This window comes from Coptis chinensis, chromosome 2, assembly GCF_015680905.1.
Source record: "Coptis chinensis isolate HL-2020 chromosome 2, ASM1568090v1, whole genome shotgun sequence".
NCBI classification, from domain to species: domain Eukaryota; kingdom Viridiplantae; phylum Streptophyta; class Magnoliopsida; order Ranunculales; family Ranunculaceae; genus Coptis; species Coptis chinensis.
The window spans coordinates 36,697,113-36,769,201 of NC_141457.1; the positions used below are offsets into that span (position 1 = coordinate 36,697,113).

At 36.9% G+C, this 72,089-nt stretch overlaps 3 protein-coding genes, 1 long non-coding RNA gene and 1 other non-coding gene across 5 annotated transcripts; 3 read left to right on the forward strand and 2 right to left on the reverse strand.

Moving 5' to 3' along the window:
- The first annotated feature begins 10,553 nt into the window (after positions 1–10,553).
- On the forward strand, positions 10,554–14,422 carry LOC147515918 (uncharacterized). The gene is made up of 2 exons (XR_015210827.1): positions 10,554–11,496; positions 11,591–14,422. It is a non-coding gene; the product is annotated as an uncharacterized LOC147515918 (long non-coding RNA).
- Positions 14,423–27,030: 12,608 nt separating this feature from the next.
- Positions 27,031–27,134, forward strand: LOC147515919 (small nucleolar RNA R71). The gene has a single exon (XR_015214572.1). It is a non-coding gene; the product is annotated as a small nucleolar RNA R71 (small nucleolar RNA).
- A 4,836-nt stretch (positions 27,135–31,970) lies between these two features.
- On the forward strand, positions 31,971–32,435 carry LOC147515920 (uncharacterized). Its single transcript, XM_086593101.1, has one exon. It carries the CDS (start codon positions 31,971–31,973, stop codon positions 32,433–32,435), a length of 465 nt encoding a protein of 154 aa, XP_086449227.1.
- Positions 32,436–35,908: 3,473 nt separating this feature from the next.
- On the reverse strand, positions 35,909–48,109 carry LOC147515921 (Mitochondrial import inner membrane translocase subunit Tim17/Tim22/Tim23 family protein). Its single transcript, XM_086588634.1, has 6 exons — positions 47,731–48,109; positions 47,537–47,652; positions 46,315–46,441; positions 36,354–36,502; positions 36,199–36,261; positions 35,909–36,117 (listed from the first exon to the last, which is right to left on the reverse strand). Exons 1-6 carry the CDS (start codon positions 48,061–48,063, stop codon positions 36,090–36,092), a joined length of 816 nt encoding a protein of 271 aa, XP_086444760.1. The 5' UTR covers positions 48,064–48,109; the 3' UTR covers positions 35,909–36,089.
- A 5,208-nt stretch (positions 48,110–53,317) lies between these two features.
- On the reverse strand, positions 53,318–68,548 carry ERD1 (Clp ATPase). The gene is made up of 12 exons (XM_086588633.1): positions 67,721–68,548; positions 63,158–63,318; positions 62,825–63,054; positions 62,568–62,676; positions 62,357–62,487; positions 57,633–57,734; positions 57,278–57,559; positions 57,096–57,199; positions 56,713–57,007; positions 55,844–56,077; positions 55,494–55,730; positions 53,318–53,791 (listed from the first exon to the last, which is right to left on the reverse strand). Exons 1-12 carry the CDS (start codon positions 68,386–68,388, stop codon positions 53,480–53,482), a joined length of 2,865 nt encoding a protein of 954 aa, XP_086444759.1. The 5' UTR covers positions 68,389–68,548; the 3' UTR covers positions 53,318–53,479.
- Between the last annotated feature and the right edge of the window lie 3,541 nt (positions 68,549–72,089).

Genomic DNA, 72,089 nt, shown 5'->3' on the forward strand with positions numbered 1-72,089 from the left:
TTTAAGTTATACACTTACAAAGGGGTTAGAGTTTTAATTGCCTTGGGAAGTCCAAGTGTGTGAGGCAAGGAGAGAATCATAGCTCACACACTATGGATCAACTTGGTAATCAACACTCTAAGTTTATTTGACTCTACTTAATCTAAGGGATTAATCTAAAACTAGTTAATTGGATTAGTATAATATTAGTTTAGTTTTAAGTTTGGGCCCTTGAAGGCAAAGTTGTATAAATTTTTAAAAACCCAACTTGTGGGCTTTTTAAGTGAACCTTTATTGTAACTTAAAACAGGGTAAAGCTCGAAAGGTTGGGTTTGATTCTCAGATCAAACGCCAACCGACGCCGCCTTCACCCCAAGGGTTGTGTACGCACACCTTGGGTGGTAATTTCTAAACCTCCTCGCTACAATGTGTAAGAGGATACTTGTGTGTTACTAAGCATGCTTGGATGATTATGTGATTTACATTTCAGTCTCGTCTTTACATTTAACGCTAAGGCTGAACCCGAGTCCTAAAAGAACAAAAAGTGGGGTATTAAGACCCATTTTAGAATGGACGTTACGTGAAATGTGTGTTACATAGACCAAATTAAAAATATAAAATCAACCAAGCAGAGCCAATTTAGTCACGTCCATCAGGACAAACATCTAGCACAAACAAAAAGAGTAATAAACTGCCATATTCTAGTGCACCAACCACCTTCCTCACTCCCCACCCTTAGAAATACCGTGGGTGAGATTTTTGGTGGCACACCATCTGGTGAAGTAGCGATCTTCTCCCTCGACGCATGTAGAGCCAAAATCCTAGTTTTGCGCCCAACTGTTCCTCTGAACAGGGCATAGTAAAATATAAACCAAAAGCAAAGTTTTCAAAACTCTATACTTGCAAAAACAAATTTTGATTTCTTAAGCATACATTGCACCGTTTGCGCATGTTAGGATAGTTTTAGAATCTTGCTAAAAGTGTATGATACTGCGTTCAAACACTTCCAGTATTAGCAAGAATAAAACATACTCACGTAGGAGAGTTCGTCAACCTAGACAATCTCCTGTTTTTAGTCTTCCATCTCATAAGATGGCAGAGATGAGGTAGTGCAAGCTGAAGAGCCTCTCTCCAACTTCTACACAACGTTGCAAGATGGACCTCCATCTTGTATACGACTCACACCGCTTACGAGCGATTTTAGGATTTCACCGAACGTGTTCAATCTTCTACCCATCTTTCACGAGTTACCGTATGAGCATCTATGCCGGATACATGAATTATGTAATACTTTTCATCATCTGGGCGTCGCCGACGATCAGGTTAAGCTATGAGTGTTTCCCTTCACTCTAGCTGGTAAGAGTCACGCTTGGCTTCTCTCACAGAAGATCAACTCTTTCGATATATGGGAAAAGGTTGTGTTCTCCTTCATGAAGAAGTACTTTCCGCTGAAGAAAACAGAAGAGATAAGAAGCAAGATACAGTTCTTTAGACAGAGTCTGACTGAGACATTTTCCGAAGCATGGGATAGATTCTCTGACCTACTCTATTCATGTCCTCACCATAAACTAGAAAAATCAACTCTTGTCCAATGTTTCTTCAAAGGCCTTTTCCCATAACACAAAGTAACCCTCGACATCATGAATAATGGTAATTTTTTGGATAGAGGTGCAACCGAAGCTTTAACATTTCTTGAAAACCAAGGCGAAAAGAGTACCCATTGGGGAGACATAAACAATTCCAGAATAGCCCAACCTAGTATAGCTAAGGCTAGTGGTATTTTTTAGGTGAAATCAGATCCTGAGATCAAGACCTTCATCGAAACCCTCACAAGAAAGATAGATGTCGGCCCTCACAACCAAACCAAAATACCAAACTTCTCAGCATGTCATGAACATAAATACCTCACCATGCAATTTCTGTTTAAGCCTAAATCATATAGAAGCCACCTATCCCTTGATCACAAACCTATTATCACTTCAACCAGAAGAAGTGTGTGCTTTCAATGTACCAAATGCACCATGGAGACAACATCCAAACTTCGCATGGACCAACATTCCACAAAACCAAACACCACCAGGTTTCAACAAACCACCAAATGCATTCAGACACGGACAAGGACAAGGTACCTATAGTAATCAAAATAGAGCATTGGTTCCATCTTAGTTTAACCAGAACTATCAAAACCCACCTATCAACAACCAAAGAGACCTAGTTCCAGTCACACCATTAACTAGCGTCCAAACAGATAAGCCCACCAAAATAATGCTATCTGTCATGCAACAGCAAACCCAGATCGTAGCGTCCATGCAATAATCTTTGAACTTATTAGCCCAAGAGCAAACCTAGAAAAGTTCATTACCATGCCAAAAAGTTCAAAACCTTCCAACCCAACAGATTAAGGCAGTAACAACGTTGCGATCTAGCAATACCGTTGACAACAAGTTAGTCTTACCAGAAGACTCTACACTTGTAGAGGTAACCATTCCAGTACCAGAATTAGAAATTGCAAACCAAATACCTCCACGTATCCCTAGCAATGTTCCAGTCCCTAAACCATCAATTCCTCCACCTAATAACCCAGTTAGACAATACAAACCAAAGGCATCTTTTCAGCTCACCTAATGAAACCCAAGGAGGATGAAAATTTTGATGAAATCAGAGAAACATTCAAAAGCCTAACCATAAATCTGCCATTTCTCGATGCCATTAAACATTTACCCAAACATGCCAAGTTTCTTAAGGATATGTGCACCAACAAAAGAAAAACTAACCTTCCAAAAAATGCCTTCCTTACAGAACAATTTTCATCCCTCACAGAGACCAACGGAATTGTAAAATACAAAGATCTTGGTCGTCCTACCATCCCTTGCAGTATAGGAGACAAGTACACTGCAACTGCCTTGCTCGATCTTGGAGCAAGTGTTAACCTCCTTCCGTACTACCTCTTTAAACAACTCGGTTTCCTCGAGCTTACACCTACCACCATGACATTGCAATTAGCCTCAAATACCCAAAAGGAGTGGTCGAAAATGTGCTTGTCAAGGTTAAGGATTTTTACTATCCTGTTGATTTTGTCATCCTCAACACCGAAATTGCTCATGATGCCATACCCATCATTTTAGGGCGCCCCTTTTTGGCGACTACCAACGCCCTCATAAACTACTGCAATGGATCTATGACCATGTCTTTTTGAAATCTCTCGGTAGAAGTCAATGTTTTCAAGATGATGCAGCAACAGATAAAAGAAGAGTTGGATGAAGAGGTCAATCTGATAGACATTGTAGTGCAAGAGTATTGTGACAGGACTTTTCCAGAAAATGATGTGCATCAGTTCTTATCCTTTAGAGATTCAAATTTCGATATGGATCATTACAAAGAAGATACCAACGCCTCCTTGGAATCCGTTCCTTTATACAATTCCAATGATAAGTTACCCACATATGAAGAGACATCACCAACCCAAGTGTTTACTGTGGAAGAGCAGAACCCTGTGGAAACCTTGTTACCCAAAATACCAACGTACACCTGCCCTTAAGCCTCTCCCTCCTGACCTAAAATATATCTATCTTGATAACAATAGTACTCATCCCATCATAATTTCATCCCAGCTATCAAAAGAGGAAGAAGAGCGCTTGGTTAGAGTGATTCAATAACATCGTTCTACCATTGGTTGGTCTCTTGATGATATAAAAGGAATTGATCCAAAGATTTGCACCCACCGGATTCACCTGGAAGAAAATGCCAAAACCTTTAGAGAGCCGCATCGTCGTTTAAACCCGGCCTTGAAAGAGGTAGTGAGGGAGGAGATCTTAGGATTACTGAATGCTAGAATTATTTATCCCATATCTGACAGCGAGTGGGTTAGTACTATCATGTGGTACCAAAGAAGTCTAGGATTACAATGGTTCATAATGAGGAAGGCGAGTTAATTCTTGCACGAGTTCCTATCATGTGGAGGATTTGTATTGACTATCGGAAGTTGAATGTCATCACCAAGAAATATCATTTTCCCTTGCCATTTGTAGATCAGATGCCTGAACGTTTAGCAGGGCATGGCTTATTACTGTTTCTTGGATAGATATTCAGGGTACTTTCATATTTTAATTGATGAAACAGATCAAGAAAAGACTACCTTCATTTGCCCTTTTGGAACATATGCTTATGCTCGTATGCCTTTCGGTCTCTGCAATGCACCTGCCACATTCTAACGCTGCATGTTACACATCTTCAGTGATATGGTAGAGAGATTTATGGAAATGTTTATGGATGATTTTTCCCTGTATGAAGATTCTTTCGACGACTGCTTATCTAACATTTTCAAAGTTTTGGCGCGATGTCAGGAAAAGAATCTGGTCCTTAATTGAGAGAAGTGTCATTTCATGGTAAAAAAAAGGAAATAGTGTTAGGCCATATTGTGTCTAAAAATGGTATAAAGGTCGATAAGGCTAAAATAGACAAAATTTCTACTCTACCCATTCCACAGAACATCCGTGACATACGAGTCTTTCTAGGCTATGCTGGATTTTATCGAAGATTCATCCAAGATTTATCAAAAATTGCTAAACCTTTAACCAATCTTCTTATAAAAGATGCACCCTTTGAGTTTAACTCGAACTGCATGCAGGCTTTTGAAAAGTTGAAAGTCGCCTTAATAACTACACCTATAATTCAACCTCCTGATTAGTCAAAACCGTTTGAACTCATGTATGACGCCAGTGACTATGTTGTTGGCGCCGTTCTAGGTCAAAAGCATAATAAGGGACCTACACTTGTTTAATATGCAAGTAAAACACTAAATGAGGCTCTACGGAATTATACGACCACTGAAAAGGAATTCTTGGCCATTGTCTATGCTTTAGACAAATTTTGTCAACCATATTTGATAGGTTCAAAAACCTTAATCTACACCGATCATGCAGCACTTAGGTACCTTCTCGCGAAGAAGGATTCTAAGCAGATAGATTCTCCTCCTGCAAGAATTTACTTTGGAGATAAAAGATAAAAAAGGAGTTGAAAACGTAGTGGTTGACCACTTGTCTAGGTTAACCAATGATAGTGACAGTGATTCCGAAAACATCTCAGATTCTTTTCCTGATGAACACCTTTATGCGATTCTTTCTGCACCTTGGTATGCTGATATTGTGAATTATCTGGTGACTGAAGAGACTCCGCCATTGTGGAATAGAAATCAGAAAAAAAAGTTTCTTTCTCAAGTGAAGTACTATTATTGGGATGACCCTTATCTTTTCAAGTACTGTCCAGATCAGATTATTCGATGTTGCATTCCAGAATGGGAACAGTCTGCAGTCCTGTCCTTTTGCCACGAGCAGTCCTGCGGAGGACATTTTAGTGCCAATAAAACTGCAGCAAAAGTCCTACAATGTTGATTCTACTGGTCGACTCTCTTCTGTGATGCCTTCGTTCATTGCAAGGCTTGCATTCGTTGCCAACATCTTGGTCGTATTTCTACCCGTAACATGATGCCCTTAAATCCCATTTTTATAGTGGAGATTTTCGACATCTGGGACATCGATTTCATGGGACCTTTCCCAACTTCTCATGGTTTTATTTACATCCTAATAGCAGTAAACTATGTATCTAAATGGATTGAGGTCATACCATATTCTAATAATGATAACAAAACAGTCATCAATTTCATAAAAGAAAACATATTTTCAAGATTCGGGGTTCCGAAGGCTATCATCAGTGATGGCGGATCTCATTTTTGCAATCGAGTTTTTGAGCATATCATGAAAAAATATGGAGTAACCCACAAGATTGCAACTCCGTATCATCCTCAAACAAGTGGTCAAGTAGAAGTCTCTAATTGAGAGATTAAACGTATCTTGGAGAAAACAGTTAATCCAAATAGGAAATATTGGTCTCTCTGTCTGAACGATGCACTATGGGAATACAGAACCGCTTTGACAGAGATGCATCAGAATTCAGATGATCCCAAACACTTTTTGGATTTTTAGATGTTGGGTCATTGATCTTGAATCATCTTCGAGAAGTCGACGCATCTGTTTCTGTAGATTTTTGTTCTTGTTCTCTAATTGTTGAAGACGATGATCGACCTAAGTTGTTGAATCTGCAATATGAATACCACCCTCTCAGTCACAGATGGATGATAACCATCTAACTTGGAAAGTGAATTCCCATTCGCAGAAGTTGAGTGCTGAACTTGAGTGACAAGAGGAGAATTTTCACCATTGTTTGTTCTTCGTGAAGCCATTGACATAACTTTTTTTGTGGTTGAGGGTAGGAGCACAGACGGCGCCAAATATATTTCGACAAGATTTGCCAAAACACACCAATTGGAGTTGGAAGTAATCTTTTGTGCGCTTGACGATGGAGATTGGTGGTTTTGTGAGAGATGAGATTGAGTTTTTGAATTTGCTGCCTACGTACCCAACAATGAGATGGGATCAAGTATCGACGTAGTTCTGATTTTATAGATATTATCAGTGGCAGTTTCTTCCTCATTCTCCAATCATAGGATGAACTGATGGAAAACTGTCACACGATCTGATGAAAGCGATGTGATGGAAGTTATTCGAATGAATGTGGAAGTTGTTTAACATGTGCATAATTGATATATATTTTACGTGTAGGTAGGTAGATAGGCTTTGAGCATGGGCTATGAGTGTGGGCTTTATTGTAGATAGGCTCTAAGTGTGGGTTTTTATTGTAGATAGGTTCTGAACATGAGCTCTAAGTGTGGGTTTTATTGTAAATAGGCTTTGAGCATGGGCTTTTAGTGTGGGTTTGTATTGAATTGGGTTTTTATTGGGCCACATTTGTGGGGCCAGAACAAGGACTTTCAATGAAAACTTGATTATTGGCATAAGAATATTCTTTAGGTGGATTTATGTTTTCCCGTTCATTCTCTATTTATAAAAATCGTAATTTAATTTGTTTTGGTAGATTAATTGAAATAGATTTATTAATATAATTTAGTATAGTCAAAAGTTCAAAAATCTTTTTCTCTCAAAAGTTTTTTCCATTGATTCATTTAGTTAGTTTTTGGTCTAAACATTTTTAGGTGGTTTGACTACCTTTTCTCATGCTATATTTCAACGTGTTTTAGAGAGTAAAGTACTTGTTTAACCATATAAGTTGTTTGAGTGTGTTTTTGTTTACATTAGCATAATCGATCAATTTTGTGGTTATCAACCTGCACTGCTCGCATCCGCCAAAACCCCTTCCACGACTCCATAGCAATCATATACGCCGACATACAAGTGCAAAACGTGCTTAACACTGAAAACATTCCCACAAGGATTTCTTCATACATGAGACTCAATAGTGATGACAAAGTGCACAATACACCGGTGATGTCGTAGGCAATTAGGGGGTCCTAATAGGCCATTCCAAAACCAAAAAGCAAATCGAGCTCAATCTTAACTTATAAGAACAACTTTCGAATGTACTTATATTTCCTTGTCTATCTCCAATTAAAGCAACTCTCTTGGGTGTACAATCTGAGGATAACAACAAGTAAAGGAGGAACCGGTGAACACAAAAGATCACAGCCAGAAACTCGTTTGTCAAGCATGATACGGAAAACCTTGAGATCTAATATTATAGGTTCAAGGGTCTCATTCTTCAGCATTTCGGACAACCTTTTGTTATTAGAATCACTACTGAGCATAGTCGACGAAATCACACACACACATGTAACAAAAATTGAGAGGCTAACAATAACCATCAATGATACCTCAAGTAATTGGAGAATGCAGTTGATCTAAAATGCTTTTCTTCGTTGGTCTACCTCCAACACTCATGCATCGTTGAAACATTATAATTTATGCAAAACAAGTCTCAGATATTGCCCCACTACTTTAATCGAACAACAACCAAATCAATCAAATATAAAAAATAAAAATAAAAATAAATAAATAAATAAATAAAGGAAATCAAGATAAGAAATAACAAGAGAAAATTTGGACAACAAACACCTGATTATTATATATAGATTACCGAATTAATAAGATTTCTTGGGTTCCAGTGTAAATTAACATAAACCTTGAACAAGATTCAAATTGAGTTTGGGGCAATTTATGTTGTTAGTGTTTTTTTTTTTTTTTTTTTTTTGTGAGAGGAATGATGGGTGATCCAAAATCTTATTTAACTAGTAGTTTTTAGTTTCGGTAACTACCATCGAATTTTTGTTCTTTGGTGCTGACAGCCACTTCAGTAGATTCAGAAGCTGTGCAGTTTAAGCGTTAAGCGGTAGCTAATCGGTGAAGGAGTCCATAGGCGGTAGGCCTATTAATCAGAATATATCAGGGATGAATCGGGAACTAATCGGGTGATAATTCCAAATATGATTTTCCCTAACATATAACATATATCACAAATAACTAATAGCTAAATGCATATTGAAACAACAAAAATATGTTGAAATGGGAAAATATCAATTTGCCAGTGGGAAAATAGGCTATCAAGTAGGCCCTAAATGCATATTGAAGTGAGATGGAAAGGAGAAACATATCCAACAATCACCAAAATGCAATCATAGCCTCAGTGCAATATAGTCTAGTGTCAACATAAGTCAAATTAAAAATACGTAAAATATCAAAAACACAACGGCGGATGATGACTCAGCTGAAATTATATCGTGAGGAACTGGTTTAAGTTGGGTTTTCTATATCGTAACTTTTTTGGTCTTTAATTTTATTTGTGCTAAATCGTCCTATTAATCGGCATAAATTGGGCTATTAATCGATCCCACTTAGACCCGGGTTTTTTTTGCTAATCGTATCGGTCAAGTAGCTTATATCGCCTATTAGAGCATCTTTAGGAGAGAAACCAAGAAAACACCAAATTTTTGAACCAAACCAAACACCAAACCAAAAAAACATCAACCAACTGCAGGAGAAACATCGAATATTTGACATCAAATGACGCGGTTTTGGATAAACCGCGCCATATAGCCCACGCGGCTTTCTCAAAGCCGCGCATTGAAGTCCATCTTAAAAGCCCAAGCCCACACGGTTTTCCAGAAACCGCGTGGTGTTTGCAACACCGCGTGCTATGTCTATATAAACATGACCAAAACCGCACGGTTCATTTATTTTTAACTTTTCTCTCAATTCATAAACCCTCTCCTTAGTAAAAAAAAAAACAAAAACCTACCTAAACTCTTGAAATTTTATATGGATCTTTTTCAACCTTTCGACGATGAGTATTGGCAGTACACAAACGACATTGGCGATGATGTAGAGGTAGAAAAACCCAAGGAAGTACAAGACGGTGGGGGAGAAAAAGTCGAGGCTGTCGCGCCGACTGATAGACATCCCCTATGTACTTGAGTATCAATTGAACGACTTCGATTGGCAATTTAATCCCGATGAAACACTTGATATGCAAGTTGTGTCTTCTACACGTGATACAAAACACGTGTCGAGTGTAGTGGCTAATTCTGAGGTAATTAATTAGTTTTGATTAAATATTTTGAATATTATGCATTAATTAGTTAAGTTGGACCAATTAATTATTTATCTTATATGCATTATTATTTTTTCATAATATCAGCAAGTTATTGACTACCGAGTTAGATCGGCTTTACTTGGTGTTAGAGAGTGGTGGAAGGTTCTTAAGAGTTTGGATGAGTTTGTACATATTAAAGATAGTATTTTGTGTACACCTTTGGGTCTTTTGGTTGATGTAGATTATGAGATGGTTGATTGGGCAGTGGTCAAAGCTTTAGTAGAAAGATAGTGGAATACAACTCATAAATTTCATTTTTCTTGTGCGGAGTTAGGGTTCACACCACTAGACTTCACTATGATTTCTGGGTTAAGTATCGATATAGGCCAACCGATACCTTTTAATACAAATTATGAGAACATTGGTAATATGCTTATGATTTTTCCTCGCTTGGATGCGGATGCTTATGATTCTTCTGGTATTAAGCTATCTCATATTAAGACTGCATATATGGAACCTCTCTTGGATCCTAATACACGAGCAGAGTTAGCTTTGATTATTCTACTTGGTAGTGAGGGTGCTGATGTGTATGTTAGGGCTTTTTTGATATTTTTTATGGGGCATGTTTTGTTTCCAAATGGTCATTCTATGGTACGACTTGGATATTATGCTTATGTTTCTGATTTGCATAATATGAGAGATTATGACCTTGGTAGCTCAATATATGCCACATTGATAGCGGTGTTAGACAAATCTTCACAGACATTTGGAAGTAGAAGTCCTTAGATTACAGGATTCACAGGACTTTTGGAGATTTGGTTTTATGAGTACTTCCGTTGTCTTTGTCCTAACATAGACATAATTGCTTATACTCACCGTAGATTTGTAAGTTGGTCAGGACCTCACTTGGCTCGTAACAGAGGGCAGATTAGAAATAATGTGTGTATGGCTCGTGCCCATATTGATATTAGCTCATTATCATCTATTGAGTGGAGACCTTGGCGTTTGTCTACTGCCTTTGACGATCCTATTGTGCGGCATGCTTGTGTTTTGTCACGTCCGCGAGTTGTTTTGCCGCGACGGATCAGAAGTTTTGAATCTTGTGGCGACAGATGTTTGAGACAATTGACTGGACGTTATGGAGTTCCATGCGCTCCCATACCAGATGTTAGTGATGCTAAGTCGTGGAGTATAACTCAAGTTCATGAAGTTCATGGTAGTGGTGGTCCTTGGCCAGATGCGTTTTCTTTTGTTGTTGAGCCGACTGTTGATCAGTATTATAGATTGTGGACTATCTATAATACTGGTCCTTGGCCAGGTTCTTATGTTTGATGGGATGAGGACTGTCGTGTATCATTATAGCCAAGAAAGAGAGGAGGCACATTCTCAAACATATCAGCAATCCCAACGTGCATACGACGAGACAGGTAAGATACTATCCTAACATCAATCAACTTTTCTTGTTCTTTGGTGCTGACAACATATATTAGAAAACTGACAACATATAATAATTGTCAATCAACTTTGGTGCTGACAACAGTTTTGTTTTGAGAAAAATGGAGCTCTGACAGGTTTCTCTCCCAATTAATAGAAAACTGAAGGGCGACTACGTAATCTGGCATTTAATTACTGAAATTAGTAAAATATTATCCCTTTAAACTCTATCTTGGAGGGAAAGAAGATAAAAACCTTCCCCTTTTGGGGGTAAATCGGAGAGCTTGCCGATCAAGAACATGGATTTATCTGAGTTCGAGCTACCTCTTGCGCCATGGAAGGAGTTACCAGCACAACAAATTCAAGCTGTGACTGACAACCAAGGAGCAAAAGCCATTTCATATGCTGATGCAACTCGGCAAACCATTCAACAACATGTTGAGTTCTATGAACTACCTGAGCCTGAAAAGATGGGGGAATTTCCAGCTATTACAATTCCTCAGCAGGCATATGAAAGAGGATTAAACTACTGTAAGCACTGCCTTATAGGTCAGGTGGATTTGCAGAAGATTCCAATAGAACGTGTTTGTATGCTGGCCGAAGAGAAGTGGCAGCTTTCTAGTGAGTGGCTGATCACACCCATAGGTAAAGGCTATATTTTTATTCGATTCTCAAATGTAGATGATCTTAACAAGGTATGGTCTCATGGCTCATGGGATTTTGATAAATGCCCTCTTAGGTTGAGTCAATGGAGTACCTATTTTTGCCCGGATAGTCAGAGGCAATCTCACGCACTGGTGTGGATTCGACTACCGGAGCTTGGACAGGAGTACTAGGATCCAGAAGCACTAATGTCGATAGCTCGTGGTGTGGGTTACCTGATGTTGATTGATGACAAGATTCTAAGAAGAGAGTATGGTTATTTTGCTAGAATATTGGTGGATATAAATCTTTCAAAAGCTATTCCAGATCAGATTTATGTAAAAACCAAAAATGTCAATTTTTGGCAAACTGTTGAGGTCGGAAAACTGCCAAACATGTGTACCCACTGTAAGATTGTAGGCCACCTTGTGACAGAGTGCAGGAAGCTCAAGGGAGTTATGAACTTAAATAAAGAGAAAGCAAAGGATGCTGTAGTGGACTCCACTCCACCAACTGAAGCATCAGCTCAAGCTCGAAGGAATAACAGGCGAAAAAATCAACATCAAGGAGAAACAAGCAAGCAAGTTGGGGCGGTCTGGCAAGCAAAAGAAACTGAAAAAGCTAAGGAGAGCCATACTACTGCAACAAATGGAAACAGATTTGAGGTGTTGGAATCACTGCAAGAGGCAAACGACAGCAAAGGGGTTACAAAAGTAGTTATTTTCTACTGAGTCGGCCATTTCAACTGTAGCAGAAGAGCAGAATCAGATAGTGCCCTTTAGTGGAACAGAGGAACAACAAAAAGATGATGGTTACAGTGGGCTCACAATGGCAGAAAAGGATTTAGGCACTACAAACACTCCTTATCCCATTGCCAGCAACTCTTTTAATTTTGATCATGGTGGGGTTTTTGAGATAGTCTTAGAGATTCAGCAACCAGTGGCTAGAGACTTAACACAAGTTGATGGAGAGCCACCTACAGAAATGCATGAAACTGGTACAAGACGAGTTTTCGAAGGATGTCAAAAGGCAGTTCTAGATACAGATATGGCACTAACGTTGATGGAAAGCCAAGACAGAGAGGGACAACTTCAGAGTACCACTCCACAGAGCACAAGATGGTCAGGCTTGGCTGATGATAACCAAGAGGAGATCACAGAGCAAGAATGGTTAGTGCAGGCAAAGAGGGATTACAAGCCATTGTGGCAATTGCAGGATAACACTCCACCTCAGACTAGAGCTAAGTCTGGGAAGGATAGCACCTCCAAGTGAGTTTAACTCACAGACAATAAACTCTCTTTGCTTTTATGAAGATATTATTTTGGAATCTAAGAGGAATAGCAAATGAGAAGGCGCAAGATAGGCTATCAAGGCTTGTTAATAAATGGGATCCTGAAATCATTGGAATTGCCGGGCTGATGATTAACACTGATTCTCTACCAGTAAACTTATTGCATCGAGTACTCTTGTTAACTGCAGAAATAACAGAGTTCCAAACATCTGGTTACTATGGAAGTGCAATTTACCACAACCCACTATCATAAGCTTCAGAAATCAACACCTTTCAGTGGAAGTGGAGGGAAATGTCATCACACTGGTGCATGCTCAATCAAGCTACATACACAGAAGGACACTATGGGCGGATTTGGCTAGTGTTAATCCCTTAAACAAGCCTTGGAGACTTCAATGCTTACCTCATCAGCCCTACAGAGAAAATGGGTGGACTCACGCCAAGCAATACTGCAATGAGAGATTTCAGAGAAGCCATAGACCAGAATCATCTTATAGAAGCGCCTAGCACTGGTTTCAAATTCACATGGTGGAACAAACAGCTTGGGGTAAACAAGGTGCTTGGGAAACTTGATAGAGCGTTTGTAAATGCAGACTGGACTTCTTCCTTTGCTAGCTGGAGATACACAGCTCTTGGTAGGATTTGCTCAGACCACTCTCCATTGGTCGGGTGGTGTATAAATGTTCCAAAACAAGTAATGCGCCCTTTAGATTCTTCAAAATGTGGACTACTCATCCTGGGTTCATGGAATTAGTGGAACAAAGTTGGGGGGAATCAATCACGGGTCACTCAATCTTCATTCTTACACAAAAGCTCAAGAGGTTAAAAAGGAAGCTCAAGCACTGGAATAAACATACCTTTGGTCACTTGGGCACAAAGATAGCAACAAAAACAAAGTTACTCGAAGATTTGCAAGTTAACTTTGAGTTGGATTCCAGTAATGAGGCGTTGGCTGGGATGGTACTACAATAAGAAAGCAAGGTGGAAAATTTGTTGCAACAAGAAGAAATGTTATGGAAACAGAAGTCTCGAGCAAAGATGGATTTAGAATATGACAGGAACGCAAAGTACTATCATGCATTGGTGAATAACACAGTCAACCATTACTGAGTTCAAGAACTTGGATGTGGTTACTCTTAGAGCACAGGACGAGATTGGAGACTTTATGGTGCAACAATATATTGAAAATTTTGAAAAGGTTGATCATATATACTCTGGATCTAGATCTGATTAACTTGATGCCTTAAACAATCACGCAAGCGGAAAATGGTGCTCTCATTCAAACCCCAACACCCGATGAAATAAAAAGAGCAGTTTTTTATTTGAATCCAGACAGTGCTCCAGGACCAGACGGCTTCAATGGGTGTTTCTTCCAGTACTGCTGGTCAATCGTCGGTTGATATTTAGAAATACTTGTTTTACTCCTTTTGGTTAATTAAACTAGGAAGAAGTAAAAGCTATTTTCTTATTCTTAGATCAAAGTTTCTGCTCTCGTTTATCAAGCAATATGTAGGGTAAAGATTTCGTTCTACTCCTAGTTATTTAGATGTAACAGTTTCAATAGTTTTAACAATTATATGTATATCAATGAGAGCAATGGATTGTAATTTTACTAATATGATAAAAATAATTAGTTACGAAGATTTAATAGTCTAGTTTATACTTAGGTAATTTACTACGAAGATTTTAAATGGGAATAAGGGATTAGGGGGATTTAATATTCATCACCTAGATAAATTCCTAATATGTTAGTGTAGATTATTGCAACTCTAACCAATAAAGATTAAGTATTTGATCTCTAACTATTCATGACATCTCTAACCAAATAATAATTAGCATGAGAAGAAGTTTAACCCATTCTCATGGTGAATAAACTAACCTCTAGATTGAAACTCCTGAATAAGCAATAATTCTAACTAATACATCAAAGCTTCATCAAACCTCTCTAATGAAGATTTAACTAAGACTCATTAGACTATCATTAATAGAAGAAGAATAAGACATAATGAAGACAATAACAATAACTTGGTTTTATTAATGGAGGCTAGGTTTTAGAAACAATAATTAGATTATACTAAAGAGAGAGAGAAAACTAATTTAATTAAGAAAGTTCATATTAATGGGAAGGAGTCTAAGTATCTTTTTAGTTTTCCCCTAGTCCTCTTTATATATGAGAGGTTAGGTTTACAATTTTCGTGCATGGGCTTTGGAGCCATGTTTTGGGCCAATAAATCAAGCCCAAAACCTAATTACTTAAGTCCAAAAAGGGTTTCTCTACTAAAAATTATTGCAACAGCCTTTTCGTCAACTTTTGCTTCTCTAATTGGATCAAGGCCTGAACCATTAGAAAAGTATTTCCGAACCGGTCGTTTTGACATATAATAGGCTCAATTCTGAGGTCTGAGTCCAAAGATACGGCCTGCAAAAGTTCTATTGACTTTTATACTCCATTTCTGCCGCGTTGACTTTGATTTTTCAACTTTGACTAGGCTTTAAAAAGGTTTTTTCTCCTTGAAACTTGGGCTTTAATCATAGAACTTCTTAGCAACCAACCTTTGCTCCTTTCTCTTGCAAAAGTGACATATTTATTCACATATTTGACTCCAAGACTGAAATACACAAAAGCACCAAAACAAGATTACTAACTCTTATTTATTATAAACATAATTGGTCTAAATGTAATATTATTAAGGGGTTAAAACTACAGTTTTGGGCTCTTATCAAACCACCCCCAAACAGTATTTTGCTTGTCCTCAAGCAAATATGAGAAATTAAAATAAGTGACCAAAAAATGGAGTTCTAACTAATCTTGTTTCGCCGAGTGCGATTGCATTGACCATATGCAATAAGGCCTTAAACCACTTGGAATTCCCTAGTGGACGAGTTATAGCCTCGTGAGAGTTTTCCAGAGAAGATACTCACAAACTTCATCTATGCTACAACGACTAAAAAATAAAAATTACTGTTTCTTTATTTATTCTCAGATATCTATACATCTTACTAGTAATGAATACAGAATAATCAATTCGAAACCTAAGCTAATACGTGCATAATAATCAATTATCAACGGATAAATATATATACATAATGAACTATGCTATGAAATGCAATAACAGGTCCGTTTCTGAAACTTTGGAATAATGTCCTTAAATAGGTCCTCACATATATGTCAAGACAAAAACACTCTGAATTTTCTACTCAAATTTCACTCACTCCAATGTACAGTGGGCACACTTTACTTTATAATCTCAATGACGTACAAGGAAGCCAAAGTCTATCAAACACATCTGCCACTAATTATCAAACTAACCTATTCCTAGTTGAGCTAGAGGTCTTTATTAGGTGTTGTGAAGATTAGGTGATGGTTTTAAGAAGGAAGAAAATGGATATTCAAAAGGACAAGTCTGAGATAATAGAGTATTCAAAATATGTAACTAGAGAAAACTATATTCTTACTTTGCTTCTACACTTTGTTTCCATCCTTAGCCATTTTTTCTTTTTCTTTGGCTTTTGACTCCTTTGATTCTGTTTTTGGAGTTCTAACTTTTTGTTTTATTTATTGATTTTTTTTTCTTTGGATGAAAACTTTATTTTCTTTTCTTATTTGAAACAACTAACAAATTCTTGGTTTTCCACAGGTCTTTCTCTTTTCTTTTCTTCATTTCATCTCTATTCTCAGACTCATTCAAAAATGGGTAGGCTGATTTTATTTTTATTTTGTTTTTATAAAAGGGTAAAGAAATTGTGGTTTATGAAAATGCTAAAAAAAGGCTCAGAGGGGCGACTAGCGGAAAATAATTTCATATAAGTTTAAATTTATGGCTATATCGATCCAAAAAGGGCATAAATTCTTGTTTAGGATATGATATAGTGATCAAGCAAGTGGACATGTGATTTCTTTATTTGGAATTTACTTCTCCCTTGTGTCATTACTCAGATATTTCACTCATATAAAGCTTTTAGGCTATATTCTTACAGGATTTGTAGAATAAGTACTCTAGCCTAGATTTCAAAAACTTACTACTAATATAAACATAGATGCTCATGCAATATATTTATGGAAAGATGCAATGATTATTACCCACATATAAACCTAAGTTTCTAAAAACTATTCTAATTTAAGAGCTAACGTGAAACTTCTAGACTATTATCATCACAGAAAAAGAAATAGTACCAATATTCCTAAGTGCATAGTATAAATACTTTTTATTTATATTTTTATTATTTTTAAAAAAATTTACTAGAAAGCAAAGTGCATATTATACATATATATCCTAATAGGTGCCTTAAATTACGCGTGTTTCTATGCCACCCCCAAACAAAAATATACTTTGTCATCAAAGTATAGAAATAAGAAGGATATAAAATATCATAGAAACGCGTGAAAGTTTTAGAGCACCTGCAAAACAAATTTAGAACATACTAATATAGATAAATAAAAACAGATACAACTCTATATGAGTTCCACCCGTTATGGGGATAACAAGAATTAAATTGCTTAGGACATAAGCAAACACTAACAGAAAGTAAAACATACCTCATATCCAGCATTTAAGTATTGTCCTCCTTTTCTATAAAGAAGTGAGGTTCCTTTGCATCCTGCCAAGCCATGATAATTATCCAGGCCTTACGCCATGTATCATCAACCCTTGCTAACCTGTTAAGTGTTACTCGGTCTGATGGGGTGTAAGGGGCAACCCAATAAGCTTATAGCCTCCATCCCGGCCAAGTCATAACACGAAAAGATCTTATAATGAATTGGTGGGTCGCATAATATCAACCCCAACCCAATCCGTGTAGCGGAATGCGAAATCAAGAAAGAAACTTACCATGATGCGACAAACCAAGATAGGCATAAGAAGGTACTTATGCTTCATACTATGAGCTCGTGCTAAACTGGACACTAAATTCTAGGGAATATCATATAGCCTACGTCCCTCAGCTAAAGCAAGGAAGACGTCACCGGCGGCATTATACGTAGAAGAAAACCGACATTCCCCTAAGATATTCAGCATGATAAAAAAACATGATAGTGCCTACGTTAAGGGACAGGCTACCAAAGGCTACATTAAAATGCCCTTGGTCCTCTACACGAAAAATCCCCGCCCCATAAGTCTCTTGGAAATACTCATAGTTATAGAGGTATATATTATCAGACATATAGCCCCATGAGTTTCGGGGAGCAGGCATATGCATCCCAACAGGAAAGGCTACAAAAAACTTGCTGAAATCCATTGTTATATCATCAATGGTGACAGAGAACACTTATTCCCCATCTGGTCGATAAAAGAACTTACAATGATCATAGAAATAAGCAGTAAGTTTAGGAGAATAAGAGTCATTGGCACTTACCAGTAGATTCTGCCATCCTGACTGCACAATCCTTTCGTGAAACCAATATCCATACGTGTCACTCTCGAGCAATTCATCAAAGGACTGCTCCGGCATGATTATAGGAAATTTCATATCAACAATTACATTACTAGACTCCTTAAAGTGAGTGTAGAAAACCCCAGAAAAAAAAACTGGTGGTATGTTGAGGTGAGGGCACGTGCGCGCTTGGAATAGCCTTTGTCAGAGGGCGGGCGCGCTCTCTCTGACAAAAGAAAAATTCTGCTATACTGGACACAGAGGGCGGGAGCGCTCTATATTAGTGCAAATAGGGAGCGTGCGCCCTTTGATTAATTCTTGTGTGATGGAAAATAGTGGTGCAGTGTGAAGTGTAAAGCAACCTACGTATTTATATCACACAAGTTTCTTAATCTAAGTTCTACAAGTTGCCCAAATTATGAAGGCAAGATGATGGAAAAAGAAAAATTTTCTAAAACCAAAAATAGAAACAGATGAGATGCAACCTTGGAAATCAAACCGATAGCTTTTCGGTTGGAATTACAAATAGCAATCATCCAATTCCGAGACCTTAATGTTGCACAAACCAAAAGTATCTAATTCTAGCTATTTCCTATTAGCATGGTGCACATACAACCGATAGTTTATCAAGCATACAATAATATTTCGAAAAAAATCCATGGATATGATTAAAAACATTGCAAAATAAATAATTTCACCCCCAAACAAGTTGGAAGGGTGGGGATTCATGATAAATAATATCGCAAATGCCGAAAATTAAACCAACTTTAAATTTAAATAATAAACAAACACAAAATTCAATATTAACTACTTAACTACAATTGGGAATAAAAATAAACTAAAATAGGGAAATATCTTAAAAATAATACAAATGAACTAGCCACGTGTTTAGGAAGGTCCAGAACCATCCGTCCTACGTCTACGACGCTCATGCCTTCCGGAGCCAGAAGATGAAGAACCATCGTGAGATGGTAAGCGTCGTAGAACTTCTTCTTGAAACGTGCGCTGTTGCTCCATTAAAACATCCATGGCTTCCCAACGCTCCTTATTAGACAGAGCGAGAGTCTCCATGTTATCCTGGATATCCTGGTGACTATCACTGAGCAACTGAATATTCTACTGCAGCTTAACTTGGTTACTGATGGTACCCTGCCTAGTCTGAATGGCCTCACAGAGGTCATCAAGGGAACGTTGGCCTATTCGAATCGTCTCATACTGAGTATGGAGAGTTTGCAGGCCCCAGTGAAGTAAGGAGAAACGGGCTTTATCAGTTGTAGCCAACTCCAAAGCTCCTGCATCAAAACAGGTAGCATCGTCCTCCTCCTCCGGCTTCATTTTAGTAGCCAACACCTCAGGCATATTCCAATCTTTCTTAACACACTCTCTATAAATCCGTGCATTCTCATGCACCTTCAACATAACCTTATCCGAACCCGGCACACATCCCCACAACAACATTATCTTCGTTATCAAAATAGGGAAATGGGCGGTAGTACCACCACCTCCGATAATCTCATTAATCATAAACTCAAACAAACAAAACTCATACCTTCTGTTCTACAAGGTCCATAGAATGTGCTGACAATTCGAACTAATGTCACTGGCTTTTGTGGTGGCAATGATGTTCTTGCCAACCCACTGAGCCATAGCCAGCTGGTTCCTTCTCAGAGACGACTGACGAACACAATGTGAACCCGCATTGTAACATCCTTCCAAGACTGTCTCCATCATCAGCGGTCCTATTCCCCCGAACTGAGATTGATGCATTGTGATTACAACATTTCTTTCCTCAATGCCAGTTATCTCAGCCAACCTCCCTCTAGTTAATTCCCTCCGGCCATCATCTAAATCCACAAAGATCCTATTACCTTCAACATCCTTGTTCTTGTAAAAAGACAAGACCAAATCCGGATAGTAAAAATCCTCAGTCGAATACCACAACCCATCCTACTTCCTAATGCGCATTTCTGTATCGAAAAACGGTGTAAACTGAGCACTGATAAAAATCTGTTCGGGAAGGATTTTAGGTGTTTGAGGATTCATGCCGATCTGGAATTGAAATTTTTGGTGATGGTGATGGTGAAGGTGTGTTATGGATGAAAATGAAGGTGTAGAGGTAAGGGCGCGGGCGCGCTTTGATTGGTCTTTGTCAGAGGGCGTGCGCGCTCATGGTTTTTCAAGGTCAGTAAGTGTTCAGTAATGGAGGCAAGAAAAGAAGAAGAAACGCGTGGGTTTCTTATTTAAATAGGGGGTCACGTGCCACGCACGTGACCTGGTAGGGTTTTGTAGCTTTCGGGCCCAATCCCAAAACAAAATAGATAATACCTATCCTGTACTGTCCCATGCCTCGTATATCTTAAAACTGAAATCCCCGATCCGTTAACGGTCCGATTTTTATGAATGAGCTATGAAATTGATCAGCATAGAAAATGCAATCCAATGATCTATATCAAACTCAAATCTAATCGTGGTTGACATATAAGAAGATGGAAAACGCCTCGAAGCGCGTGAATGACATAAGTTATGCGATCAAAAGAAATCTAAATTTATAGATAGTGTCGGGTAAATCACTCCATAGAGACACACGACTCAAAAACGAGAAAACATGCAAGAGTAGAAAGCATGAATTACGTTAACTGTGGACTTAGGATCCGGTACTTACAGTCACACACTCCAAAAGGAGGGCCCAGTTACCTTAATAGTGCACTTACCAATATATGAAAATGAAAGGAAGTACACTAATAATCACTTTTGAGCTGATTTATATCAAATACCTTGCTCTCAAATCATTGTTCGAGTAGCTCGAGCAAGGTTTCGTCCCATGCCTAACTTTGAAGCACTTGTTCACAACTTCACTCAACCAATCACAAGAAACCTTTATGAGCGAAGGATTTTGTTGGAAGTTTTTACACTACACTTTACTTCTTTTAATTATAAGTTACAAAAGTTACTAATAACAAATTTATTCTAAAATGACTAAAGAAGATAGAAGAGAGAGAACTGTGGAGGATTGATTTACCATGTGATTCAAACTACTATTAATGAAAATGAAAAAGAAGAAGAAGAAGAAATTTCTTATTTCCTAAACTATAGAATTATTTTCCTAAAAGAGAGAGAAGAAGAGAGTGAAGGGCTACAAGACCACAAATCACAAGTAAATTGGCAAGTTTATTTAGAGCACCACCCCTCCTATTTATAGTTTCAAAGGAGTGAAATGGGTGGCCAAGATTACATTTTATATTTTCAATCCAAAGGTTACAAATTAATCTACTTTTATAATAAATTTATTTAATCTAAGTGGAGAAAGTGGATGAATAGTAATTCTCATTACAAGATAAATAATTAGGAGTGGTTTGTGCATGTATTAAGTGGAGAAAGTAGGTGATTACATAAGCTTCTACTTAATGACATCATGATGAATAGTAATTGGATTTTTACTTTGTCTTGGTTCGGACCTGTTTTAATTCCCAGTTGAGTAAATTGATAGAACCTTTATACCAATGTGTAGAGCTTGTTACGTTGATCATTTTGACACGTCACACACCCAAAACGGAGTTCGGAGTCAAAAGATATGATTTTCTGAAGTTTCGTTGACTTTTCTGCAAGATTTGACCAGAGTTGACCCGGAATTGACTATTTTGACCAGGCTTCATGGGCTTGATTTAAGCTTCCAATGGGTCTTCTTTTGGACTTGATAAAAAGTTTTTGTTTCCAATTAGCATATTCACCTTGTTTCCATGCCAAAATGTTGGTTTTGTTAAAATTTCATCGTTTACGTGTTGAAACCTGCAAAAGCATGGAAATATAATTAATTTGCATTTATTACACACATAATTAACCAATATGAAATGTCTCTACAGGGTTTATATTATATTTTTGGGTGCTTATCATACACCAAACCTCAAAGGTCAGTCTTCATAGACAGGATCCTGTAAAAGGACATTCTCCATATCCGGGGACATTAACTCGTGAAAATATTTTAATCGTTGGCCATTGACTTGAAAGGTACTATTGTCCTTAGGATTTACCAAGGTGATTGCCCCGTGAGGGGTGACTTTAGTAACCATAAAAGGACCAGACCAACGAGTTTTTAATTTCCCCGAGAAAATGTGCAAACGTGAGTTGTAAAGCAAAACCTTTTGACCAACTACAAACTCTTTACGCAAAATCTGTCTATCATGAACACGTTTCATGTTAGCTTTATAATCCTTCGTGAGATCATAAGAATTGCTACTGAATTCTTAAAGCTCATTTAATTATAATTTGCGCTTGACACCCGCCTCATCAATATTGAAGTTAAGGCTTTTTATAACCCACATAGCACGGTGCTCCAATTCAACGGGCAAGTGACAAGGCTTTCCAAACACAAGTATAAAGGGAGACATTCCTATAGGAGTTTTAAAAGCCGTCTTATATGCCCATAAGGCATCTGTTAGACGCTTAAACCAATATTTCCTATCAAGATTTACAGTCGTTTCTAATATATTTTTTTTAATTTCCCCATTAGAGACTTCTACTTGGCCACTAGTTTGCGGATGATAAGGAGTTGCCACCTTATGGGTAACTCCGTATTTCTTAACTGAGGACGCAACAACTCTATTGCAAAAATGAGTTCCACCATCACTGATGATGGCTTCAGGGATGCCAAAACGGGAGAAAATGTATTCCTTAACGAAAAACACAACTGTCTTGTGGTCATTGCTACGACAAGTCATGGCCTCTATCCATTTAGAAACGTAGTCCACGGCAATAAGAATATAAATAAAACCATGGGAAACAGGAAAAGGACCCATGAAATCAATGCCCATACATCAAAAATTTCTACTACCATAATGGGATTTAAAGGCATCATATTATATTTAGTGATACACCCAAGTTGTTAGCAACGAACACACGTCTTGCAATGAACTTGGGCATCTTTAAAAAGGGTAGGCCAATAAAAACCACATTGAAGAACTTTAGCTGCCGTTTTCATACCACTAAAATGGCCACCACACTCTTTGTCATGGCAGAAGGATAGAACCTCATTATATTCCCACTGGGGAATAAAATGATGAATAATCTTACCCGCACAATACTTAAAAAGGTAGGGCCCATTCCAGTAGTATAGCTTAACTCTGGCCAAAAAAAATTTACGTTCATTCTTTGACCAAACATCAAGAATAATATCAGAAGCTAAATAATTCACAATGTCAGCATACCAAGATGCAGAAAAAAATAGAATAAAGATGCTCATCAGGAAAAGAATCAGGTATGGACTCAGAATCACTATCACTGTCATTTGTTAGTCTAGATAAGTGATCGACAACTACATTTTTTACCCCTGGTTTATCCTTAATTTCTAGGGTAAACTCTTGCAGGAGAGAATCCATCGGATCAATCTCTGTTTAGCATCCTTCTTGGCGAGAAGGTACCTAAGAGCTGCATGGTCCGTGTAGACTAAGGTCTTTGTACCAACCAAATAAAGACAGAACTTATCTAAAGCATAAACCACAGCTAAAAATTCCTTTTTCGTAGTAGTGTAATTTCTTTGAGCATCATTTAAAGTTTTACTAGCATAATAAATAATGGTGGACTTATCATCTAGTTTTTGGCCTAACACAGCACTGACAGCATAATCACTAGCGTCACACATAAGTTCGAAAGGTTTAGACCAATCGGGAGGCTGTATAATTGGTGTGGATGTTAAAGTGGCTTTTAAAGTTTCAAAAGCCTGTTTGCAGTCATAATTAAAATCAAAGATGGCATCTTTTAAAAGTAGATTAGTTAAAGGCCTAGCTATTTTCGAAAAATCCTTGATAAAACGCCTATAGAAATCTGCATGGCCTAAAAAGGCTTTAATGTCATGGATAGTCTGTGGTATAGGTAGAGACGCCATTTTATCTAATTTGGCCTTATCTACTTCTATGCCGTCACTAGATACAATATGATCTAGCACTATTCCTCTTTTGACCATAAAATGACATTTTCCACAATTTAAAACCAGATTCTTCTCATCACAATGTTAGACAGGCATTCACTAAAAGAGTCTCCATAGATAGAAAAATCATCCATGAAAACTTTCATGAAGTGCTCCACCATGTCACTAAATATATGAAGCATATACCGCTGGAAGATACCAGGAGCATTACAAAGGCCAAAAGGCATTCGTTTATAGGCATATGTTCCAAAAGGGCATGTGAAGGTAGTCTTGTCTTGGTCGTCAGGATCTATAATTATCTAAAAATAGCCAGAGTAGCCATCTAAAAAACAATAATAAGTATGACCAGCTAGACGTTCAAGCATCTGATCTATAAAAGGTAAAGGAAAGTGATCCTTTCGTGTCATGGCGTTTAAGCATCTGTAGTCAATACAGATCCTCCATTTCATAGGAACTCGTGTGGAAACATATTCACCCACATCATTACGCATAATGGTAACCCCCAATTTTTTAGGAACTACGTGAATGGGGCTTACCTATTCGCTATCAGAGATGGGATATATGATACCCGCATCGAGTAACCGTAAGACTTCTTCTTTGACCACCTCTTTCATGGCAGGATTCAAGCGACACTGAGATTCGCGTGAAGTCTTTGCATTATCCTCCAAATGTATGCAATGTGTGCATACACGTACTAGGATCAATCCCTTTAATGTCGTCTAGGGACCAACTGATGGCGGAACAATGTTCCCTAATCGCCCTAATCAAACGTGCGTCTTCATCAGCAAACAATTGAGAAGATATGATCACTGAATGACTACCATCTAGATCAAGTTGAATATACTTCAACTCAGTAGGAAGAGGTTTAAGCACAAGGGTAGGAGGTATGGGTAGAAAGGCTTCCGGAGGGTCCTCATCTTGAGTAGTGAAGATTTGTTTAGGTAAGAGGTATTCAAACTCGGAAGATGGAGCTACAGAAGGATCTAAGATAGGAGTAGACTCAAAAATGGCATTGACTTCCTCTACGTAGGAGTCATTATCGAAATCTGAACTTCCGAAGGAAAGGAATTGATGTATCTGATTCTCTGGAAAAGTGTTGTTGAAATAATCTTGATCTAAGCTCTCAATCATGCTAACTTCTCCATCGATAGTCGTATCGGATAACTGTTGCATCATTTTGAAAACATTTACCTTAACAGAAAGATGGCCAAAGGACATGGACATCGAACTATCGCGGCAGTTTATGAGTGTGTTGGCAGTTGCCAAGAAGGGACTCCCTAAGATGATAGGAACAGAGTTGTTATCGACTTCTGTGTCGAGGATAACGAAGTCGGCTGGGTAGTAAAAATCTTAAACTTTAACCAGCACATTTTCAACCACACCCTTAGGATACTTAATAGAACGATCAGCTAATTACAACGTCATTTTAGTTGGTTGCATCTCTTGTAAACCTATTTGTTTATATAGATAATAAAGGAGTAAGTTAACACTCGCCCCCAGGTCTAATAGCACAGTCATCGTGTGAGTATCCCCTAAGGTGCATTGTACAGTAGGACGACCAGAGTCCTTGTACTTAACGATTCCATTATGTTCAGATAGAGTGGGAAACTGTTCAGTTAAAAAGGCATCTTTTGGAATATTTGTTTTCCGCCTAGTAGTGCACAACTCTTTTAGAAACTTAGCATGTTGTGGTAACTTTTTAATAGCTTCAAGAAAAGGTAGGTTTATCGTTAGATTTTTAAAAACTTTCCTAATCTCATCAAAATTTGTATCCTTGTTTAACATGGCTAGTCTTTGGGGAAACGGTGGTTTCTCTCTATATTTAGCATATGGATCAATAGGATGTTTAACCTTGGCCATTTTTTTCTTGGGTTGTGGTTTAACTAGTACCTCTACAGGGGTAGGATCTTCAGTTTCTATTTCGGTATCTAGTAAGTTTTCATTTGTAATGACCACTGGTGGTGTAACAACGGGCATAGTTACGGCGTTATCAACCACTCTGCCAAAATGGAGAGTGGTGATGGCATTTAACTCACCTACGTTTAAATTTTTATTACTAGTATTACCGATTACTTCAAAGGCTGTGTTTGGCATTTTAGGATTAGATATAGCTTGACTTGGAAACACACCTTTTGGTTGGGCTTTATCATGCGTTAACTATTGTAACGATTGTTATATGGATTGTAAAATCTGTTGTTGAGTTTGCATGAAGGCGTCGAAACGATCCGGTTGTAGATATGTAGTGGTCACAGGTGGTGTGACAGGAACTATCTCACGTTGATTATTAACGGGTGGGTTGTGATAGTTGTTATTAACCGGAACGATACCTCTATTATTATTATTATTATTATTATTATTATTATTATTATTATTATTACCTTGTCCTTGTCGTGGTGGAGCTTGGTTGTAATTGTTTGCTGGCCTAATATTTTGATTATTAAACCCCGGAGGTGTAACTTGTTGATTATTTTTCCAACTAAAGTTGGGATTTTGTCTCCAAGGGGCGTTAAGAATAGGAAGGCTATTTATGGAGCAAACATTATCCGGCTGTGTGGGTGGTTGTTCATAGACTAGAGGACAATAGGAGTCGGGATGCTCAGGACTCAAACAGAAATTACATGGAATAGAGTTGACGTTCATGACAAGAGTTGGCTTTTGTTGAACAGAAATAGCTTCTACCTTTTTTGTCAGAGATTCAATTAGAGTTCTAAGCTCGGGATCAGATTTAATCTCAAACATACTGGCAGCCTTGGTTGTGGAAGAAAAATTAGCGGAGCGGGGGATATCGTTACCCCCACCCCCACAGTTATTATTACGCTTAGATTGATCTTTTAGAAACCTATAAGCCTCTAAGACTTCTTTACTAAGGAAACTACCCCCAGTCATTATATCAAGAACCTTTTTATGATGATGTAGAAGCCCTTTGAAAAAGGCACGAACAAGCGTGTCTTTCGCAAGGTTATGATGTGGACACTCGATGAGAAGATCAGTGAAACAATTCCAGGCCTCTGAAAATGATTCATGAGGATTCTGGCAAAAGAAATTAATCTTTTGAAGCATTTCATCTGTCTTCAGTGGTGGGTAAAATTGTTCCATGAACAATTGAACAAGTTTGGCCCATAAGTCCACAGAATTACGCATTTGGGCAGTTAACCAAGATGTCGCCTTATCGGCTAGGGTGAAAGGAAACACCCTTAGTTTAATTTGTTCCGAACCTACGGTAGGATGATGAAATGTGGTATGAACTTGTTCTATCCTATGCATATGCTGATAAGGCTTCTCGTGGTTTAACCCATGAAAAACCGATAACAAATTAAATATATTCAGGGGAATTCAAAAATCCCCCACTGGGTCTGCAAGAACAATGCATGACTTAGGGCTATCATTTAGGGCTTTGTAAAAATTAGAGAGAGGAGTCTCTGTTTCGTCAGCCATAGATGCAGGTGTAGTGTGTAGTATTCTAGATAGGCGTGTGTGTTGATGTTTACGATATATAACGCTAGATGGTTTTTTCTTACTAGACCTTAATCTCATGTAAGGCTAAGTCCAATATGAAAGAAACACTAACAGCATCAAACAGCCCTGATATACTAGAATTGAAACTCCTCTGACAGAAGAGGCGAGGAGTGGAAGAAGGAGTACCTGAATGCCTCCTTGCTACGCGTATGAATAGCATCTTGTATATGCAATCTCAATGTATTTAAAAATTTGGAAACACTAAATATAAAATAATTTGAACAAAAGAAGAGTCTACAACTAACCTGTGAATCGAGCTTTATTCAGAAGGGGCGCGGGCGCGCTCAAATATAAGGCAACCAGGGCGCGGGTGCACTCTATAATTTTTTATTTATATATTTATTTTTTAGAAACAAGCTATCGCGTTGTTCCTTAATAGGCTGGGCCTTGAAATTTGAAAATAAAATAGGAAATTAACTTACTGGAAGAAGGGCACGTACGCGCTTAGTATTAGTGTAAAGCGGGCGCACTCAAAGTGCACAAATCCGGACAATTCCAGTAGACTTTCAGGAGCAATTTTTCTTTTTCTGGAAGACAGGCGCAGGCGCGCTCAAATAGACTGTAAATAGGGCGCGACTCTTGTGTACAATTCCGAAAATTTCCAGTAGACTTCCAGGAGCAATTTCTGTTTTTCTGAAAAACACAAACACAGTTAGAACGAAACAATGGGTGGGTGGGTGAATTGGGATACGTAAAATTGAAAATGAAGGGAAACTAATCTAAACAATACTAAGATGGCAGCGACACCATTTGATATTTAGAAATACTTGTTTTACTCCTTTTGGCTAATTAAACTAGGAAGAAGTAAAAGCTATTTTCTTATTATTATATCAAAGTTTCTACTCTCGTTTATCATGCAATATGTGGAGTAAAGATTTCGTTCTACTCCTAGTTGTTTAGATGTAATAGTTTCAATAGTTTTAACAATTTTACATATATCAATAAGAGCAATGGATTGTAATTTTAATAATATGATAAAAATAACTAATTACGAAGATTTAATGGTATAGTTTCTACTAAGGCAATTTACTACGAAGATTTTAAATGGGAAGAAGGGATTAGGGGGATTTGATATTCACCTAGATAAATTTTTAATATGCTAGTGTAGATTATTATAACCCTAACCAATAAAGATTAAGTATTTGATCCCTAACTATTCATGACATCTCTAACCAAATAATAATTAGCATGAGAGGAAGTTTAACCCATTCTCATGGTGAATAAACTAACCTCTAGATTGAAACTCTTGAATAAGAAATAATTTTAACTAACACATCAAGTCTTCATCAAAGCTTCATCAAACTCCTCTAATGGAGGTTTAGCTAAGACTCATTAGATTATCATTAATAGAAGAAGAATAAGACATAATGAAGACAATAACAATAACTTGGTTTTATTAATGGAGGCTAGGTTTTAGAAACAATAATTAGATTATACTAAAGAGAGCTTCATCAAACTCCTCTAATGGAGGTTTAGCTAAGACTCATTAGATTATCATTAATAGAAGAAGAATAAGACATAATGAAGACAATAACAATAACTTGGTTTTATTAATGGAGGCTAAGTTTTAGAAACAATAATTAGATTATACTAAAGAGAGAGAGAGAGAGAGAGAGAGAGCTAATTTAATTAAGAGAGTTCTAATTAATGGGAAGGAGTCTAAGTATCTTTTTAATTTCCCCCTAGTCCTCTTTATATAGGATATGTTAGGTTTACAATTTTCGTGCATGGGCTTTGGAGCCATATTTTGGGCCAATAAATCAAGCCCAAAACCTAATTACTTAAGTCCAAAGGGGGTTTCTTTGCTGGAAATTACCAGTGTTCTAAAAACGTTAGGCGGTAGTCGGGCAGTGGGAGAGCGTCTAGCGCCTACGCATTCTAGGCAGTGCCTAGATGGGCTAGGCGCTAGGCGGTTTTTTTCCTATTATATATAGTAATACACATATATACTACAAGAAATGAAGAAAATCATTTACCATAACTCAAAAAATAAACACAAACAAAGATACTTATTACAAAAATGCGTAATAGTTGAGGAATATTGACTTCATATAAAAACATACTATTTGTTATAGTGGCATATAATTTACATTAGACTTAAGTCTTTTACACTTATTCAAATCTTAAGCCTACATGGGCCTTTATTTTTCGACATTTAATCATTCAAAAAAAAAAAAAAAACTTGACTAGACCGCCTAGAGGCCGCCTAGACCCGCCTAGTCGGTCCACCAATTTTTAAAACGACTAGGGCCTAGGCGAGTCAGTTGGGCACCGCCTAGCGCCTAAAGATTGCCTAGGTGGCCACCTAGACCGATTTTTAGAACAGTGGAAATTACTGCAACAGATTTTTCGTTCACTTTTTCTCCTTTGAGTGGATCAAGGCCTAGACCATTAGAAAGCTCTTTTCGAACTGGTCGTTTTGACATATAGTAGGCCCAATTCAAAGGTATGAGTCCAAATATACGGCTTGCGGAAGTTCTGTTGATTTTGACTTTTCAATTTTGACTGGGCTTTAAAAATGTTTTTTCTCCTTGAAACTTGGGCTTTAACCATAGAACTTCTTAGCAACCAACCTTTGCTCATTTCTTTTGCAAAAGTGACATATTTCTTCACATATTTGACTCCAAAACCTGAAATACACAAAAGCACGTAAACAGTACTAACTCTTATTTATTATAAACATAATTGGTCTAAATATAATATTATTAAGGGGTTAAAACTACAGTTTTGGGCTCTTATCATCGGTCATGATGTAACAAGGGCAATGCTATATTTTTGTAGAAGCTCCAGACTTCCCACCAGCTTCAATGCAAATTTCTTGGTCTTAATCCCAAAAGAAAATAACACTACCCAAATCAGCAGACTTAGGCCTTTATGCTTGTCAATTTTCTGTTACAAGGTCATAACTAAGATAATGACTACAAGGCTCGGCGTTATTGCTGACAGGGTGATCACAAAACAACAATATGGGTTCATTTCGAATAGAAACTCTCATAAAGCTATTGGTTTGGCTTCAAAACTTATAAATGAACTTAATCACAAAAGATTTGGAGGGAATCTTGGGTTGAAGGTTGACATCTCGCAAGCTTTGACACTCTTGATTGGGAGTTCTTATGGACTCTACTCAATAGATATGGTTTTGATCCAATTTGGATAGCATGGTTAAAGGGAGCAATCACAATCAACACCATCTTAGTTATGTTCAATGGAGGACCAAGAGGTTTCTTCTCAGCAGGGAGAGGACTTCGGCAGAGAGATCCCCTCTCTTATTTGCACTTGCAGAAGACTGTCTAAGCAGAGGTATGCACTGGCTAACTACAAACAACAAAATACAGAAAATGGTTTTGCATGCAAATTATTCTATCCCCACTCACTTGATGTTTCCAGATGACATTTTCATTTTCTGCAATGCTAATCTTAGATATGTCAAGGCCATCATGAAACTTCTTGAAAGGTGTCAAAATTCATCTGGGCAACTGATTAACAAAGAGAAATGCAAAATTTTCTTAAGCCCCATGCCTATGAGAAGGAAGGAAAAAATTCAAAATGCCTTGGGCATTGCGGAAGGTCGGTTACTAGAAATGTATCTTGGAGTTCCTCTTGTTATTGGCAGAGTTAGGAAAGCGGCTTTTGCACCTTTAGTGGATAAAATAAGAGCTAGGGTTGCTAGCTGGGCAGGGAAGATGTTATCTTTTTAGGGAAGAGTAGTGCTAGCAAGAAATGTGCTAAATAGTATACCCATTTACAACATGGCGGTGTACAAATGGCCCAAGTCTGTACTAAAGGAGTGTGAAAGAATTCTAAGGAATTTCATATGGAGTCGTGATCCTTCTAAACGAAAGATGGTCACTGTGGGTTGGCACAAGGTCTGCAAGCCTCTTGAAGAAGGAAGGTTGGGTATGAGAAAGCTGAAAGAGGTAAACCTCTCTCTACTTATGAAATTGGCATGGAACTTGTTAACAAAAGATAGTGATTGGGCCACTTTCATAAGAGGGAAGTAGAACAACATAATTGGTGAATGGGGTCTGCCTACAAAACATCTACTGTATGGACTGGTATCAAATGAGCACTAAAGGAGATGAATGAGCATCAAGGATGGGTGATTGGTAACGGAGAGAAGATAAATCTATGGAAGGATAATTGGCTGCAGGACAAAGCTTTGATAGATTACAAGTACATGCCCGAGAACAGGCTTACCGGCAGCAAATTCACTTCAAAGCTGAGCAGTTGCATACATGACAGTCACTGGTTTTTCCAGCTGAACTCACCCTTCGTTTCACTAGGTTGGGACTGGACACAAGGCTTATACAACAACCTGACATCAAACAGGTTGATACAAGGGTTTGGCTTGCATCATCAAATGGGGAGTTCACTATAGCAATGACTTATGAAGACATCATGGAGAAAGGTAATCCACCTCCATGGAGAAACTTTCTGAAAAATGCATTAATACTCCCCAAGACAACAGGCATAAGATGGAAGATACTACATGGAGCCATGGCGACTGATGAAAAGCTGATGGGAATGAAGTTCAGAATGGCATCAAGGTGTTGCATATGTCAGAATCATCAAGAGACACAGGAGCACTTGTTTTTTTCTTGCACACTCGCTCAAAGATGCTGGGAGTATACCACCAATCTTCTTAAGCAGCCAAAAAAGGTTAACTCCATCACACCCATGCTGGGTATGTACACCAACATAAGTAAGCTCATCCAAGATTTGTGGAGAGCAGGAGCTATCACTTGTTTGGTAAGTAATTGGAAGAATAGGAATGCAGTGATCTTTGATGAGAAACAGTCGAGCATCAAGCAGATTTGCTACCTAATCAAGAGAGCTATGATTTAAGCATACCATATGTCGAAGGGAAGCATGGATAACAACACTTTAGATCGTGAAGTGCTGCATGGACTGAGGTTGGGCACTAAACAACGAAGGGCACCGAGAATTCTGAAATTTTATTGGGCTGATCCACCTCAAGGAATTATTAAAGTAAACACAAATGGCGCTTCTAGAGGAAACCCGGGTCCTCGTGGTTGGGGAACATCTTTCAAAGGAAATAATGGGGTGTTTTTGGGAGCATATGCAGGTGGTATAGGGATCACTACAAGCTACGTAGCTGAGAGCCATGCTATAGTGGAGGGTATCAAAAAAGCATTAGACTTGGGATGGAAAAGAATATGGATTTAATCAGACTCAAATGCTACCATCAAAGCATTTCAATCAAACAAAGTCCACTGGAGCATCAAAGGGATTTGGAATCATGTGAAAGATAAAGCAGAATGGTTAAACCTCACATGCTCGTGGAAGGAAACTAACTTTGATGCAGATGCTTGCGCCAGATTTGGAGCCAATTAAACAAAGGGCGCCAAACAATGGTAGGACGATAAACCACCTTCCATGCATCATATAGAGAATCAGCACCAGACATACTACAAAACTACTAAGATTAAATCTTAATGTAAATTTGGAGATGTCTACACAAGACACTCAACTGATACAAATGTTTTTTTTCTTTTGCTATTAATAAAATTACCCATTTAGCGGGAAAAAATGGTGCTGACAACCTCTTCAATTGATTCAGAGGTTTGTTAGAATGATCTCGAGATAAATCTAGTGAAGGTCCCGAGATAATAAATAAATCGACAACAAATATGATTGGATGGTGAAATGTGCGGTGGATTTGTCAATCAACTTTGACACTTTACATACTTATACTTGATAAGCGCCCAAAATTATTGTAGTAGTAAAACATTAATATTATATAATTTAGGATAAAAATGTTCCTAGCCTTTGTAGGTTTCAACTCTTATTTCATGATATTTAGATGAAAACCAGCATTTTAGTAAGGAAAAAGTTGTAAGCCATGGTTGGGAGTCAAAACCCTATAAAGGAGTCCAAAAAAAAATCCAAAAACGAAGCTCAAGAAGAAAAAAAGTCAACCCTAAGAAGCCTGGTCAAATGCGGGTCAAGCTAGTCCTTATGAGAAAGAACCCCATACAAAGGAGTCCAAAAAAAATCCAAAAAGAAGCTCAAGAAGAAAAAAAGTCAACTCTAAGAAGCCTGGTCAAATGCAAGTCAAGCTAGTCCTTATGAGAAAGAAATGTAGGCGATTATTCTAAAGTATGTTTCTTTTGAACCGTAACTCAGTTCGAGACGTGTGACTGTCAAAACAATGAGCTCTACACAACGGTGTACTACATAACCATGATTGACTGAGATCCTTTTGCCGAATTCTTGATCAGGTCTGACCACCACCAAAGTAGGCCCATAGAGCCCATTTTGGGGCACCAAACCCTAATTAGGGTTCTATTCGCTTTGATAGGTAAGATGAACAGTGTTTCTCACAATGAATGAAATCAACTTTCGCTATTTCAATAATTCAATTTCAGTTGTTTTCCTCCCCAATTACAAACTCACCCTAAACTTTTGCTTTTTTCATCAGGGAGTGACTCTCCAGGACAAATTGGGGGAAAAAGTAACTCTCAAAACCATTTTTTTTAATCACCCGTAAGAACTGAATAGATGAAAGGTCAAGTATGCCCTTGACGCGAAATTAAAAACGGCTCGGGTAGATGAAAAGTCAAGTACACCCTTGACGCGAAATAATAAACGGCCCTGCCCAACCAAAATGACCCAATGTGTATAATATAAACAATGATTGTTCATATGCTCAACATAACCTATATGAACAATCACTGTTCATATATGTTCATATGAACAATCATTGTTTATTCACTGTTTATACCTCAACATAATGTATGATCAATAAGAATACCTATTAGAGTATGAACAATCATACCTATTTGGGTTGTTCATACTTTAACATGAGCTATGAACACTCATTATTTAATATGAACAATCATTGTTTATACCTATTTGGGGTATGAACAATCAATGTTCATACCTCAACATAATGTATGATCAGTCAGAACACATATTGGAGTATGAACAATCATTGCTCATACATTAATATATTGTATGAGGTATGTTCACCTATTTGGATATTCATTGTTCATACATCAACATAAAATATGAACACTCATAGTTCATAACAAAACGACAGAAAGGGTAAAATCAAAAAATATTTATTTCAAATCCGGGACTTAAGGTTATTTTCACTCGAAAATTGATTTTAGGGTTATTTTCATCCGAAAATTATCCTTGAGAAGTTGAGAGTGATTAAAAAATACGTTGGTTCTGAAAGTGATTTTCACTCGAAAATGAGCCTTGGGACCCATTTTTTTGTTTTTTCATTGCCATGTATGTAAATCACTTGTAACCACCTTTTAAAGAACAATTTATGCACTACTCGAGTTTGAAACAATGAGATGATTGTTACTAGCATAGTTCGGGATTTCAGAATTCTCGGAATTCCGACAAATCTAAAAACCGAAATTGACAATATTTCAACCCATGTCATATTTTGATTTCGACAAGATTTCAGAATAATTAATATTTCAATCCTATGTTGTATATTTCGATTTTTTTTTAAATCAAAATATCTGGTGGAATTTCAACATTCCGTTCGGAATAGTGAACACTGGTTACGAGTAAGCAACAAATGAAAGACACTACCCACCCACCTTTTGTCTACAAACGAGTATGCGAACCGTGCTACGCATCGGTGTTTTTTCAAATCTTTAAACCTGTCGCTCTAACATCTCTCTGATAGCTGATAGTATGATTTTTTGAATTCTAGTTATAATCTAAAAAATAATATAAAAACATTAGGAGGGGTTGAATATAATTTGAGTGCCGTGAATGAGGTTTTCTAAATTATTTTAAATAATATGAAACTAATTCTAATTTCAATAAGTGGGAGAGTTTTTAGTAAATTATTTAAAAAAGAGGAAGCTGATTAGAATAATTAAGGGAGGTGGTTGTAAAATCATAAAATAGAGAGATTACAAATACACAGTTCGGTTGAGAAATTTTCCTTCTAAAGATCCGGATATCATATAGTGTAGAGATAGCAATTGTTGTATACAAAAACATGTTCTAAAGGATACCTCTACGAATGTAATAGGGTGATGTAAGTATTCGTTTTTAGTATTCAAAGGAAAGGAATAGGCTTGGGACCATTCAGGTTCTCTAACTATGACATGGAAAGAACTGCCCCAACGTGATAAAAAACAGCAAGATCTGTGCTCATTGGACAGGTCTACAAGCATTTCATTTCCTAGTCCTCAATAGCTACTTATCATGGTTTGAACAATCACGATTACTGCATTCTATGAACGAATTTAGATGGCTAAATCACCATTTCATGGTGGCATACAACAATTATTTATGAAAAAACAATACCTGCTAAAGATACGAATCCAAAGATAACTTTTGATAAAGTTGATACCGAAAACAAGATTCTGAAGTTGGAAAGTTCTAAAACTCTTACCCAAGAATTTAAAGCTGCAAATTTTACTAGTTTCCAGTTAACTGCTAAAACTAGAAGGGTGTCTACATAATACAAACTTCATGTTGAAATCACGTGAATCCACACCCTCATTGCCTCTCTCTTAGCCCAGGGTTCCTGAAATCAGAGAATAAGATAGCTCGATTAGAGAGAAGCAGCATAAATTTGGAACATCTACCATTAATTCAAGGGACACACCTCTGAATGTGATCGAGAATGAGCAACCTTGGTCCAGGAGGAACTTTTACATCTCTAAGCGCACTGAAATAAAATTGCAACATAAGCTAAAATTGTTTGCTCTTCTTTACTACAACATAAGCTGCAATAAGCAAAATGAAACCAAGACTGTGTACCTATCAGTTAGTAAAGGTAAAGTACTGTCGGTAAGTAAGCCTTTCTTGAAGTTCTTCTCGTAGTTCTGAAGGCCAAGATTTGACAGCATGCCTCGTGTTCTGCTGTAGTACATATCTTCAGCTGGTGGCTGAGAAAACTTTTCTCCTAGCTGCAAATATCAAAGAAGATTGCTTTTTAACATGTTAATTTGTGTGATCCAGAATACTCAGCATAGAGTTCAAATGAACATGATATGACTATTAAACTGGATTATTCTAGGGTGGGATGATTGCACTGATGCACTCCATATTTTTACAAGTCAAAGAACTACTGTTTCAATTAGTATCAGTTTTCTGCTATACTACAACTAATAGTAATATCTAAACCCATAAATAATTGCAAAACATATAATCGTATTGTTCCTTTAACATATCAAGTCCATGGCGTAAGGATTTCACGGGCACACTTTTCTAGATAGGCAAAAGGAAGGCTACCCATATTGCTGATTCCGAACCCCTAAACCATATACTCGTATACCATCACAAAGTCCTTGACTTCAAAAATATAAGGATAGTGCTTCCTAAGGTAATCTCCAAAGCTAAATGTGTTTGCAAAGGCAAGCTCACTCTTGATGGGGGGGGTGCTTCTAGAAGGACCTATAGAAAGTCAAGAAATCTAAGGCTTTGAGGCAAAGGATGCCCTGTATCCCATTCCCTACATGTCACTTTTATGGAGGTTCTTCCTACAATAGCATAGAATATGTTTTAGAGCTTCAGCTGGTTATCGATTGGAAGGTTCGGAACAATAGACTACAAATACAAACAAACCTGCTTCAGTTTGCAATGACACGTGAGAGTAGAAAACCATGAAATCATTACCAAATTCCCAGACAGTAGAATTTGGGCATCTTCCTTTTCATTTAGAATTTTTTATATTCCTTGGATGGCCTATCTTAGGTGCGAAGGAGGTACCAATGCTTAATGCGAAGGAGGTATAAATGCTTCCTTTCTAAGGAGGTGGAGAAGGGTTGGACAATCTTTTTGTTCTTTGCTCGGTGGCTAATTATGCGGGGCAACTGTTCTTTTCATCATTCAACAAACAGTGAAACCCTCCGGTTAACAAAAAGGAAGCCCTTATAGGAGACATCGTTTTGGAGACTTTCAATTAGAGCTTGTTGGATAGCGAATACACATCTTCCCAAGGGGCAATAGTGTGGGTACTTTAGAATGAATAAAATCGTAAAATCTTCAAGAGCAAATTAATTTCGTCATTTTCACATGGGTGTAAATGATTTATTAAAGCACAACATGGAACCGAGTACAAACATGCTAAGCCCTTAGTAACTGCCTACCTCCTAGTGATCAGTTTGGGTTGGATTTTGGAAAATTCATTACCGAACCGATAAGAAAATAGGATATCTGAAACCGACCTAAACCGATAATATTATAGAGCATCCGAAACCAAACCGAACCGATAAGATATATTACAAACCAAAACCGAACCGACCCGAACCGAAAACTATTAAATCAATCATATCCTAAATTATATCAATTAAATTTAGTCACACAATTTATAAAACCTACAGAAAATTAATCATAAATAGTATTAAAATGCCATCTTATCGGTTCGGTGGATGGCAAACCCGAAACCAAACCAATATCTTATTGGAACTCAAAATTGAAACCATTAAACCGAAATTCCCAAAACCAAAAGCGATAAAACCCGAACCCATTGACAGCGCTACCTATAACCCATCAAATCCGAGTACACTAATACATGAGAACTTCCATGGATAACTTAAAGTAGGATCGAAGTCTATTAATGAAGAGAAGGACTCTAGATAAGAGAGTATCGCTTTAGCTACTAAAGGTCTGCAATGGAACTGAAAACAGTTGCGCTTTCTATAGCACACCTTACAAAACAAATATACAACCAGATACGCAAGTAAATAAAAACTCAAAACCTAATTCTTATTAACAATCTAATTTTTTGCAGCCCAATCGAGGAGAACTTTCCTATTTCACTTCAATATAAGTCGTACATCATTCTCAACATCTCCCATTGCATTCTTACCAGATAAAACCAAATGATAGCTATTTGAATGTGTGGAACTACCCAAATGGCTCTTTCCTCAAATACTCTACGATAGAAGTGGGGCAGTGTCCAAAATCAATTAAACAAGAAAGAAACAGACTAGATTGGGGAAATAGATAAGAAACTGGTTATATATTCCGTATTCCTACCAAAATACAAACTATTTGAGAGCCATGCATCTTAGGTCAGAGTATGAGAGTATCCACCATTTTCTAAAGAAGCAAAACAGCAAAAGAAGCGATACCAAAAGGCCTGAAGTTCAGCACTTGAGCCAGTGAAATTTTATTATTGTTAATGGAGAAGAATGTTGAGAGAGAAGAGAGTTCGGCTTAGTTAGTTTCGGCCTCCTCTCACTTTTCTTATATAGGAAAATAGTTTGTTTACAATATAGAATACCCAAAAAAATCGGCTGCCTACATGTCCCACCTGTCACGGCTTACAAGAACTCTAACAGAGCCAAATGTTCTACTGAAAATTCACTAAGATCTCATGGTTTTCCAACATTGTCAAGCCATGCTCCTCTACTAGTCTAGCGGTCTAGCCTATAAAGATCCCTTCTTGTCGATGAGCATTTTAATTTTTACGATTAATACTCGTGTCCCATCTTTTATGATGTATTTCACCAATGCTCAACTTGCTTGGTGGATCTTTTTAATTTTTTTGTGCTTTCCATTTTCTGAAATTGTGAAAATACCTCATACGATCAAGACAAGTCCCTTTCAAGTATATTTTTTAAAACAATAACGTTTTCATAATCCTTCCAACCAACACCACCAAAGTGAACTTCTATAAAAGCATTTCATCAAATTGTAGGCCTCATTTCGAATTGTTTTATAACTTTATGCTGTTTGTGTTGATATAAACTGACTTCAGTCGAATAACATGTATAAATCTGAGCCTTGCATGTATATTAGAAGTATAAGCAGAAGCTAACTTTTAGATGCTTCTGCTGATTAGATTTTTATGACAGCAAATATTCCAACATCCAACTAGTAAAGGAGGCTGCAGACTTGGGCATATGAGAACTTTTAAAGATGTACTTAGAGCTTAACCAGTGCAAATGGTGCCACAGTCTGCCTTTGGAGACATTGAGGTTAATTTCCGAACGACAACTAATTAACCTTTAAAATCCAAATGGGAAAGGTAAGTGCACGACAACCTCCAACCCTGATCAGGTAGTCTACTCCAATTAGTGTCTGGAACATGTTATTCCTCCGAATAACAAAATCTGAAACAACTCTCAAATCTACATAGAATAAAACCATGATGATAAAAAGAATGACAAGACTCTAGAACTTAGCAAATAAGACAACAATTACTCTCGCCTCCACTTGTGCAAAGCGCTTTTTATATTTATTTATTTTCTATTTTCGACCCATCAACACAATTTCCATTTACCATAAATCGTATTGCCAGAGTGAAGCTAGTCCTACGTTAAACTAGAGATAAAGAAAATACACGTCAGGAATGCAAGATCCAATATCAGCAACCACAGGTAATATGTTTGGCTTTTAATATATAAATGAAACACGCTAATCATGTTTGGTTATTCAAGTGGTACATCAGTCAATTTGTGATGCATCCTGTGACACCATGTGCCAGTAACCATCTGGGTTATACGTATTAAGTTATATATATAAAAAGCAGTTTAAAACCATCCATATTATTGGTGACATGAATATAATCTTATCTGCCGATGAAATGCAAGGAGGGCAAGACTATGAATTCCAAGATAAGTTACCTTGTCCACAATATCATTAGAGCCCATGCATTAGTTGATGGGTTAGTTAGGGATCTCCCAATTGTAAGATCCAACGGTCATGTTTCTTCATGTGAAAAAAAAAACTTTCTTCATGTGAAAAAAAAACTTCATCTCGTAGCTGTTGGATCTTGCAACTTGGGGGTATCACTAATATTTTTGAAAATGGGGGGGGGGTAGCTTGACAGAGCACTCTCTACTTCTGAATGGCTTATTATTTTTCCTGAATCCATTATCCATAACCTCCGTGCAATAGAATCAGACCATTGCCTTATCCTTCTCAACACAAATCCTTCCCCAGCAGGTTCTCCAAAGCCTTTCAAATTTCACCATATGTGGATGGATCATCATGACTATCACAATGTCATCTCACATGCATGGCAAAGAGTTAACTTCCTACCCAACACACCTCACTGCTACTCCATCCCAAAACATCTCTCCTCTACCAAAGAAGTCCTCCAAGTCTTGGAATGAAACTACTTTTGGAAACATATTCCAACAAATTTCTATCCTCAAAGACAAAATTGCAAAAATTCAAAGTAAAGCACCAACAAAAGAAATGTGAATTGGAACATAAAGCTCTTCTTAAACTTGACAATTTGTTAGATAGTGAAGAAAAATTGTGGATACAAAAAAGTTAGAGACTGACAGTTTACACTAGACACATTTCCAAAACCTGAGACACGGGAAATTCAACCCAAAGTGAGTGCTTAAAAAATTCAGAAGATATTTGGGTCTCTTCTTCTAGAGATATTGGTCTTACTGTAGTCCCTCATTTTCAAAAACTTCTTTATGAAAATAGTTTAGTGAACCTCCAACCTATACATAATCTTTTCACTAATACTATTTCCATGGAAGAAACAATGACATCCTTAGAATTGTCAATGCTGAAGAAGTCAAGGAAGTGGTGTTTAGCATTGGTGCTCTTAAAGCACCAGGGCCAGATGGTTTTCCTTCGATCATCATTCTTGGGACATTGTTGCAAAGATGTTTGTGAAGTGGTATCAAATTTTCTTGTTTTGAAGGTCACATACTTGAACATATGGATCATACCAATATTGCCCTCATCCCCAAGTGTCCTGATCCAGAATCCTGTAGCAGTGTAGTGACTTTAGAGTTTAGACCCATTAATCTTGTAGTGACTTCAGTAAACTTCTCTCTAATAGAATAAACAAGAGTTGTCTAGTTGCACTTCTCCCTTTCAAAGTGCCTTTGTCCCTAATAGACAAATCAGTGACAATATTACTATTGCTCATGAAATCATGCAAACCCTTGAGTTGAAGAAAGGAAAGTCTGGGCTCATGGCAAACAAAATTGCTATGTCCAAAGCATTTGACAAAGTTAACTGGAACACCATTTTACCACTCTCCTTCATAGGTATTTAAAATAAAGTTGTAAATCTCATTAGACAATGCAATATCTCCCCTCATTTTCCCACATAGTCAATGGCACCCCTTTTTGTTCGCTTCAAGTCATATAGGGGTTGAATGAGTTCAGAAAAAATTGGCAAGTTGGAAGTGTAGATATTTATCAAAAGGGGGGCGGTTAATCCTCATTAAAAGCACCCTGGCTAGTCTTCCTGGCTATTTTATGTCTCTTTTCGTCATTCCCTAGAGTGTTGCGAACAGGATTGAAGAAAATATGAGAAACTTTCTTTGGGATGATTTGGATGAGCAACATTACTATCACTTGGTTAGGTGGGATTTGTGTTGTTTGGCTAAGAAGGACGGAGGTTTCGGTCTTCGAGACATGAGTAGTTTTAATCAAGCTTTGTTGGGTAAGTGGTTGTGGCAATTTGGAGAGGAACGTCAGAGTTTGTGGAGAAGAGTGATTGTGTCCCGCTTCGGGGAAACTTATTTTGGATGGGATAGTGGTTCGGTTCGTATCTCTTATGGTTGTGGGGTTTGGAGAGGAATCGTTAATGTTTTTCCTATGTTTCTGAAAGGTGTCCGGTATAAGCTAGGGTTTGGTGACAAAATTCTTTTTTGGGTGGATAGTTGGTTAGAGGGAGGTTCACTTGCCAACAGTTATCCCTTGTTGTTTGGCTTGTCTAGCTTCAAAGGTAAACCGGATACAGATTGCATGGTTAGAACTAAGGTTGGTATATCGTGGAATCTAGATCTTCGCAGAGCTCTGAATGACTGGGAGATCGATGTGTTAGCTTTCCCTTATGGCTAGGCTTGATGCGCTACTTTCTATGACGCAAAATTGTGATAAGAGAGTGTGGTACCCGAGTAAAAAATGTACTTTCTCTGTTAAGTTTTTTTATTTCAGCACTCCTACTTGGTCAAATTCTCATAATCGTTGCGCTCCTATTCTAAAGTCCCCACCAATATTTCTATCTTTGTTTGGACAGTCTCTCTAGAGTGTATTCTTACCATTGATAATCTTCGGAAGCGTAAATAAATTATTGTGAACTACTGTCAATTGTGTAGGAAAGATGGTGAATCTGTAAATCATGTTTTGTTGGAGTCCTTTTCTTGGAACATTTGGTCTTCTTTCCATTTAGAATCTTATTTTTATTGGGCGAGTCCTGGGTGGATTTGTTGAAAGGTTGGGGTCATGGTCCTTTTACCTTATCAGGCAATCGTCTTTGGAGCTTGTTACCATTTGCTATTCTCGGAGTATTTGGATTGAGCGAAATCATCGACACTTTGAAAGCATTTCTGCATCTAAGCAGGAGCTTATCATATCTATTAAGGTTTTATTATTTCAGTAGTCTAAGATTTTTAAAGAGTTTAGGAGTATCCTTTTTGAGTATTTTGTGGTGAGGTGGGATAGGTTTTTGTATTTAGAAGTAGAATAATTTATAGTTCTTGGGTTAGCCTCCTGAGACTATGTTTTTAGTTTTATTTTGTTTCTTTGTAATAGTAGGCTTTCTCGACACTTTCTTTTCACTTTTAATGAGATTTCAACTTTACCAAGCAAAAAAACAAAAAAAAGTCATATAGGGGTTTGAGACAACATGATCCTCTCTCCCATATTATTTTCATTCTCTGTATGAAGATTCTGTCTAGAATTCTCCCTTTCAAAGTGCCTTTATCCCCCTAATAGACAAATCAGTAACAATATTATTATTTCTCATGAAATCATGCACACCCTAAAGTTGAAGAAAGGGAAGTCTAGGCTCATGGAAATCAAATTTGGTATGTCCAAAGCCTTTGACAAAGTCAACGGGAACACCATTCTTACCACTCTCTCCTCCATGGATTTTGAAAAATAAGTTGTACATCTTATTATACAACGCATTACCTCCCCTCAATTTTCCACCATAGTTAATGGCACCTTTTATATAGGGGTTTGAGACAGTGATCCTCTCCCTTACAATTTTTCATTCTCTGTACAGAGGTTGATTGTTGACAACAAGTGGCATGGAGTTCAAATTTCTAAAAATAGTTAACCACCCCCCCCCCCCCCCCCAAAAAAAAAATTCTCATCTGTTGTTGGCGATGGGGAACATACTCAGATGAAGCTAGAGAACTCCTTGAAGCTTTAAATACATTTTTTTAGCATCACTGGTCAGGAGATTAACCTGGCATCTTAGCAAGAATATAGCATCAAGCAAGTACTCAAAATGAGGACTATTCAGATTGGAGAGAGATACCTTGGCTCTCCACTGTTTCTTGGAAAACCAAAAATCTGAGATCTTTAATGAACTAATCTATATACTCAATTATAGAATCTCAGGCTGAAAGAGTAAATTACTCTCAGGCAACCGTAACTGTGCTCACAAAATCCATATACTGTACCCTGTTATACCTCCCTTCCATATGAGCACCATTTTGTTGCCACAAAAAGTTCTACGATCAATGCTTTCCAAAGAGACTTTTGGTGGGACACAAATCCAGGTAAGAAGCACCCTCTTCATCTCAAAACTGGGGGTTCATATGCCAATCTAAAAGAGGTGGGGGATTAGGTATAAGAAACATGGAGTTCAACAGCAATGCTCATCAGAGTAGAACCATTTGGAACATTATTACTAACCCCTCTTCTTTCTTATCGCAGCAGCTAAAAGGTAAATATTTCAATCCATAAATGTTCTGAATTCTACTCCTAAACAAGGCTTTTCTTGGTTAAGGTATCTATGCAAAAAAAATTCAAGCATATAAAAGTCAACTTAATGTGGCAAACTGGTACAGGCACGAATACAGACACATTTGGAATGATTCTTGAATTCTTGACAGTACTTTAGTAAGATTCCTACTGCCATCACTCCTAATACCGAGCACAGATTTGTGTCAGACGACATCATCCCTCATACTAGGACTCGGTATATAAGCTTGTTGAATCAGCTCTCTGACAATCACACCAGCCAACTCATCCAAAATATTCATCTTTCTAGAAGTCAACTAGAAGAACTTATGTGAAATTTAAACGAAAATAGTAAGCACTCGGTCAAGTCAATGTATGATGTATCAGACTCTCATCTCTCAACATACAAATCCCACATGTCCACACCAATCTTCCATTCTGACACAACACTCACTACCCCAAAGCCTCCCTCTTTGCTTGGAAATGCTACTATGAGATTGTCTCTACAAGAGAACACCTTGCACAACCATTCTGACAAGTCATGCATGTTGTGTGGCACAGCCATAGAATCCATTCATCATCTTCTTTTGAATTGGCATTTTACGAAAGCAATGTGGTATCTTATTCCCTGGCAAATAAGACTGACACAATTTCAAAGCTTGCAGGTCAAGGATTGATCTATGGTATAATCAACGAACTGGGTGGTTCATTGATAGAATTATTTGGACTAAATACTGCCTATTTTTGTGTTTGGAACATTTGTCTTATAAGATGCTCAGGGTACCACAACAAAAGACCACCGAACTTGTTTTCAAAGATGGCAAACAAGTTCTTTGTGGCATCAGAAATCTTGAAACTCAATTCTGCAGGCAACTATCACCAAGATAGTCCACTGGATCCCACCAGAAAAATAATTCTATGAACTTAAAACTGATGCTTGTTTTAAACATTGCAATATTTCTAGTTATGGCTATACCAACAGAGATTGTAATGGTGATTTTACTGCAAGGGGAACTGAACAAGGAAGGTACCTCACAGCTAAAGCAGAAAGCAGAGAGATGCTCCAAGCAACCAATGGAGCAGGAAATTCAATTACACACACCTAGATAATACATTATCCAATGATAATTTTTCTACTATAGATAATGTTCTAATAAGTGGGTCAAGAGATCAGGAGACAAAGTAGCTCATGCTTTATATCAGTGAAGCTACCTAAATGACTTATCTACACAAAAGCGGACCTACACATTGAGTGATTCTATTTTGTGGAGAAGATACCCCTACCACGTAGATCATGTCCACCAAAAATCAATTCATTTCGATATGTCTAACCATGGCTAATCTGTTTTACAAAATTGTAAACCGTTGAAAAACTTGCAAAGTCAAACACAGCCTTCGACAAGGCTAGACATATTCGATTGAGCAGAATTTTTGTGGAGATGCTATCAACGTGGAGGATATCATATCCCCTAAAAATCAGCCCCTAACTCTTTGTGTGGGTCCATTTTAAGTAGGGAAGTCATTTAGGGGTGATAAGGTAACCCGAGTGTGTGTGTGTGTGTGTGTATAGAGACAGAGAAACCAGTTATATGAACTCCGAAAAAAATCCACCATGAAAAGCAATGAATTAGAAGCTGGTTTTTAGTGGATTTGTTCTCCCCACAACAAAGATCATCCTCAAAAAAAATCAGCTCATTTGAAGATGTCTAACCGTAATGAAATTTGTTTAGAATGTTATAAAGTTATCCAACTTTCCAGATTTTTTTAATTTCGAAACAACTTTTGACAAGGTTAAACATCTTCGGCAGAGCTGATTTCCAGTAGGGAGCTCCATTATGAGAAGACTATCGTCACCAAAAATCAGCCCTCAATTCATCTTAGAAGTCCTCTTTTGGTGTGGAGTTCATTTGGAGTCATTCTAAGGTGGAGTTTATATGTGTGTGTGTGTGTGTGTGGCAGTGTGGGTGTGTTGATTACCAAAAAATAAAACAATAAAAAATAAATATAAAATAAGTTCAAAGTTATTATTGTTACCACAGAATATAGAAAAGGAACGATCAAACTTTTCAGATGAGACTGCTTTATAATATGCTCACCTTAAAAAGGCCACCCTGCACAAGTGCAAAGAAAAGTCCCGAAGTGAGTACATTAGCCGCTTGATTAGGGCCCCCCATGCCACTCACCAATGAAAACATGGCTCCAGAGCCAAAAGCCGCCACCATGCTGCAAGAATAATCATTTCAGTAATTACCAGAATAAAGAAGAATTAAGAAGTAAATGGTTATCTAATATGTGACACATGACATGATCACTAGATAAGGAATAAAAGACACATTATATCTGTTTGTTCGGAGGAATTTGATAATATGCTGCGATCAGACCCAAATCCTCACTATTGCAACACAAGCACTATCACATTGCAAAACAACATTTATGTCTACACAGTTAAATGTATTTGTAGTGAAGAAAAATCATTTACAAAAGGTTATTAGAACATTTACTATTCAGTGCACTCTGTTTCATCCGACTGAACCTAAATTCCTTTATTCAATCAAGAAGGGAGTTATTCTCCTGTATTGTACAAAAGCAAAGTTCTAAGGAAGCACTAAAACTCATTATAAGCAAAGTTACATTCACACGGATACGAGTGTCCCTACCTGACACAGATAGAAGTGTTTGACAGGGCAAAATTAAAAACTGAGGCATATCACATACAACATGTGTGCGATATGTGTATGTGGGTATGTATCCAACTCGGATTATTGTTAAAATATGGCGTGCCCATGTAACATACATTATAAGGGGAAAAAAATTACAAAAAACTATTTTTATCAGGTGCATTTTAATCGACTGGTTGAAGTGGCAATCACACCGCGAAATTGTTTTGATCAGGCAGACATGAGCAGCAGTAAGTCTCGGGACATTGAAAGACCACCAAACTGATGTTCAGTAAGAACATTCCACAGCCAATTGTATTAAACCCATGAATAAAGTAGAATTTTATACAGATAAACCCACATCTCCTAACAATTGAATCCTCAAGTTTATCTAGTGAAAAATGACATTCAAATAAAATTCCAAAAATTACAAATTACAAACCAAGAAACGTGACACCGTTACAGCTTCAACCCTATAGGTTTACAATTCCAACCACAATTATGTAGAACTATGCACTGAAAAGTGTGCCTACACAGGCCAAGGCTCACACCTCAGAGCCTAGGGTCTAGCATCATTCGGTTGGTAACACACAAATACTTGTCAATTAACTCTTACTAGTAAATTTCAAATGTCTCAAGGTTTTTTACCAAGTAAGCATACCTGGACTGAACATCCTCTTTGCCACGGATTCTTTTCATAACACAAGAAATACCCGCATTGACACCTGTCATTACAGCAAAATTACGCGCTTGCACCATCGGTCCACCACTCAAAGCCTGAATAACCCAAACCCATCAATTACATTCAAAATTCACCTGAACTAGTTGATTTTAACCAAAACAAGCAGCAAGTACCTGGGCTTGCTGAAGTGAAGCCATGGCTTGAGGATTAAGAGCAGCTTCAGGAGAAGGAGTTGGAAATGCAGACGTAACATCAGAAGTGAGAGTGCCCATAAATCCACCAATAGCAGCGCCTTGGACTGCACTCGTGGCAGTGACTACAGCGGCTTCGACTGGTAATGATTGTTTAGCGAGCCATGCACGGAAGCCGGATTCTAAGACTTTAAATTTTGTTTGGAGTTGAACTATGGGATTAGCAGGTGGTAATAATAATCCTAGTTGTTTATTTGGAGTATTATGATTGGCTAATACTACTACACCGCTGCTATCGACTTTTTGTTCCATCATCCTTTTTTTTTGTTAGAGCGGCGTTGAAACAAACGAAGAAATAATTTGGATGGATAAAAAGAGTGTATATATTACAAGAAAGGGTTTTGAATTAATTTCGTTTTATTAGTAATTTGGATCGCCTCCTTTTTTTAAGCCGTTGACATTTTTTTTCTACTTTGGTTTGACTTAGTACTGGGTTACTTTAAGCCCAGTCCATTTGACAGAATATCCAGCTTGTACATCGGTTTGATCAAGTACTGGGTCACTTTAAGCCCAGGCCCATTTGAACAGCATTTCCAGCTCCGAAACCAAATTTTAAGTCCATATAAACTAATCTAACTCCTATAAAGAAAACGAGGGCTTCAACAGTAAATTCATCACGCAATTAATTTGTTTTCTGATTTTACCCCTTGTCAAACACGAATATTACAGCTCATGTCATTTTTTGTTTTATTTTTTTTATTTTGTCTTTTCACAGGAGTAAAATGGTAGTTTCACGTCTATAAATTAATGAAAAATAAAATAAAATTGGGGATTGTTAACGTGGCAGAGACACGTACAAAGAGACTAGTTAGCATAATGTGCGTAGCATTTTAGCAATATAGCTGTGAAATTACAAAGCCACGCGTATTTTTCTTTCACTTGGGCGGGTCCTTGATGTGACGGTTCTTTCTGGAACTTATAAATTTGCCCCTATACAATATTAACACATATGCTATTGGCAAATTACCGTTTTGCCCACAAAAAAACAAATATGACATTTGGAAAAATACCATTTTGCCACTCCCAAAAGTCAAAAAAATAATAAAAAATCGTGAAATTAAGAAATTGCCACCTGAAATCACAAAATAATGATTTTGCCACTGTATACAAAACAATGGATTTGTGTCCGACACGGGCATAAATGTCATTTCTCACTCTTAAAAAGCATTTTATGACACTTGTCAATCATTGGTGGTCTATTTTTGACAAAAAATAATAAAGTATTAAGCAAAATTACTTATTTATCCCTGTGACACAAAAACACTATTCATCAGACCGTATATTTTCCTATAGCAATTCTAGTGTGCGTGTGATGTATGGGTGCGCAGTCATCTCGTACCTTGGTTATAGACTTTGTGGGGCAATGCACTCTCACCCCCTTGGTTATTAGAGGGCCCAAATGCTGGAGCACAAGTACAGCAGGCATATGCTAGATTTTGCATATTTTTCTAATACTAGTACATAGGCTGTGGCGTACGACATTGAAAAGCCCAATTGAAGCCCACCCAGCAAAAACTTGATTAAAAAAGCCCAACCGCCCACCAAAGAGTCCATTAGTCTTTGTTGACTTCAATAATGATTTACTAGTCTTGTTGCCCTTTTATTATCCTGCGCACACTCCATAAGCCCTTAGATCCGTCATGTCATAAGTTAGATTCAAAAGTTAGGTTCCTTTTTAGTTTTTACTAGATTTTGGACTCGGACATACGTCCGAGATCTATTAAATATTTTCTGTGCTGAAAATACTTTACAAAATGTCTCACACAAATTTTCGAATCAGAATATATTTTTATTGAAAATAAATCGAAATACGTTAATAACCAACGATTATGGTACATAATTACTTGGAAACTAATTAAGGAATCAAATTGAGATAGCCTCTTCACTTTGTGGTTTAGGATATTAATCCGTAATTTTCAAATAGAATTATCTTAAACTCGATCTAGCTTATATAATAGTTTTATTATATTTATGGTGATTTAGCGGCAAATTTTCGAATCAGAATATATTTTTATTAAAAATAAACCGAAATACGTTAATGAGCAGCGATTATGGTGCAAAAGTACTTGGAAACTAATTGATCAAATTGAGATAGCCCATTTACTTTGTGGTTTAGGATATTAATCCATAATTTTCAAATAGAATTATATTAAACTCGATCTAGCTTGTATAATAATTTTCTTAGATTTATGGTGATTTAGCGGCAAATTTTTGAATCAGAATATATTTTTATTGAAAATAAACTGAAATACATTAATGAGCAGCGATTATGGTGCATAAGTATTTGGAAACTAAGGGATCAAATTGAGATAGCCTATTCACTTTGTGGTTTAGAACATTAATCTGTAATTTTCAAATGGAATTATTTTAAACTCGATCTAGCTTGTATAATAGTTTTATTAGATTTATGGTGATTTAGCGGTAAATCATCACCGTTCGGCTTACGTACTAATGTGTACAAATCACTAAAACAGATGGATTGTTTCCATATCCTCAAAGAATACACTACTCCCACTTGAAAAGATTTATCATATGCACGTGTCCTACGAACGGGTGTCGTTATATTAAATTATTTTAAAAAAATATTAGCAACTATGCATAGTTATGAGATATGAAAATTATATTAATTACTCATTTAAATTTCTTGCACCACTCTCTATAAAAAGGAAGCACCAAACCTTGATAAAACTGGTCAACTTTTTTTTTATTGTTAGGTTTAATAATAGAAGTTTGATTGAAATTTTGTGAGAATGCCCATAATGGCTTAAGATAATATTGAAGCTACTTGAATAGCAAGGTATTCCCAATCACAATAAAAAGAATTATAATAAACACTACTTAAAATGCAAAACTATATTTGTCGAGACATTTATTCTCCATACATAAAATACAAATATGTTTTCGAGTTATTAGTTCAATGCATTTGCATCAAGTTTCTGATTTTCCATTAATTATTCTTTGAGGTTAGTTTAATGTAGTACGTTGCATCCCGTTTCCAATTGCTCATTAATTATTCTTTGAGGTTAGTACAATGCAGTTTCATCAAGTTTCCGATTTCCCGTTAATTATTATTTGAGGTTAGTTTAGTGCAATTACATCCACTTTATGATTTCCCATTAGTTATTCATTCAAAGTTAATTCAAGACGCATTTGCATCCAGTTTTCGATGTTTCGTTAATTAGTCTTTGATATTAGTTCATTGCATTTGCATCCAGGTTCCAATCTCCCGTTAATTACTTTTTGAGGTTAGTTCAATATATTTGCATCCAGTTTTTGATTTTCCGTTAATTATTTTTCTAGGTTAGTTCGATAGTTTACCATTTCTATACAGTTTGCATACATGTAAGAGTCTGTTTGTATAAACTTACTTTCGTTTTGGGTTCCTAATTACTTGCAATTACTCATATGAGAAGGCTAAAAAAGTGGATATTTATGCTTTGAGGTCAGTGCGATGCAGTTACATCCGACTTCCGATTTCTAGTTAACCATTTTTTGATGTTATTTCAATGCATTTGCATCCAATTTCTGATTTCCCATTAGTTAATCTCTGATTTTAGTTTAATGCAATTGCATCCAGTTTTCGGTTTTCCGTTAATTATTCTTTGAGGTTAGTTCAATGCAGTTGCATATAATTTTCGATTTTATGTTGATTGTTCTTTGAGGTTAGTTCAATGCATTTGCATCAAGTTTCGATTTCCGTTAATTATTTTTAAGGTTAGTTCAATGCGATTACATCAAATTTCTGATTTCCGTTAATTATTCATTTAGGTTAGTTCGGTGTAGTTTCATCCATTTTTAATGTTTCATTAATTAGTCTTTGAGATTAGTTCATCAGATTTGGATCCAGTTTCCGATTTTCCGTTAATAGCTCTTTAAGGTTAGTTTAATACATCTGCATCTAGTTTCTGATTATTTATGCTTTGAGGTTAGTTCGATATAATTATATCTGGTTTCTGATTTCCCGTTAACTTTTCTTTGAGGTTATTTCAATGCATTCGCAATTAGTTTTCGATTTCCCACCAATTATTTTATGAGGTTAGTTCAATGCATCCAGTTTTCCGTTCCCCATTAATTGTTTTTTGTCGTTAGTTTCATTCAGTATTATATATATTTTAAAATATTTGTCATTATTGCTTTGCTTTTTTTTTTTTTTTTTTTTCATTTTCTATTATATATTTGGTATAATTGTTTTTAACTATGTTTTAAGGTCATGTTAAGGATATATTCGAAATAAGTCAGTGTTTTGTCATAGATACTAAAATTGTATGATTTGTAATAAAAAATTAGTTTATACAAATCACCTATATTTTAGCATTTTTTTTTTATTTGATCAAATATAAATTAGTTTATACAAATCACTTATTTTTTAGCAATTTTTTTTATTTGATCAAATATATAAGAATTGGAACACTAAAAGTGTTTGATTCGTAGTAATAGAAAATTACCTTCTACAAATCACCTATTTTTTTAGTAATTTTTTTTTATTTGATCAAATATATAAGAATTGGAAATACACTCAAACTCTCCAAATATAGAAATTAGAAATACACTCAAACTCTCCAAAGAGATTCAATATACGTGGGACTGTAGGCTATTAAAAAATATTATCTTTCATATTAGAGTGTCACATATGATAGAAAAAAAAGCTAACTCTCATATTAGAGTGCCACATAGGAGAGATAAAATCCTCCTTTAAAGGTCTCTGCTTTAGTATATAGATAGTAGATATAAGGAAGGGTTCTAGGGACATTTTATCTTGACACGTAAACAAATTCAAAATCGTTAAGACATTTATAAGTTTTGGATTAGGCTAATTTTTTGTAGATATAATCTTATAACTATTCTAAACATTGTCACAAATAATAAAAAAAATCAAATTTTTTTAAACTTGCCAAATATAGTATAAAAAATGGTGAAAATGAATGGTCTACAATTAGCCAAATTTTGTAAATTATTAACTACATTTTGCAAGTTTTGAATTTTTTGATTTTTTTTATTATTTGTGACAATGTTTAGAATAGTTAGGAGATCATATTTACAAAATATTAACCTAATCCAAAACTTATAAATATCCTAACGATTTTGAGTTTGTTTACGTGTCAAAATAAAATATGTCCCTAGTAAATCAAGTGAGTGGAGTGAACAGTATGAACCGAAGGGGGGTATGTAGACAAATAGTCATTTGGTTGGTTTCTGGTTTGTCCTCATCTCTTCTCCCTCTCCGCTCACACTCCTCCCTCTCCCTCTCCGCTCACACCCCCACTGCATAGTATACAAAGGAGTGCCATGAGGTTGTTTGTCTCAAAATTTCGTATCCCAACTCCCAAGAGCCTCTCCTCTCAGACTTCTCAGTTATTAGGAATTGTCTCTCCTACCGTGACTACCTTTCGCCTATCACTTGACTGTCTGACTTGACCACATAAGTCAAACGAAAGTACTGTACAGCGGTCAAATTGATTTACCGTGACAGTTCCTATTAGCGACTCAACCGTTTCAACGCTCAAACAAATAAAGATAGAAGAAACAATTATACATCTGTAATGTTTCGGAGTGAGATTAATACCTACGTATCATCACTATATACAGCAAAAGGCTTTGCCAATTACCTAACACTATACAAAGCAAAAAATGGATAAAATGAGTTAAATTACAGAGATGGTGCGGCTATGATTTACATCATATTGGGCACATCAGACAAGTGAGATCTCTGATCTGATTGAGTGGTGACAAATGGGTTTCCATCAGCATCCACATCGATGATAGCAACGTCACCAGGTTTGCAGTCTCCAACAAGGAGTGCTTCACTTAAAACGTCTTCAATGAGGAGAGTGACTGCCCTCCTAAGAGGTCGGGCACCATAGCTTCTGTCATAACCTCGCTTGCATAAAAGGTCCATCATTGCTTCAGACACCTCAAGACCAACTCCCAGAGACATTACTCTTCCTTTCACCTCCTTTAGCATCATATTTAAAATCTCAAGCATCTAGCATGTAAGACAAGACCAAATCCATAAATAGAACAAAGGTATATCGAGGAGGTTTTCATGTAACTTGCTGCCTAAGTTATACCATTTACAAGCTCAGTGATGGCCGTGATCCATGTCAAAATTTGTGCATGTAGTCTTCTCATAAATAAATCATTAAGAGTTTAATATATAGAGATCCCCACCCCTTTATTTGACATTTGGAATCTCTCTCTATATTTGACACTTGACCTAACAAGCATGCTTTCACAAATCCTTTCAAAACAACAAAACTACTTGAAAAACACACAAAACGATCCTAACACATGCTATTCAGCTCCCTTCCTTTTATATCCCTATCTAACCATTTTATCTTTTTTTAAGAGCAAAATCTATTCTTAGGCACCACGTAGCCTACGCCGATTTCCTTAAACCAAAAAAGAAGAAGAAAGAAAAATACTTGATACCACCTAGCCGGACTAATACGCTGCCTAGCTAGACTATCCTGCCTTACCGATTTCTTCATTGATTAGAAGTATATGCAAGTCGCTAGGCACCACCTAATGCCTAGGCCAATTGTTTAGAACACCACTTTATTTGATAACTACTGTTTGCTAGGTCTTATAGCTATAGCACACCACATGCAACCACAGTCATTTGCTGAGTTTTCACATTTGTGTACTGAGCGTGGTTAAGGAATAAATTGAGTCTTAATTATAGCTGTAGACATCAAGCATGTGACATTGAAGACAATATCTTCTTTTTCTTTTACTAAATAATCATATTGTTTGGATAAACTACCTATAAATCTGTAGACCAACATCTGGACACCGCAGTCGATTTTCCCCACGTGAACAATCAGTGGTCAAGTGAAATCATTTTCTAACTCATTTACGCATTTAATGGAAAAGGGGAGAGGGGGGAATGAGCATTATTGGAACTCTATGGTGACACTAGATTTACCAATTGGAGATGAGATTGAACTTGAGAACACCCTTAACACCCATATTCTTCTTTTTTAAACTTTGCTGCAACAAGGCTCTCCAGATATGGTTGTGACTTACTCTACTTTTAAACTGTAATTCTAGTAGAGAAAGACCTAAATATGCTCAAGAAACCTTGAGCAGAACACTCAAACCTAGAGTATTCCCACTGGTTAGAAACTTCAAAGTGTAAGCGTCGGTTAGAGTGACTGATGTGCAAGATTGAGACTTCGAGATTGGCAATTGTGGATTGGGAGCATGATGAGAGCCACCTGGAAGTGGCGGTACATAGTGAAGCATATCAAATAGATCAAACTAGTTGTTAATCGTGTCTCTTACGAACTTTGGTGGCTATTATTAATAATTTAATATTATCACTATTACTATTATCAATATTACTACTACTACTACTGTTATTAGTATTATTGTAATCACTAGTCACTACTACTACTAGTCTATTACTGTTATCATTATTATTACTACTATTTTGTTATCATTATCAATATTATTATTTATAGGTCCCATATTATTTATATTTAAAATTATATTTATGTTTATATTATTATTATTATTGTTATTATTATTAATATTATTTTCATTACCATTATAAATATGCATTCCTGGGTACCGTGTTAATTTATCCAAACAATAAAAAATTTATGAGTAAGCATTCAATGAACTAAACAAAAATTGAAGTGACAAAAATTTGTTGCTTGAAGGCAGAAATTAATTTACCGCACCTGTGTCCTTTCAAATGGACGGAAAACAACTATGTCGTCCATCCTGTTTAGTAACTCCGGTCTGAAATAGGCCTTTAGTTCTTCCATTACTAGAGATTTCATGCCAGCATACGTATTTTGTTTGTTATCACCTTCAAGAAGGAAACCAATGCTGCTGCGACTACCCTTGGCAATGGCCGTAGATCCAATATTGGATGTCATGATAATCAAGGTGTTCTTAAATGAAACAGTTCGGCCCTATGCATCTCAAAATAATTGAATTAGCATTGGTGGTCTTGTCTGAATGTGCACATACAGTAGAGAAACATGACAATAGAAATGGATCTTGATTTGTAATTATAGTTACAAACCTGAGAATCAGTGAGGTGGCCATCTTCAAAGACCTGAAGCAAGAGGTTAAATATATCTGGATGGGCTTTCTCAATTTCATCTAGCAATAACAATGTAAAAGGTCTTTTCCTAACAGCTTCAGTAAGAGTTCCACCTTCTCCATAGCCTATATATCCTGGCGGAGATCCTATCAGCTTGCTCACTGCATGCCGTTCCATAAACTCACTCATGTCCAATCTCAACATTGCATCTTCCTATTATTGTATCATTGAGGAAATGGCATTAAATATGAATCACATACGATGTAATAGCAAGTTTAGTTCATATCCAGAAACTCCTGAATCTGAAGCGGTAAATAAATAAGATATGGTGTTGTTCACTAAAGAAAACAGAATATGCACCAGCACGACCTATTATTTTAAGCCTCCTCGATGCTTTATAATTCCATACAGGGTATGGAAAATGCCCAAGAGTCTTTACGTTAAGTTGTTTTTCCTGTCGACAAGCGTCTGATAGAGCTGTCTGCCTGTCTATAAATAAAACATTTGCCTTGTCCAAGTGAGTTCAATATAACCTAGTCGGCTACTATTCATAAACACTAGAGAGGATACTTTTTACCACAACGATGCATGGGAATTGAGTTTGGCAGATGTCCAAAAAGTTTAATAGGGAGCAATGCTAAGTTTTCTGTGAAGGAATATTAACTTTTTTTTTTTTTGTTTGGTAAGCCTGTTTTAAATGAGATCAGTAACTCTTTGATGCTGGCGGGATTCGAGCCCCAGACCTGATGACTTCTGATATATAAAAATTGCCGAGGCATTGCCTCTTTAGATGAAGAGGGCAAGCTCTGTTAGCTACAACAATGACCGTGCATATACAGGAGACATACCGATCCGAAATAGCATGCTGCCAAAGCTTTTGAGAGTTCAGTTTTGCCAACTCCAGTAGGGCCACAGAAAAGAATGGCTGCAGTGGGTCTATTAGGGTCCTTCAAGCCAACACGGGATCTCTTCACAGCCCGAGAAATAGCAACAACAGCATCATCTTGGCCAACAATTCGTTGCTTAAGCTGCTCATCAAGACCCACCAGACGAAGTCTTTCATCTACTGTGAGCTGCTGAATTGGGATTCCAGACCAAAGTGAAGCAACAGCTGCAACGTCATCGGGTCCCACCATAGTGAACCTGAGAATTGTAACAAATTGGGTTAATATATGACGTCATATGACTCATACATACCACTTTTTTACATACTAGCCACTAGAAATCATACTTGTCGTCATCTGATGCTGAAGACGCAGATGGCTCTGAGAGGAATTTGGTGTCTTCATTTTTCCCAGAAGAACTCTCTCCATATTTCATTTTATTTGCAAGGACCTACACAGAATCCAACTATGAGTAATAGTCCAATGTGAAAAAAAGTAATTAGTCATCTATTATCTGCAAGCACATTACCACATCATGCATGGCCTGGACTGCTGTTATTTCCTGCCAATAATCTTTTGGTGACTTTGAGAGTATATTGGTTTGCTTTTCCTTCTTCCTCTTAAATGCGTCAATATGGGCCCTGCTTCCAGCCTCATCAATGAGGTCAATGGCTTTGTCAGGAAGATACCTGTCAGGAATATATCTTGCCGACAGGTAAGCAGCAGCATTTATCGCTTCCAGAGTATATTTGCACTTGTGATGAGCCTCATACTTCTCACGCAAACCCAACAATATTTTAACAGCATCTTCCTAAGAGTACAATGGGTAACTTAGAATTGATGGCTAGATAGAGACATAAAAATGAAAATATTACAAAAATTACCTCACTAGGTTCATTAATGAATACAGGTTGAAACCGCCGAGCTAATGCCTTATCCTTTTCAAAATGAGTCCTGTGCTCATCCGTAGTCGTAGACCCAATACACTGCAAACAATAATAAGCAATACAGTTCATACCGTGTGTACAGATTATACAAGTTCCTACTCACAATAAAATTTCATAAAACTTGGTTTTCTACCGGGATGATATGGTAATAAAAGACGGCCCTTCCCTAATCATTAATTACGCTTTGGCCCCTTGACAACCGTCAGTGGAATTCTTCAACAGTCAATTGACTGGTTTCTTTGTCTGTAAAGGCTTACATGCCCATGAAAGTCACAGGAACTATTTTACACTATTGCCCACCACACGACTAATATAGTTAGTTGACCTTAAATCTAACAACAGCAACTCCAAAACCTAATTAAAATACATATCTTGATTCTTGAGTCATTCAACATATTACATTTGGGCATCCAACTCAAAACCAATCCACAACTAGTGGAGCGGTCCCATGAACATTTATATTTTACTTCAAGGCTTTAAGCATCCCATGTGGGACTACATTAAACATCTCAATACTCCCCTCACCTGTGGCATTACTTGAGCCTAACACGTGTAGTAATATACTTGGGTGGCATGGAGTAACCGGGCCCTTTGAGAAAATCAATATAGCCTATACTTGAGCCTAACATGTGGACTAACATACTTAGATGGCATAGAGTAACTGGGACATTTAAGCAAATTACTACTGCCTACTCTGATACTATATTAAATTTGGGCATCCAACTTGAAACCAATTGGCAACAAGTGGAGCGGCCTCATGAACATTTATATTAATACTGCAAGGCTTTATACATCCATGTGGGACTACTAAGCATCTCAACACATACATCCATGTGGGACTACTAAACATCTCAACATAGCAAAAACCAAAAATTTCATTTATAAAACTCATCGAAACCCTCCTTCGCAAACTTAACCTTTCTATTTATCTTTCTCTCGATTGCTTCTTTCACTCAATTAAATATTCATTTTTCCCCCCTCAAATTACTGTCAATTCAAACGGTTACACAATAACTTTTCACACTCCAAACTACTTTCAACACCACAAATTCAAAAGTCAAACTATGAAGCTTCAAGAACTAAATCGTAATTTGTAGATAAGGTTTTAAAGTTTTAAATGAGGAATCGACTAAAAGTGTCATGTTCTAATTTTTTTTTTCTATCAATTATTGTTATTATTTCTTACATATACTACAATACTTCATCTTTCCTTAGTTCAAATATATTTTTGTTACCTAGAAAAAAAAAGACGGAAATATGGAAAAGAAGATAGAAAAGGGAGCACAGCCTTAAATGGTATCATCCTCCTCTCTCAGACATGAACATACATATAAATAATAGGGTTTGCATCCAGAAAGTTCAAAGTTCAGGAAATGACCCATAGATGGAAATAATAAAAAGAACACAAAATCCTTCTTGATTTCAAATTGGGACTGTTATCACATTATTTTAGGGCTTGAACTTGTGTAGGTTGTCCTTGTCGTTGTCAATTTAGGTTTAAATGAAGAATAGAAATCTAATTGTGGGAGCTCTTGAGTGAATTGTTACTATTATGAAAATTTGTTGCTATAATGAGAAAAAGTTCGTGATAAACACACTAGTGGGTTAAACAATTGAAGGAGTTAACTAAGAAGGTATAAAAACGCTTGTGGCCCAAAAGAAAAAGAACAAATCTAGTATTTAGTCCTGTTTGTAATTCAGTATCTTAGACTTTTGTCCTTCATGCGGCACGCACATGAAGGGCATTTCAGCCTCCAAAGAGAGAAATGAGTTAACTGACAGTGACAGAAGTCAACTGAGAGTTGACTCTGTATTTGAAGGAAGGTCAATTAACTAAGTTAACAAAGTGTTCTAGCAACTGAATCAAATAGCACATCACTTAACAGTTAACTGACATTATATAGCCTTCGCTATTGCAACTGGTATTTAACTCGTTTCATTAAAATATCCATTAACGAGGTATTACCAAAAAACTAAGGTTGTTGACAGTCAACTGACACTAAATAGCCAATCACTTATTATTTATTAACCGTCCTATTTTTAAAATTCTTCTTAAAATCGATGGGTGTGTTTCTGTTCTTTTAATCTTGGGTCAAGTAAAATATACACTTATTTGAAAACCTTTGACTCTCAGGAGGGGTTACTTAACTCAATTGTTAATAATACTCTTTTCCTCCACCGTCCAATATTCTTGTTCTCTATAATCATATAATGATTCCCATGTCACTTCAGAGTTTTCTGATTTGACCACACCTCCCCAAATCCAATCACCGGTATATACTTATAAAGAGAAGAAAAGATTTCCTAGTCCAAGGAAGATTGCTACATTCTCTGCGCCAAAGGTACTTGTTCTCTCCTACGATGATCTTTGTGTTACACCTAACAAAAATAAAAAAACAAAATGCAAGTGTACATTCTCCACATACAAGTTTCTATCATATGACAAATCCTACCAATCACATAAACACTTTTTAGCCCACTCTTGTCTGCTTCTGTACCTACTAAAGTTGCAGATGCCATAATGCACCCTCAGTAAGGAGACTTGCTAAACAGGGACATGATTGCTTTAAGGAATTATAAGTTATGGGTTATCGCCGGGTCACTGCTACAAAATATAATCTTGATGGTACAATTAACAAGTGCAAGGCATGACTTGTGGCTAAGGATAATGCTCTGAACCTGGGTTTATGAGGAGACTTTTGCTCTTGTTACAAAAACGTATATTTTTGTGTGAAAAAATGGGTTCCCAAAATGATGAAATACAAGAAGTGGATACATTTCTCCCCTTCAAGTTTTTGTCGGTCGTGTAAGGTTTGTTTCTGGAAGCTATTTGTGTATAGCCTTAAGCAATCCCCACGGGCCAGGTCTGATAAATTCAGGAGACCTATGGGAGATTTTTGGCTTTGTGGAAAGTAAGATTGACCATACTCTTTCTTCCGGATTATAATGGAAAGCCTGTTGCTCCTATTGGTTACATTCGCGACATTGTAGTCAGTGGTATGATGCTCATAGTCTTGAGGCTCTTGAAACTTATCATAATAGTAAATTTCAGATAAAAGATTTTGGTCATCTCATATCTTTTTACTTTTTTAGGTATTGAGGTTGTTCTTTCTCGCTCGAGTGTATTTCTCATGTGACCCAACTATGCTTTTAATCTTCTTAATGCTACAGAACAGCTTGGTTCAGAGCTGCTTGAGACATCAATTCAAGCAAAATCATTGCTTGTGCAATTTTGAGAGGGAGCTGTCAGACAATTCTGGACAGCATCTAAACTTAGTGGCAGAGTGATACATGTCACTGACAATCCTGGTATTCCATATGAGGTTGTGCTGTTAGCCACTAGACTCTCCGTTTATTCCTCATTTTTCTTATACTCAACATTCTCCATTAAGTGAGGGATTTTCCAGGCAGAGGCCTTTACTTACGCATATTGAGGATATATGTCTGCTGATTATGTGATTCTTGTCTCTTCCAGGCTATCTACCACCAGCTATTGTACTATGGTTGGTAGAAATTTCGTAATGGGCAAAGCAAAACAAAGTTTGTGTTTTCTTGTTCTAGTGCAAAGGCTCTATACAATGCTATGTCACATGCTGTAAGAACTATTATGGTTCTAGACCTTACTCTCAGATTCCTTAATTCCTTTCTTCTTGCCTCTTTCATTGTACAAAAATTACAAGTACGATATCAATATTGCTTGAAATCCTTTGCAGCATGATCCAACATATTGAGGTTGATCAGCATTTCGTTCGCGATAATATCTGAGCGAATTTTCGCTCCACTATTATCACGTCACAGAAATTAGCAGATGCTGATAAGGACATTAGCAAGTTATTTCAGACATCAACTATGGAATTTTGTCAAGCCACTATTACCACTGACATCCAAGCACCAGGTTGAGGGTGCGTTGTGAGCTGCAGTTTATTATTTCTTATTTCCTTTATATCACTATGTAAGTGGTCCAGGTTCTTCTGAGCCTGGTTGTGTGCCAACTTTTATGTCATGTGCCTGGGGAATGCTTTACTGGGCCAGAATTTTGAAACAGACTGGTTAGAACCCATCCCAATTCAAACCACGATTCAAAGTTCAACTGACCGGTTCTCTGTTGAAAAATCGTTTTCAATACTATCAAATTATCAACTTCTGAAGGTCTCTGTTCCGTAGAAGTTTCAACAAGAAATAGAAAGCTTGGAAGATCTACTGAGATCTCTTTTTTTAGGTGATTTACAGAATGTTTGATGGGAGATGAAAATGGAATATGCAATAATCCTCTTCTTTTATGGTTTTTGTCTTCTTATGAGAGGGACCAGAAGGTGTTTAGGGCCGGTTATCTAAGCCAAAGATTAAGGATTAAGTTTCGTAGCCAAGGGGATCCACTCTGTTGTTTTTCTTGTCTGATTGAAACAGCATAGCGAACTGGTTCAAACTAATTTTTCATGAATCGGGTGGTTCAAACTGAAACTAAACCTGGTTCTTTGCTAATACGGATCCCCATTGACTCTTTGAACCAGGTATCTCCAACCCCGAGTCATTCCTGAATCATCTGGTTCTTAAAAGTTAAAACTATGGTCTAAGGGTAACCCTAACACACTCAACCTCTCTCCATTTCAGTCTATTTCCAGCAATACTACTATTTAATTGTCAAAACTTAACAACTTTACCTGTAATTTACCCCTTCCAAGTGAAGGTTTAAGTAAATTAGCAATGTCAAGCCCTGATCCTTTGTTTCCTTTTCCAACTGTGCCAGATCCAATAAGTGTATGTACTTCATCAATAAATAAGATGATATTACCTGCATTCCATAAACCATGAAGTGAGAGATCATGAAAAGGCATCAGTGTTGTTGAAGAAATTGAAGGACATCTTTGTTACCTTCTCTCAATATCTCACTAATCAAGGTAGTGATGCGTGACTCTAACTCTCCCCTCTCCCTTGCTCCTGCCATTAATAGACCTATATCCAAAGACATTATGCGTTTTGCCTGCGCATAAGCAAATTCAATTCCTGAAATGCAATTATCAAATCCTATACACAAACAGACACAATATTATGTCTGTGTATGTGTGTATGCACCTGCGAGTGTATCTGTCTATACACAAACATTTAATCAAAAGGGGGTAAAAACACACCAGAAGAAAAACAGGAACATCTCCATCTGCAATCCTAGTTGCCAGCCCTTCAGCAATTGCAGTTTTTCCAACCCCCGGTTCGCCCAAAAGAATGGGGTTATTCTTAGTTCTTCGGCAAAGGATTTGAACTATTCTTTGAACTTCATTTTCTCGGCCAATTACAGGATCAATAAATCCTTCATTAGCTCGAGCTGTAAGATCCACACAGAACTGGGACAAAGCACTTTTCTCTGAGACATAACATTTTAAACTATTGACGACCCAGAAAAAGAAATAAAAAATAGTCAAAGAGAAGATGATAACTCAAGAACAATGAAATATAGAGTTCTTTACCTTTTGTATTTTCTGATGAGCTTACAATGGCAGCTTTTCCAGAAGTGACATTTTTAAGCGCCTCTCTGGGAGAAGAAAATGGTTGCCTACCATCCTTGGCCAGCTCTCCTTGTAGCCGGGAAACAGCTACAGATGCTAATTGATTTAAGTTTGCTCCTAATCTGTTATCACATCTTTCTTGATCAGTGCAACAATATGGATTCTCGGAAACAATTTTTTTCATGCTAATAGTTCCACTTGTGTATTATGATGTCTTGACTGTCAATAAACTCTGAAGCTCTCCAATGTAACAGCGCTAAATAGGAATTTCTTTTTTTGTCTTCATATTATAATGAAGGCAGTAAAAAGAGAGAGAAGAGGGATCATGTAGCAATTGTTTGTTATTATTAAATTTCAAGCTGTAAAAAGACTAAAGTTACATAAAAGAAATGAATAGCAATCCATTATATTTAGAGTTTTAAAAAAGTAAACGTATTGCAAGAGTTTGTGAAATCAAAAGAATGACAGGACATAAAAATGTTAATGTGGAAAACATGGAAGAATGGATATAACAATCTCGTGTAAGTTCACCCTCTATTAAGCACATCTAGGTCCAGAACAATCATCATAGACACAGTACGATAAATATGATGTTAACGGCCTCTCCCCATCAATTGAGCATATAAGACGTAAATGTACAACTTGAATTGCAAAAATGTAAAACAAAAACATAAACAATTTACTATCTCTAACATCCACTTTCACAATATTCCTCACTTAAAATATTCAATTTGATTCATTGACTTTCTAATCTGCAAAGCAACAAAGGAGAAACCAGAAAAACAAAATTTTCAAGAGAAATCATTATTGTGGATGTGTAAACCAATTCACCCACTACAAGAAACTAACCACCATTGTTTATGCCTAATTTAAATACTACCATCAAAACAGATCTCCTTAGCAAGGCACTGAGGTAGGTAAAATCAAGAATTCATAGGTGTCCCAAGGGTTACAAAGGAACTAAAATCATTATAATATCTCACACAAACATAAGATCCTAATTCTTTTCTCTCACTCAAGTGTCAACAGAAGCCAAAACCGAAAGACACATCAAAACATTACATTGTTTCCGCCCATAAAGGCCACCATAACCGACGTAGCATACTCGAGGTCAGAGAAAGGCACTTGAATTGCTAATTCGCCACTGGTTAATAGTGTTCAACATCTGTCTCTCAAAGGTGTTGGTGCTTCCAAAACTGTCCAACTTAATTTGGTTGAAAATGCAAACTCTAGAGAGAGGATGGATACACCCTACCTCTTGCCCATACACGATGCACCTACTAGTAATTATCTCCACTCTTTCCTTCAAAAATTTGTGAGGAGTGCAGATTCATAACACAAAGTCCATTTTTGCAAATCTTCTTGCATGTTCAAATTGCAAACCCAGGATTGGTTTGGCAAACTTCTTGTTTTCATGCACTTGGATGAAAATTTATATTTATTGTTGCACCACCATATCGGTAGTATCATTTATAATGAGGGTTGCAGCTGCAAATTTCTGTATCTCCCGATCAATTAAGGATCATGAAAGCTCAAGATCCAAAGAAGTAACACTGTAATTAAAAAAAATTTGCTTCCAAAAGATTTTCATTTTGTTAGATATATTGGACTACACTCAAAATCAGCACAAAAATGTTTATCTTAAAAAGGATTTTTTCCCTTTGAGCAACCTTGAGTTTTGTATGCTTGGGATTCTTCCTTGTTGTTCATAATGCCCTTCCAAAATATGCACCATACGCCAAACTTACCAGTTGGCACCCTAAACCATCAAAATCCACAATTGGCTATTATTGCTTCCTGCCAAAGATGTACTTTTCCCCAAACCTCTATAGTCATTTATCAATCAAAGCATTGTTGACATCCTTGATTTTAGTAATTTTACATATCCCAAGTCCACCCACCTCCTTGAGTATGCACACTTGTCCCAAGAAATGGAATATTATCTATACTTACGAACCACCACCACCACAACCCACCCACCCCCACCAACCCAAAAAAATACTAACCTTTCAAGAAAACCACAAGGAATGCAGAAGAAAGATACTGAGATAGAAAATTGAAATATTAGAGAGGGTGGTTTTAGGAGTGCAACTCTTCCACCCTTCGAAAAGAGTTTCCTGTTCCAAACGAAAATCTCTTGTTGAACTTCTCATGTTCTTCATTGATCTCGAAGCAACGGTGTATGCTCCAGACAACACCGATGCCCATATGCATTTGGGATTTTGGTACTAGAATGAGCACTCAAGGTGCAGCCCAAAATAGATTCAGGGCAAAGTGTGTACGTAGCATCCAAGAGTAGCTGCAAGAGAGTCGAGATTAGTTAACTCATTAATGCAACAAACCATACTTTTGAGGAAGATCACTTCCAGACTCAAATTAGCTTCTAACCACATAAAATTGGCTTGATGTTGGACAAGTATTCCTCTTTGGGCTCTATAAATATGAGAGAATGATTGTCGTAATGAAGAGTAGGATGGAGAGATTGCCACCTTCAGCACTTCAATATACCATTATATGCTCTGCGATTCTCACGAGTTCAGTAAGAGCTTCCACCATAGTAGTAAACAAGGGAGGTCAGAGATCCTTACACTGTTCTCAAGTATTTTGAGAACAACCCTTCAGGAGAACTATGGATTGATATATAGTATCTTGCCATAAAGATGCAATTTATGATCCATCTTCTCCATTTTCTACCAAAGCAATTTTTACCATTACATGATCAAAGGTCTTTGCAGAGTCCATTTCACAAAAAGCCATCCATGTCTTTCTTTCACATGTGAATTACTGATTTCATTTGAACAAAAGGCCTGTCCAATATTAGCCTTCTACCATTTTCTACTCAAGATTTCCTTGCAACTAGGTTCAAACTATCTAGTGCTACACACAAAGGCACAAGGACGTTAACATGCATAACAGATCAAAATACCCACTTTAGAGTCATAGCTACTGTCTACATCATAGTGCTACAACACCAACTTTGTCAAGGATCCCCTATAACGACACATAAGCGTTCTAAGAAATTATTAACAATCAAAATACAAGTAAGCATCCTAAAAGACTAGTAAACTTACCATAAAATATAATCTTCACCAGAATCCAGCTACCACCCGGTCAACAGTTGCCGGAATCCGGTGACCATAAAATGTGAAACCCTAGTCTGAACCCTAAAGCTCCGAATATCAAGTGAAACTTCTTAAATATATTGAATAAGCAAAGTTTGAATTACCAATGACTCACTCTGACTAAATAAGGAGTGAACATGACACGAGACTCCTAGCGGTTTAATGTGGAACGAAATACCCACTACGCAATACTACTAATGCTACCAGACATTCTCAACATACAACTTTGAATTAGTACAAAGAATATTCAGAAACTATAAACAAGGGGATATAGTTGACTTATACTTCAACACTAATAATCTTTTTGGACTCTGCAAACCCTAATAATACCCACTGGGAAAAAGAAAAGATATAGTAATTCAAACTAAGACACAACCACTTAATACTAGACGAAGGTGAGCTTGAAGATAAAGGATAGTACAACCTAGAAGCTTATCAATAGCCAAGAAACCTAACATGCACCAACAACCTGGAATTATCCATAAACTCCCAAACGACATCATAACTGCAAGAATCATCAGGAACCAATGAAATCATCAAGAACAACCTCCTATCCAAGAAGACAAGCAACATAAGGTCCCAAAGAAACTCGACCACGACTTAGTGTTGATGGAAGCATGAAGAAACATAACGGCTTCAAGAATAGGAGATGATAAACAGCTAGCAATGATGTGATTGACAAGCAAAGTGCTTCAAAATTTCAATAGTCTCATAACATATTGGATCATTAACTATTGGATTTCAATTCCATATTTAATTAAGAATAGGATTTTATGTAATTAAGAAAATGATTTTAAGAGTTGGAAAAGCTGGTGGGATTTTACCACAGAACTGGACTTAGAAGCCCCCAGCACCATATTCAACCATACCTAAAAAGAAGTTCTTCGAGAGTTTAGAACGTAACTTATTAATATCAAAAGTTGTAAAGGTTTTGACTTACCAACTTTTAGTAGACTAATTTGTTCAAACTTTAGAAACTATATTGTTATAAGAAATTCAAGTTAGAGGTCTATAAAATCTCTTCGTAATAGCTCCTTTCATTATTGTTAATACAATTCTTCTTTAACCCCTTTGCAATAGCTTCTCAAAGTCTTTTCACTCCAAGGGTTGAGAAATGAAAGAATATTACCCCAATAAAAATTTAAAAAAAAAAAAAAAAAAAAAAAAAAAAGTATGCTTCACCATGCAAATGCCATCAAACATCAAATACTCAAGGAAATGTGTCAAACCTTGCAATAACATTCATCCAAATGTAATATGAGCTATTTTGTTTGCGGAACCGAATGTCTTTTATACACCAATTAATATTCATAGAGATGGAAAATCTTAATGAGACAAACAGTAGAACAAAATAAAGCAACAATTCACCATAAATTTAAGTTAATTTGATAATATAGTTTACCTCTTGAGTACTCGGGCAGCACTACCATCATCAACAGTAAACAAACCAATGGCAATATGCTCCGGCGCAATAAAATTATACCCCATACTCCTCGAATACTCATGTGCAGCATCAAATACACGTTTAGTACTGATCGAAAACGGTATATCAGTAGAACCTTTACTACCACTACTTCCACTATCTATTACATCAATACCATCACTCCAAATTTCACGAACCACCTCACGTGCACGCTCAATTGTAATACCAGAACCAAGAAAACCACTACTGTCCCTATCTTCTAATATTAAACCCAACAATAAATGTTGGGTAAACACCATTTGTTTTCCCAACTCTTTTGTTTCTCTTTGTGAATATATCACAGCTTTTATTGCACGTTCCGTGAATCTTTCGAACAGTGCTGAGATTTTTCGTGGCTTACGAGGTAAACGAAACGTTGGAGTGTTGGTTTGAGATATAGAGAGACCGAAAATGGAAGAAGAAGAACGAAGTGGGCGATGGACAAAGAGAGTTGTGGTAAACTTATGAGGTGAGTAATTATAACGACAAGTAGTAGGGAGAGAAAGAGGTGGGCGGTGAATAAGTAAGTCCATGGAATGAATAGCTAAAGGTGATGAAGATGATGAAGGTGATGATGATGAAGTAGAAGAAGAAGAACATATTTCCATTGGAATAAAAAAAATGAAAATGAAACAAGAAAGAGATCTTTTTTGTTAATAATGAAGAGGAAAGAAAGGTATTATTTTGCTTCTTGTTGTGGAACTGTTGTACGTTCAAAGTCTTTCTTTTTTTCTTTTTTCTTTTTTTTTTTGTAAAAATGTTGGGAACGAAAAAATATATGTAGATGAGGGAGGGAAAATGGGAAATGAGATGGGTGGGAAAAATGAAAGACAATAGAGGAGTAATAGTAGTGCACGTAAAGCTGACAAAGGCGGGTTTTGCTTGGACTAATTATTCTTTGTTTCTTGCGGGGTGAGATGAAGATTACACACCTTCACCAATAATGAGTAAGTGAATATTACGCAATAGGATGTTTCTTTCAATATCGAGTCTTGGACCAGTAAATCTCCGTACATTTTAGCTGCCAAGCCAAGGAGACTTTGCCACTGAGACTCACGATCACAGCCTCTCTTGCCTCACTTCCACATGAAACATTTTCAAGTTTTCTTGTTCTTGTTCAAATTATATGCAAAACTTCAAAGGTAGGTGGAATGGGACAATTCAGAATGATATAGAGCCACCCCTTCCAAATGCCGATCTGATATGAACCTAAAGATGGCGTCCACTAGAGAATAAGAAACACTAGAGTCAAATAGAACGAATGGTGATGAAGAGTGCAAGGATTGCTGGCTCCTGACGAGATTACTAGCACACAGGGCTTGAATCAATTGAACAACTGACTACAACTAATAAGGAAATCAATTATACCACATTGATCTTTAGCCTTTATAAATAGGATTAACACCTTTTTGACAAAAAGTAAAACAATAATGGTTATTTTTTATATGTCTTTTTACACTTCACATGTCCATAGTTCTACGGCAGGCAGTTGTCGCGGCATATTTTTTTTGTGTTTTTTATTTTTTTTTTACTTCAAATTTTACATATTGAACATACACGACATATGGATACCTCATTTTCTTCTTTAAAGTTTCTTTATACATTCCAAAAACAACACCAAAACCATGACAAAAAAAATATATAATCGAGTCATAATTTTGTTATCTCGCAGCAAATATTTTCATATGCTATAAGAAAATTTTGTGATCAAATTAATGAAGAAGAGTTTTGATAATTAACACAAACAAATATTCTATTTTAGTAAACAAAATTATCTCGCGACAACTACTTTTTTTTTACAGTGACTATTAAAAAAAAAATTAAAAAGACCCACGGCGACCACCTTCCGTAGAATATGGGATCTGTGTCAAATCTGATGTGGATGATCAGGCGATCCATGATAGAATGTTAACGGTTAGTATTTTTTGTGTATTTAATTGAGGGGTGCTAGTACCGTTGAATTGGTCAAAAGAGTGTTAGTCCCATTTATAGGAATGCCAATACCGCACCCCTTAACCAAATGACGTACATAATAACAAGAGAAAAACACCAAAGCGAAAAGTATATGCAACAGATCCTACAACCACAAGAAAACATTAATAGATGCTTTTATTTTTCTTATTTTCGTAATCATTATTAGAAATGCTTGGGAGCTACCCCTCCAGCAGGTCCCTTAAAACAAAAAAACCAAATTCCGGGTGTACATATTGTACTTGTGTTGTGTAATCTGGGCCCTCCATCAGGCAGGGGTGAGAGTGTATTGCACGGCAGATTTATACAATTCTCTAATCAAGAGTCTATTGTACCATGCACCATAAAGAGTGTGTACTCTAGAATTGCTAAACAAAAAATATGACCTAAAGTTAATGTCAGTTTCTAATTCTTTGAAGAAAAAATAAAATAAAATAAAAAATGCTTAGGGGAAAAAAAAATATAGTTGGTGCATCCCCTCCCATTGTGTCATACTGCTATTCTTTTTGTTCTCTTTTCTGGTGGACATCAAGAAATATTGAAGACTCTCCACTGTTTGAATTTCAAAATTTATAAAAAGAAACGATTGATTTCATTGAAATGTTTTTTTAGTTTCATGTTCTAGTTGCACTTAACCGAATTGTAATGCTAATTTTCTTTTCTACTATTCTACTTCTATTGCACGTCTACTTCTTCCATTGAAATACACCATTACTGGACATGATATGAGTGGTATTTCTTTACACCTAATACATATTGTTTGACATGGGTTGTTTAGAAGGTAATGCCAGAATTAAGAGAGATCATCTTTAATTATAGCTTGGTTCATTTCACAGAGAACAGTGGAAATGGGGAAGTATTTTTGGGTTGAAAAGTAAGCCAAACTTTTTCATTGTTAAATGTTAAGAAGAAAGAGAGAGAGAGTTCCACTGAAGTTGAACTGTTGGAGGAGAGAGAGTGGGGAGAGAAATGGTCAAAATGTCAGTAATCATTACTTACTAAGAAAATGCAACCGGTGTCAACAAAACATAAACTGTCATATTTTGGGTCCTGCTACTGCCAGACACCAATTTGTATAGGGCAGACTCAAAAAAAAAAACAATTATTACAACTATGTTATTGGTTTTAAAAACTCTATAAAAAAAAACAATTATTATAAATATATTATTGGTTCCCAAAAAATTGAATTCGAAACCCCAAACTTAAACGATCCGGCTAGGTCGTTTAGACTAAATCCCAAATGACTTGGCCACACCGTTTGGGACTTAGTCCCAAACGACTTGGCCACACCGTTTGAGAGTTATTCCAAACGACCCGGCCACACCGGTGAAGAGCCCAAAAAATAGAACTTTGATTTTTTTTTTAAAGTTCAAATCTCAAACGACATGGCCACATCGTTTTGAACTAAGTCCAAACGGTGTGACCATATTGTTGGAGACTTAGTCCAAACGGTGTGGCCATATCGTTGGAGATTTTTCTAAGTCCAAACGGTGTGACAATTTTTTTATGAGTCCAAATCCTAAACGACATGGCCACATCGTTTTGGACTTAGCCCAGACGGTGTGGCCATGTCGTTTGGGATTTGAACTTTGAAAAAAAATTCAAAGTTCTGTTTTTTGGGCTCTTGACCGGTGTGGCCGGGTCGTTTGGACTAAGTCCCAAACGGTGTGGCCAAGTCGTTTGGGACTTAGTCCAAACGACCTAGCCGGGTCATTTAAGTTTGGGGTTTCGAATTCAATTTTTTGGGAATCAATGACATACTTGTAATAATTATTTTTTTTTAAGATTTTTTGAAACCAATGGCACACTTGTAATAATCGTTTTTTTTGGGAGTCCGCCCAACACAAATTGGGGTCCGGCAGTAACAAATACCTTTTTTTTTGTATTTGTTATTGACAGACTCCATATTGTGTTGGGCAGACTCCAAAAAAAAACAATTATTACAAGTGTGTTATTGGTCCCAAAAAATTAAAAAAAAAACAATTATTACAAGTGTGCCATTGGTTCAAAAAAATTGAATTCGAAAACCCCAAGCTTAAACGATCCGGCTAGATCGTTCATTGTGCAAACTCAACGGTGTAGTCACACTGTTTGGACTAAGTCCCAAACGACTTGGCCACACCGTTTGGGACTTAGTAGTCCAAACGATGTGCCCACACCGGTCAAGAGGCCAAAAAACATAACTTTATATTTTTTCAAAGTTTAAATCCCAAACGGTATAGCCAAGTCGTTTGGACTAAGTCTCCAACGATATGGCCACACCGTGTAGCCAAGTCGTTTGGGATTTGAACTTTGAAAAAAATATAAAGTTCTGTTTTTTGGCCTCTTGACCGGTGTG

Coding starts and splice junctions, on each gene's coding strand:
- LOC147515920 (XM_086593101.1), top strand. CDS start 31,971: ATGACTTATGAAGACATCATGGAGAAAGGTAATCCACCTCCATGGAGA.
- LOC147515921 (XM_086588634.1), bottom strand. CDS start 48,063: ATGATGGAACAAAAAGTCGATAGCAGCGGTGTAGTAGTATTAGCCAAT. Junction 46,442..47,536: donor AAAGAGGATGTTCAGTCCAG/GTATGCTTACTT, acceptor TTATTCTTGCAG/CATGGTGGCGGCTTTTGGCT. Junction 36,262..36,353: donor TTACCTTTACTAACTGATAG/GTACACAGTCTT, acceptor ATTTTATTTCAG/TGCGCTTAGAGATGTAAAAG.
- ERD1 (XM_086588633.1), bottom strand. CDS start 68,388: ATGGAAATATGTTCTTCTTCTTCTACTTCATCATCATCACCTTCATCA. Junction 62,677..62,824: donor ATGTTCCTGTTTTTCTTCTG/GTGTGTTTTTAC, acceptor GCTTATGCGCAG/GCAAAACGCATAATGTCTTT. Junction 57,200..57,277: donor TCCAGGCCATGCATGATGTG/GTAATGTGCTTG, acceptor GATTCTGTGTAG/GTCCTTGCAAATAAAATGAA.